The sequence below is a fragment of the Anopheles moucheti genome (assembly GCF_943734755.1).
Source record: "Anopheles moucheti chromosome X unlocalized genomic scaffold, idAnoMoucSN_F20_07 X_unloc_1, whole genome shotgun sequence".
Classification (NCBI taxonomy): Eukaryota; Metazoa; Arthropoda; class Insecta; order Diptera; family Culicidae; genus Anopheles; species Anopheles moucheti.
Genome location: NW_026453515.1, coordinates 1,582,908 through 1,654,996, shown reverse-complemented (window position 1 = coordinate 1,654,996; position 72,089 = coordinate 1,582,908). Strand labels below are relative to the sequence as shown.

General features: G+C 44.9%; 2 protein-coding genes and 2 pseudogenes across 2 annotated transcripts; 3 read left to right on the top strand and 1 right to left on the bottom strand.

Moving 5' to 3' along the window:
* Positions 1–20,230: 20,230 nt before the first annotated feature.
* LOC128307519 (putative nuclease HARBI1) lies at positions 20,231–21,412 on the bottom strand (annotated as a pseudogene).
* Positions 21,413–22,242: 830 nt separating this feature from the next.
* LOC128307518 (uncharacterized) lies at positions 22,243–24,823 on the top strand. Its single transcript, XM_053045398.1, has 2 exons — positions 22,243–23,383; positions 23,418–24,823. The coding sequence occupies exons 1-2, from the start codon at positions 22,243–22,245 to the stop codon at positions 24,821–24,823; spliced, it is 2,547 nt and encodes an 848-aa protein (XP_052901358.1).
* Positions 24,824–29,690: 4,867 nt separating this feature from the next.
* Positions 29,691–31,655, top strand: LOC128307517 (uncharacterized). Its single transcript, XM_053045397.1, has one exon. The coding sequence runs from the start codon at positions 29,691–29,693 to the stop codon at positions 31,653–31,655; it is 1,965 nt and encodes a 654-aa protein (XP_052901357.1).
* An 8,094-nt stretch (positions 31,656–39,749) lies between these two features.
* Positions 39,750–42,354, top strand: LOC128307516 (uncharacterized; annotated as a pseudogene).
* The last annotated feature ends 29,735 nt before the right edge of the window (positions 42,355–72,089 follow it).

The window sequence follows — 72,089 nt, the reverse complement described above, 5'->3', positions numbered from 1 at the left end:
TTCTCGCTGCATTTCTTCTGGAAGTACCATATCCCATCTCCAGACATTACCATCTGACGTCTTTAACGTCCATATTCTTTGCATGAAAATCTTTGCTTTCATTTTCACTGGGTCCAAGAAGCCTAATGGGTCATAGATTCTCGCAATATCCGACAACACAGAACATTTCGTATACGGGTTACGCGAGCCAACTGATCGTACCTTAACCTTTAACTGATCCAATATAGGATCCCAATACAATCCCAATGTACTGATCGGATTTAAACTACTTGCTAGTTCACAATCATTTGTTGTCGCTCGTGCCTCGTTCGGTAGTTCGCTTATCACCGCTAGTTTGTTTGATGCCCATTTTCTGAGGGTAAATCCTCCTTTTTTAAGCATGGATTCCAACTGACTTCTTGTTTCCCTCGCTGCTGCTTCAGTAGCTGCTCCCGAAATTAAATCATCGACGTAGAAGTCATGCTTGCATAACGCTGCCAAAGGGTATTCTTCACTATAGTCTACAAACGTTTGATTCAGCGTTCGAATCGCCAAATATGGTGCGGACGATGTACCATATGTTACCGTATTCAACTCATACGCTTGAAGCGGTTCATCAGGATTGGTTCTCCATAATATTCTTTGCCACTTGCGATCATCTTGGTGTAGGTGAACTTGACGATACATCTTTTCTATATCTCCTACAAGTGCCACTGCATATGTACGGAATCTCATCAATATAGGAATCAAATCATCCTGAATCGTAGGGCCTATTTTAAGAATATCATTCAGCGATGCACCTGACGATGTCTTACAAGATGCATCAAATACGACGCGACATTTTGTGGTCGTGCTTTCCAACGTCATAACAGGATGATGAGGAAGGTAATAAGCAAGTTCCTCATTCACTACATCTGCCTTGGTCATGTGACCTAAATCTTCATATTCTTTCAAGAAGCTCACGTAAGCTTCCTTCATCTGCGCATTCTGATTCATTCTCTTCTCAAGCGCCATGAATCGTCGCTTCGCTGGATCCAGAGAATTCCCAAGCGCATCAGCAGGAAACTTCTTAAAAGGAAACCGAACAACATATTTCCCTTCCGAATCTCGAGTAGTCGTTTCACTGTAGAATTCTTCACATTCTTGTTCTTCCTTACTTAATAGTGATTCTCCAGTTATTTCTTCAATCTTGAAGAAAGATTCCATTAACGACTTGATATTCTCGCTTTCATCTACTTGTACGGTTGTACATACGGTCTTCCCAGGTTCGGAGTAGCAAGCTCCGCTAACAATCCAACCTAATTTCGTGTTTCTCAGGGTTAGACCTGTATGTGACTGTACTGCATACGAGCCTTCTAAGAGCAAATCCAGAAACACCTCTGCTCCTATCAGCAAATCAATCCCTCCGACTTCATTGAACTTGGGATCGGCTAGTTGAACATACGATGGAAGTCTCCACTTAGATACATCCACCGTTGTCGACGGTAGATCTATTGTTACCCTCTTTAGAATAAGGAAATCTAAAGACCATGTTGCATTAGAACTTGTCGACTGTATTGTTGCCTTCATACGATGACGTACTCTTGTGGCAGCTTCTCCAATGCCATGAATCGGTACATTAGCAGCGCTACGTCGTAATCCCAAATATTGCGCTAATCTCTCTGACATAAAATTCGCTTGAGATCCGCTATCTATCAACGCACGTGCAGGTATCAACTCTCCTCTTCGATCTACCACATTGATCATCGCTGTCGACAAAAACACCACCTTTGATTCTTGAATTCCAACTATGTCATTGAAACTACCTTCCTTAGCTGGATACGAGGCTGTTGTTGTTACTTTTGCTTGGCTATCAGCTCTTTTGCGCGATGAGTCACTCTCGTTGCACAACAATGAATGATGCCGTCTCTTACATACTCTACACGCCACTTTCGAGTGACATGTAAATGCTCCGTGTCCAGGAGTTAAACAGTTGAAGCACAACCTATGCTTCATTGCCTGGTCTCTACGTTCTTGCACCGACATATTCTCTAGCACTGGACATGTGCGACACGTGTGATGGGCTCCGCAAATCAAACAAGAAATGGCTGACGTACCTGTGTTGCAAGTGGGCTTGCTTACGACTGTTGCTTGAGTTTTTGTCACCGGATTGATTCCTCTGCGACGTCCTGTTCCGGCCACCTTGGCTTTATCACCGGTCACCTTGACTGGAAACAGGACGGACGATTTTAGGATCTGTATCCGCTCCTCTGCAAACAACATCAGCCGTTCATACGTGTATTTCTCATCTTGCGACGCGAACTTCTCCCATGCAAGACGTGTAGCTTCGTCAACCTTCAATAAAAAGAGATTTATCAACGGCGTATCCCACTTCTCTGTTGGCTCACCCAATCTTCCAAGACCCTTGACAAGCCGAACAAACTCATCGACTAAACGGGATAGCTCCTCTACTCGTCCTGACTGCACCGATGCCAGATGGTGCAGCGCCATGTAGTAATCACGAACCAATTGCTTGGTATAGTCGTACCGCTTCAGCAGGGTGCTCCAGGTGATGGCATAATTATCAGCGGTTACCTCCGTGTGTTCAAATATAGCTGCAGCTTCTCCTTTCAACGAGGACAGCAGATACTGCAATTTCATCACTGCAGGAATTTCCGTAGATCCATGTATCATCGAATTGAATCGATCACGGAATGCCAACCAACGCGTCACGTCACCGTCGAAAGATGGTAGCTCCCCCGCAGGTAAACGCAGATGCACACTGCCACCAAACCCACCACTGCATATGGTCGTAGCCAACGCTGAACTGTTCATCATAGGTGAATCATTGGACATCTGATGAAGCAAGAATCCTTTTAGCTTACAAAAACGCGCATAAAACTTAGTTTGCTCTTGCATGTGCTCCTCATTGTTCGTTTTCGTCTCATCTAGCTCCTCTATTTTTGCCATTATCTCATCAAAATCACTCTTGCACTGATCAAGCAACTGAATTCGTACCGTAATTTCTAATGTGTCAACGGACGCATTGAAAGAATCGCGAAAAGCTTCAACGTTAGCCAACATATTTAATATAGATTGCCTTTTTCGCACGTATGCGGCGATTTTCTTGTCCGTGGTTGCCATTTCGGAACAAATCACTCAGTACAATGGCGATGCCTCGTGGTTTCACTAAACTTTGCAATGGCGGTACTAAGTGGCGTCACTTAACTTCACGATGGAGGTCCCTTGTGGCGTCACTGAAGAGTTAGCAATGGCGATACCGCGTGGTGTCTCTCAATTTTTAGCGATGGCGGTACCTCGTGGTCACTAAAGTTCGCAATATTTCACTAGCGTTATTTCGCAACTCACGCTATACTTTCTGCGATGCCTTTACGCGTCACGCACTGTACACACGATCCTTCACCAAACGGTAATCGTTATCATTCGCTTACGATCAATTTCCTAACACTCGTGCGTACATCAAACGCATGCACGCATACAATCCATACACACTTAAAGCGTCGTTCGCTTTACCAACGATAACTGTTACTCTCAACAACGATACCGATAATCTCAACAACGTTCAGGATAATTATTGAACTTTCAATAATTATTTCTACAAACGAATCCGCTATCCGGTTCGAAGGACCAAATGTACGCTTTCGCACTGAGGGCCGGTTCGGATCCGTTATAATCGCAACTCACTAACTCGACTTAGGTTCTTTTTGTGACCTGTTCAACTTCGAGCTTTATTAACACACTAATTGTAATTCGCTACTATTTCTGTAATTCTACCTCTCCTGGAGCGTGAAGCGTACCCGCACTCACCAATACTCGTGTCGTACCGGTTCTTCCGACACTGCAGCGGGAATTGCCTATCGTAAGGCGCAACAGCAACCCTCTTGGCACTACGAATACATCGGCTCCCGTGTCGATGAGAAACTGCATACAGGTGGTCGAGTCCGTAATTTTCAAGCGAAAGATTGCGGCTGTAGTGGATGATTCGCCATTTTCCCCCACAGCATCAACAGAGTGACTTCATTGTTGGTTGGGCGAAACACGTGCGCTGGCAGTGCAGGGTTTGCGGCACGTTCGAGCGTCATTTCCAAACTTACGTTGGTACCAACATGTTCCGGTAGGAGAACCTCTTCCTCTGCTATTGTTGCGGTTAACCGATGAATTAGAGCGGGAAATCGATCGTCCGCGATATCTACGGTTCGGAAGCACATTATCGAGGCGCCTGGTCAATTCCGCTATCTCTCTGCGAAGTTCTGTGATAGGGTCAGTGACCGCGGTGTCCGGCACGTGGTCGGGCGCCATCGCTACGTTGGTTCGTTCGACCTGACCTGACCTGATGCTTCTGAGGCTCATCGAATCCACAATGGAGTCAGCAATGGTGGTCTTGTCCGCGGCGTCACCACGAGAAGCGATCACTGCAGCTGTGGTGGTAGCCTGGATGCCGATAGATCCAGCAGCACCGGCTCGCTTAGGGAGGTTCCCGCAACGCGTTTCATCTCGTTAAGCAGCTGGCTTGATTTTTTATCTCCTAGCGGCATATCGGACAGTACGCGCTGTAGACGCCGCTGCTGACTATCGGCGAAGTAAGCTATAAGCTTCGTTTTCACATACGCGTACTTGTCGACGGCCGGAGTACCGTCGATTATGGCCCTTAGTTCGGTAAGCTTGTTAGGAGGCACCTGCGCCATCACTATATTGTACTTCTTCGTGTCGTGCAACGCGCCTATGCCAGAAGCGGCAAACCAAAACTCCAGCGACAAAAAATATGTCTCTATGTTAGTATCGGCCATGCTCGGCGGGTTAAGCCGAGGCGTATGGATTGCCTCGATGGCTGTCGGTTGAGCCACGGGGCTTGCACTGGCCTCGTTAAACGGGCTTAGTCCCACTTTCTCGTCTGGCATTGTTCGTTTATCACTTTTTACACACACCAAAAAAAGTTGTCTTTAACGACCACGTCGGGGTCACCACTTTAGCGCGTGTATCTGGTATTGCCGTTGCGAGAAAAGAGTGCGACTGGTCAGACGGTTCGGGAAGCGAGCTAAGACTAACTTAATTTTATTGTAACGATATTAAAGCTAACATTAGTATTAGTAATTATTATTAGTATTAGTACTTAATCCTAGTGTTAGTGCGTAATGCGTAAGTGCGTAATGCATAAGTGCGTAATGCGTAAGTGCGTGGACGACGGCACATATACCATCACGGTATGGTACAGTGCCGTACAAAAAGGTAAGGATGCCACATATATAAGACATATGTATTCATTTTTCGCAAAATTTGTAATTGTTCGGATGTCGTCATTGCTTTGTTTTTAACAACAACATTATTGTACATTAACATTAACATTATTGTTGTGATATTTTATTGTATTGTTATCGCTAACCGTGCATCTACAGTGCACCCATTTACCATGGGACTAGGTACGCTAGCAGGTACGATAGAAGTTTCTCATAAATTGTGGTGATGGTCCAAATGGCAGGGTACCCTGGCTAACGAACCTGGAATGAATGCTAGGTGTAGATGCACGGTAAGGCGAAACTTCCACCATTAACACATTAGTAACACCATTAGTACTGAAACCTGGAGGCGCATTGTTCAGAGAAACATTTCCTACGACAGAATCCAACACACAAAATCACATCATATTTCACATATGTAATGTTAAATATAACGTGAATGTTGCGTGTAGAAGCCTGTAGGCGCGAGTCCTGCACTATGCTGGTAGAGGACCCCAATACTTTCACCGTTTGCCACGCACCACAGCCACGAAAGATTACTATACCGCGTTGCATACTTAACGGGTACATTTAATTGTTCTCCGATCTCATCCCACGTTGCTTTCTTTAGCCAATTGTCCTTGTATTTTGGATTAATGAGGTCCCAAATTAGCCGGCACTCTTGCACCAGGCTAATCAGTCGCTCTTCATTAATTTTAACATACGCCATGGCTGTAAGTGTTGCTAATGGTGTTGCTAAAAAGATATGATTTGTTTTTGTTTACATATTACTGTTTGCATTACAATTTGTCATTTCAAGAAAAATCAAGTTTATACACGCAAGTTCAATTTGACCGATACTGGTTGCATACGACCAAATTCAAAATCAAAACTTTTTGATTTGGTCGTACAACCAAAATGGTCGTAAGACTTTATCTGTCACATCCCACACATTTTCCATACGACTAGTTGTATACGACCGAGCAGTGCCACCACCCTTAATATCGACACTAGTGATGGGAAAAATCACTCCCATGTGGGATTCGATCCGACCGATCCGGATCCGCCTTGGGATCGATCCACCGAATCCGATCCGAATCCTACTAGATTGTTTTATGACCACAAAAAAAACTCTTTGCTTTATAAACAAAGAAAATGCATAGTGGATATGTTAATACGACATTTTTTCTTGAATTAAAAAAGTGGGTTCACAATTGAGCTATTGTAAAACAAAAAAAAGGAAAATTAAATTTATTTATTTTTATTCATTATTTAAAAATACTTATTTTTTAATTCATGATTTTCAGTATCGATTTCAGTATTACTCATTATTTATGAGACTATCATTTTTCAGCATCAGCAGATTATCAGCATATCACAATTTTATCAAAAAAAAAAAAATTATCCAATTATTTATATGTGTTCCTCGTTTAAATTATGCTTTGGAAATAATATTTCATTCCTTTTTTGGGGAGCAGCCTATTTCTTCTGTCCGTGTAAATTTGTCCTGCCTTAGAGAAAATACGTTCACATGGAACAGAATAAAAAGGCAATAAATCACAAAATATCCGTATCCGAAAACAATCCCTACCACAATCCCACATTCCAATCATGACAGATCCGGAACCGAATCCGGACTCTTGTTTTGGATTTCGATCCCGGTTTTCCGTCATAACAGATCCGGATCGAAAAGGATTGTTTTGGATTTCAATCCAGAGGATCCTGGATCTGGGATCGAATCCGGATTGATCCAATGAAGGATCCAATCCCAGAATCCGATCCGATCCGATCCGCCCAACACTAATCGACACTATCAAAACACGCGCCTCAGCGGTAGCGGTTTTTCGGCAATTATTGTCCGATTTTCGTCCGGTTTTCGGCTTTGGGCGGATCACGGGCACAAAAAAAATAAATAACGTTTTCAACCACATCCGGCCCATTTGGACCGGATTTTTGCACAAACTCAAAAACACTCACACTGCTGTTGTTGTTTGTTGTTGTGATGAATCCTTTGCGCTTTTTTGCCACTCCGTATTTTGCACCAAATTTCGTCGGCAAACACTAGCCGGCATCGCGAACGGTTTAACAAATTTTAACCATCATCAAAAATTCATTTTTGTTAAATCGAATTCATTCCATGTTCATTTTTGTTAAAACCCAACAAGCAATTTGGGTGAATTTCGAGTGAATTTTGAGGTCTGGTCCGAGAGCGGCCGGATGGAAGTCGCTATATGACTGAGATCCTGAGGGATCTCATTCATGCACTCAGTGGTCTTTCCTCATCAAATATAATTAAATTTTTTTTTTTTCGTTTTTAAAATCAAATTATTTTTAATTTCAATTTTTTTGTTAATTTACAATTTAACTTATTTTACGGTTAGTTTTACAATAAATGAGGGTTATAACTAATTTTAACAATAAAATTGCGCACAATTAACATTAAATAGACTTAATAACTATGTTAATTCACAAAATCACTTGCTTACATTCTAAAAATAGTCCTGACTAAACAAACATTTAATAACATTAATCGTTGACTACAAGATGTTTATGTTGCCATATATAAAAGTTAAAATAATTCTACATTAATTTAAATACTAATATTAAATAAGTGGGTTGTTTCGTCCGCATTTGGCTGCAATATGCTCAGTCCAGAGTGTGCTTGTAGAGTATAAAATGGTAAACACAAACCAATGCTTTAATCGAATGCAGCGTCCTTTAAAGTGTAGCGACAGGTTGCACATCTGCAATCATTAATTATTTAATTATTATTATTATTCTATATTATCGTATGATATGATATCGGATAGAAAACCATATGCTATCATAATATGAAATGTTACACTTACCGTTGCATATGTACTCTCGGTGCAACTTGCTGATTGTGCGGCCTCGAGAAAAATTCTTCAGCAGGAAAACTGCCGCTACGCCTCGTTATTTGTTATTTAGCTGAATTTTACACGATTATGCGTAAGCAAAAAAAAATACGGCAATCATGATTGGTTTAATACAATTCCTGGTGACGTTTTGTACCTAATCTTCTTCCTCTTCTTTGTTTTACGCTGATATAAATGTGAACGTGATATCTTTCGTAATATATACATTGTTCATGTTGCATTGTACTCCTGTAAGTAGATGTGAGATAAGCATTATATGTTATGTTAACAGATCTTGTTAGATTTATAAATCACCTGTTTTATAAACTGGTTTTTGGTCAGAATTATGACCAAATGGAGAATCCGGCTTCATCGGGAGATTCTTCATCAACATCTTCACCTTCGACATCATCTGCTGCAAATATAACGCGAATGCGCAAGTATGAAGTACGAAATTAGAAACGAAATTGAAATATTATGGATTAAATAACCTATAATTAAAAATATCATCATACCAGCGATTCATATCTGCCAATGTCACTGTCTCTGTTGATCCTCCGACTCCTATGCCAATGGTGGTACATCTACCATTGCAATCTCATGGTAATCTGCTACATCACGTTGTTGAGACACGTTTAAACGACGACGAAGTCAGCGCCAACCATAGGATTGAGTCGAATGCCACTGCTGCAACCGAAACCGACGAGTGAGTGTGGGGTGATCAACACTTTGGCACATCAAGACCATTCAGCGAATACGAGACGGACGAAGGATTGGTCTCGCTACCAGTGTCGGCGGGCGTGCCTCAGGGTTCGGTTCTAGGGCCAACACTGTGGAACGTCATGTACGACGACCTTCTCCGTCTGGAGCTGTTCGGGAAGCGTGCGGACATCATCGGGTTTGCTGACGACGTGACGTTCACCCTCGTTGGACGGGACACGCAGGACATCAGCGCCCTTGCTACGAGGAACCTGGAGACGATCGAGCGTTGGATGGGAGGAGTGGGATTGCAGCTGGCCCATCACAAGACCGGCTACATGATCTTCTGCACCCATCACACCCCGCAGATAGGCCAACTACGAGCGGGGACACACACGATCGAATCCACGGAGACGCTCAAGTACCTCGGGGTTGAGCTCTGCCGCAAACAGCACCACGGTCGACATCTAGAGGAGGTTTGCAACAAGGCGACTCGTATCACGAACGTCTTGACCGCCCTGATGCCGAACAAGTGTGGCCCAAAAAGCAGCAGAAGGAGACCCCTGGTGAACGTCGGGAATAGCATTGTCCGCTACGCTGCGCCAGCGTGGGGACGGAAGCTTCTACAGAGGAACACTCACCGCACCACAGTCCAGAGGTCGCATCGCACCGGAGTGCTTCGAGTGGCCAGCGCATTCCAAACGGTTTCATACGACGCCGCCTGCGTAGTTGCAAGCACCATCCCGTTAGTTCTCCTCCTAGAGGAGGACATCCGTTGCCACGACGAAAAGGCAGCGAGGGGAGGTCCAGCACCAGACATACGGAAGCGGCAGCGAGAAGAGACCATGGAGCGCTGGCAACGCCAGTGGACAGCCGGCGCAGAGCAGCAGAGTTCGCCAGGTTTGAAGACAAGGAGGTTGATCCCAAACATCAGTTCATGGGTTGGCCGCAAGCACGGGGAAATAGATTTCTATCTTATCCAAGTCCTAACGGGACACGGGTTCCTGCGGAGCTACTTCGTCAACAAAGGTATCCTGGAGGGCTCGCCTAACTGCCCGGTGTGTGAGCATGACATGGAAGACGTCGACCACGTGATGTTCCATTGTCCACGGTTCGCCCGAGCACAACACGAGATGCAGCAACAGAGCCACACCCGCTTGACGATGGACAACCTTGCCACGGAAATGTGTGCCAGCCGCAGTACATGGAAAGCAGTCCGGACGGCCGCACGGACAATCTTCAAAAGCCTCCAAGTGTGGTGGAATGAGGAGAGTCCGCCGACGGCCAGAAGACGACGGCAGCAGCGACGAAGGAACGCGGATCAACGGAGGCAGCAATAGCGGCTCCCCGCCACCAACAACACCAGGACAACGGAAAACAGAAGCAGCAGCGGTAGCGACGAGTAACCAGAGCAGCAGCAGGAGCTAGGACCCACCCGAGAGTGGCGGCCACGGACGGGTGGATTCGGAACAACAGCAGCAGCAGCAGACGGAAGACACAAAGCGGCAGCAGCAGCGAGGACAACCAGGAAGGACGACGCAGCAGTGCGCAACAGCAAGGGTGCTACGCACACACGACCCCGCATGGAGTACTACGCACATCAGCGCATCGGCAGGGTTCGGATCAGGTCGAGGAGTGGTTTAGTGCGGTCGCATCGGTTGCTTGACTCGCTTCACGGGTCAAGCTTCATGATGAATCCCACATAACCCATCTCGAGGGGCGGTGTCTAGCCGCGATATGCCCCTCTAGGTGGGTACCTTTTGAAGGTTCCCTCCTCGTTAACAAAAAAAAAAAAAAGACAATTCAGCGAATGTTTCATTTCACTCCAACGAAGCGACCGGTTTCGTCGAAGTTTCCCAGTAGAATCTGCCATACTGTAGTTTGGTGATACCATGCTGGAGCCTAAAAAACGAAACATAGATAAGAACTGGAGTAAACATTTTAATAATTCAAATGTATTGTAACCTTACATCGATGTGTGTCCAAAACATACGATCATCTTCACTGCTGCAGCTGCAGCATGGTAAGTTGTTGATACCACGACAGAACTGCTTCCGTTGTCGGAGCTTTGTTACGCCTAAAAGGAAACAATCACTCGCCGTTAAATATAACACTTAGTTAACTGAACTACAATTTTACCTCAGCAATCAATCGAGGGACATCCGGAAACATACGTTGATTTGGTTGATCGTCAATTGGACGTGGATACTAGTGATGTGCGGGTCGACCCGAACCTACCGGGTCGGAGCGCTCCATAAGCGACCCGAACCCGTTCGGGTCGACCCGTAGGTACAAGTAGGTGCAACGATTCCGGTAGGTGCAAGCAATTATAAGCGATTCCGACCCGAACTCGCTGCACCCACGGGTCGGAGTCGCTTATGGGCGCTTGCACCTACCGGAATCGTTGCACCTACTGAACCTACTTGGCCCGATTCCGACCCGAACTCGCTGCACCCACGGGTCGGAGTCGCTTATGGGCGCTTGCACCTACCGGAATCGTTGCACCTACTGAACCTACTTGGATCCGATTCCGACCCGAACCCGTTGCACCCACGGGTCGGAATCGATTCCGATGAGTTCGCACCCGACTCCGGGTCGGGTCGCAAAATGAATCGTATGACCCACCACTAGTGGATACTGCTCCTTGTGTTAACCATACTGTTCCGGATAGTTTACACTGCTCCATGTATTATCCGGACGGCAAAAGGAGGATTATTTGTAACGTCGGGAACTACATAGTCATACTTACGTAATTTTCTCGGTCGGCAAGCTAAAAATTTACGCAAATCATGGGACAGCAGTGAAGATGATCGTATGTTTAGGACACACATCGATGTAAGGTTACATTACATTTGAATTATTAAAATGTTTACTCCAGTTCTTATCTATGTTTCGTTTTTTAGGCTCCAGCATGGTATCACCAAACTACAGTATGGCAGATTCTACTGGGAAACTTCGACGAAACCGCTAGCATCGTCGGAGAGAAATGAAACATTCGCTAAATGGTCTTGATGTGCCAAAGTGTTGATCACCCCACACTCACTCGTCGGTTTCGGTTGCAGCAGTGGCATTCGACTCAATCCTATGGTTGGCGCTGACTTCGTCGTCGTTTAAACGTGTCTCAACAACGTGATGTAGCAGATTACCATGAGATTGCAATGGTAGATGTACCACCATTGGCATAGGAGTCGGAGGATCAACAGAGACAGTGACATTGGCAGATATGAATCGCTGGTATGATGATATTTTTAATTATAGGTTATTTAATCCATAATATTTCAATTTCGTTTCTAATTTCGTACTTCATACTTGCGCATTCGCGTTATATTTGCAGCAGATGATGTCGAAGGAGAAGATGTTGATGAAGAATCTCCCGATGAAGCCGGATTCTCCATTTGGTCATAATTCTGACCAAAAACCAGTTTATAAAACAGGTGATTTATAAATCTAACAAGATCTGTTAACATAACATATAATGCTTATCTCACATCTACTTACAGGAGTACAATGCAACATGAACAATGTATATATTACGAAAGATATCACGTTCACATTTATATCAGCGTAAAACAAAGAAGAGGAAGAAGATTAGGTACAAAACGTCACCAGGAATTGTATTAAACCAATTTTTTGATTGCCGTATTTTTTTTTGCTTACGCATAATCGTGTAAAATTCAGCTAAATAACAAATAACGAGGCGTAGCGGCAGTTTTCCTGCTGAAGAATTTTTCTCGAGGCCGCACAATCAGCAAGTTGCACCGAGAGTACATATGCAACGGTAAGTGTAACATTTCATATTATGATAGCATATGGTTTTCTATCCGATATCATATCATACGATAATATAGAATAATAATAATAATTAAATAATTAATGATTGCAGATCTGCAACCTGTCACAACATTTTAAAGGACGCTGCATTCGATTAAAGCATTGGTTTGTGTTTACCATTTTATACTCTACAAGCACACTCTGGACTGAGCATGTTGCAGCTAAATGCGGACGAAACAACCCACTTATTTAGTATTAGTATTTAAATTAATGTAGAATTATTTTAACTTTTATAAATACCAACATAAACATCATGTAGTCGACGATGTTATTAAATGTTTGTGTTCTTTCGCGATCGTTTTCGGATAATTTCTTTCCTTTGCGCTTTATAATTACCGATCCGTGGTGGAGTTTTAGTTGTAAGAGAGCGAAAAAACCCTTTCGCCTCATATTTATAACTTTACGGAACTAGTGGTTCGGGCTACATTTTTGCGTTAAGATTACTACGTTCCTCCGACTGTCACTTGTCGGAGGTTTCTAGCGATGTAAACAGTTGGACGTAAACAACGCTCCAACAGTTTGTTTAGTCAGGACTATTTTTAGAATGTAAGCAAGTGATTTTGTGAATTAACATAGTTATTAAGTCTATTTAATGTTAATTGTACACAATTTTATTTTTTAAATTAATAATAACGCTCATTTATTGTAAAACTAAACCGTAAAATAAGTTAAATTGTAAATTAACAAAAAAATTGAAATAAAAAATAATTTAATTTTAATAACAAAAAAAAATAAAATTTTAATTATATTTGATGAGGAAAGACCACTGTGTGCATGAATGAGATCCCTCAGGATCTCAGTCATATAGCGACTTCCATCCGGCCGCTCTCGGACCAGACCTCAAAATTCACTCGAAATTCACCCAAATTGCTTGTTTTGGATAGCCGTCAAATCACATAGGAAACAAATTCGAGCAGTTTGAAAAAACGGTTTTAATTTGTTTCGCGTACACTTTTGACGACTTTATTTTTACGACGTCTCAAAGCCTGTCGTTAAAATTAACAAATGAACATATGTATTGCTTTTCTTTCGAATTATCGGTCTACGACGTTTTCGGTGCATTTTGTTTAAGAATGTGCACTTTTAAAATTTATTGTAATGATTATTTAAAAATGTATATTAAAATTATGCACGTAATTATTTATCGTTTTTCTGTACACTGCGTAGCCTAACTATGAAACTTGATGAAAATTACAATACTTTGCTCACATCTTTACATACGCGAAAGCTGGACAGCAGGATGAGCCAAAGCATAAACGATACATGTGCATATCTCACGCATTTGTGCAATTCCTTTTTTACTTCATGCTTGTAGAATGCGACCACAGCTACATTTTTGCACGTTGTACAGGGTAGGAACGAAAGAGGGACGTTTTGTTTTGTTTTTTGTTTTTGTTTTTTCATTAGAACCCCATATGACATTTCCCGAAGTTTGCGTTCGGTTTTTGCTGTACGGACACGAAATTTAGCGCGTTTGCTCTGGTGTTGGTGTCGAATTTACCGTATCGAGCAATACGAATCCGTTTTTTTACTCAATTTTGTCAATGTGTAGTGGCAATTGCAACCGCGATCGGAAAAGATCGAGAGCGAAAGAAGAACACACTCATGCACACAGTCCGTGAGGCCGTCGGTAAATGTTGTGCTCAGCTGTGGTGAAGCAGCTTGCATGATGGACGTTTGTAAGTCGGCCGTGGAGCAGTAAAATATCAGTGCATCATGTTGCATAAGGTAAGATAAAGTGTAAGATAATGTTTGGGACCTTTTCTAATATCATTTTTTTCTGGTTCCTTGTGTTTCAGACGACGATTCCAGGAGCGACCGACGGCGTCATTGGAAGCGTCATCCGCACAGTCATCCCCCTAGACATTTCGAGTAGTTTTTCACACGTTCCTCAACCCGCGCACCTCTCTTGGTCCACACATTTCTGGTCGCACACAAGATTTCATATTGACCTCTCTTTCTCGAATATGTCTGCCCTACTCTAAAGACGACCAACGACCAGTTTCGATCCACCCGAATGTGTCTGTACACAGTGATTTCACGTGTATGATTGTATTGGTGCATATGAAACGCGAGTTGCTGAAAATTTGACAAGTCCAAGGAAGCCGGTAAGCAAAACAATAACAATCGCGAATCCGAACTTATATTTTATATCTTTTTAGCAAAAGAATTGTTCCGCACGGATAAAATGGAAGTCGGAACCATCCCAGCATCAGCGCCGTCGCCAATGGATAGAGAAACGCCGCAGAATTCAACGCATTGGCGTGTTCCCGTACTGTTTTAGTGCCGGCATCGACGGAGAAGATCTTTGGTAAGTTAAATCGTTTTTGTACGCTTTAAATATTTAATTACCAAGTGGAAGTGTGCTCTAGAATCTTTTTTACCTTGAATAAAGGTTTTGTGGGTGAAAAAGTGAGATTTGCGAGATCCGAGCTGCTAATGCGCAGTTACACATACCCGTAGGTGAACCTCCCTCAGCCCATATAAAAACGTCCTCAATTTTGTCCGGTTCTGTTTCGGTGCCGGCATCGCTGAAAATCGTGTAATATCAAATAGGTAGTGATCTAACAGTGTTGTATCAATATAGTTGTGCCTTAATTTACGGTTATAACCAATAAACCAATTATATGATCAACGCTTAGTTTGGTGTTGTGGGCGCAAAGTGAGGTTAGGTGAACGATTCCTCGATCGAGTGAGATGATTCTAATTCGGGAACCACAGCAAATATTGTCTCCTCCATGACCTTTCGGAATGATAGAGAAGACGATGTTTTTCAATATCCATGTGTGGATTGGATAGTGAGTTTCCGTGACTTGATAGTGAGCTTTTTGTACGTTTGCTTTGTTATGTTCGCTTTCCGAATTGCTATCCGCGACGCTCCGTTTTCAGAATTCGGATTGCGGTTCCGTCGTGTGTGATCCGTGGTCAAACTTACTTTTAGCGTGTGTCAATTATCGTTCAATCCGTTGCCAAATTACCATTGGTTTATTGTAGTCTGTAAAAGCACTGTGGTTAAAGTGTTACTCATTGTACATGACATCAACCGTGTGAAGGGTTGTTTCAACCACATAGTATTAGGTTGCTTGCATATATACCCACTTTTTAAACATTATTATTATTCCTACCAGCACCACATTATCTAAATTCTGCCTTTTCTTTCAACAGAGGATTTCCGGTAGTACGATAGCTGCTCCGGACTCTGGAGCTCCTGTCGGGTTGCGGCAAAACGCGTACAATGAAAGACAGCGTGTTCCACCGACTCCACCATCCCAGGGCATCGGCGACAGTCCGGGGACGACGTGAAACCCAATCGGCACAGGTACTCACGGAATAATCCGTGCCCAGAGAGCACCTGCAACAGCTGGAAAGTCACGTCTCCGTGTTTCCGGGACTGCCAAGCCCTAACGTCCGGAATGGTGCGGTGGGCCCATCTGGTGAAGCGGCTGGCGTCGCTGCACGATGCATCCGTATCCCATCGCTCCTGCCACAGCTGCAACGTCCGCTCCCGTTCCTCGCGGCGCACCTGCTGCTCACTGTTGCTGCTCCGTCGGCTCCTCGAAGGCGCTGGTAGACGCGGTGGTCTTCGTCCACCAGTAAGCAGATCGGCAGCAAGCCCGACAGCATCACCGCCGTCTCGTACCGCGTGGTACGGAACGATCGCGATACCCGCAATGCTGTCTTCCGCTGCACCCGTTGCAGCAGCCGGCAACACTCCTGGATCTCCAGTCCATCGCGCCAGATTGGCGCAGCATAGCGGATCGCGGACTCACAGTCCAAAGGGTTGGACTAGCCCATATACCCAACCTTGGACATACGGTAGCATATGCTTCAGCTGCGTACAACGAGGACAGAAGCATAGCTTAAAAGTAAGTAAATACCATTTTACTTTTACTTAATGTGTAATTATTATATTTTTATAAATTATCTATTTAATTATCTTATCCTCTTAAAATTTCATCCTATTTACAGAAAACGAAATCGATCGTTTGATCTAATACAACGAATAAATTCATCGTTGCAGATCGTAAAAGGTAAATATGATAACTAAATAAATCTTTGCATCACAGTGGTGGAAGTTTGTATGAAGAATGTTTCTTTTTTCCGTCGTCTCAATGGTTGTAGCACTAAATGAAAAAAATTTGCTTCCTACCTGAAACATTTCTTACTAAACCATGCAATACGACTGCGATTACGATATATTGTTGAGCGAATGAGCACAATATTGATAACTTTCGTAGTGCTAATACAAGACGATATTTTCTTTTCAATTCTAGTGAAATCATCATGGAAGGAGAAAAACAACATATCCCATATCGAGGAGAAGCATGGCCTAAAATATGATGAAGGACACGTATTAAGAAAATGGTAATCAACGAGATGTTGCCGAGATGTCGAGAAATGCAACCAATTCCTTTGCATACTATCTACCGTTGTTGGCGACGTCGGAATGCGTTCGGAATGCGGAATGAATTTAATTTTTTTTATTCAAATTTTTTAAAAATGATCCTGCTAATTATAGAGAATACGGTAAAAAGCGGTACGAAAACATTCAATGAATGAAGTAGGGTTATTTTTATATTTTTATTCTTAAAGCTTATATTTAAGGAAAATGTAACAATGTAGTCAATAAAAAATCAACTTTTTTTTATTAAACTAGCAATTAAAATTTTATCAGCTGGGCGAAAGAAAACGAAAATCACCACTACATACACATTCCGAGCGATCTCACACACACATGCATACCCCTGGGCTGCAAACGCTCACTCACACACCCTCAGGAGCACGTAGCTGCATCCCCTAATGTTCCCCTATTTTCATATAACGAATCCCCTAATTTTGCAAGAGGCTGAAGCCATGTGAACCGAAATTAGGGGGTTGCATACAGGTTCGAGCGCTTGTTTGACCAGGGGGATGTGCACAGCGAGGGAAGGCTGCTTTCATACAGCCGTAATAGTGGAAATTTTTGTTCGTTTATTTCTTGGTTTTGGTTGTTCAAAGTGCAGTGAAAATAGTGTGAAAGTAATGTAACAAATATTTTTATAATAAAATTAAAGTTAATTATTTCGTGTTGCAAGTGTATCGTACTGTGTTTCCTTTGTCGCCGAAAGAACGAAAGAAATGGAAGGGAAAACTAACACTAACACATGGAAAGAAATATGTCTCGATACCCGAAGAGGACACGAACGCCGGAGGGACACGAACACGCACACATGTTCAAAACCTTCTCAATAACGACGCCTTTCGCGAAGGTATTGAGAAATTATTGAGAAGGTTTTGTATATGTATGGGTGGGATTTTGCCACGTGGGACGGCCTGATCGTATCGACTTATTTTTACCACGTAGCCGGATAGTCAGTCCTTGCTACGGGGGTTTGGTCCGAATGGGATTTGAACCGGTCCTGTCATGTCAGCAAGCGGCGTCGGTACCAATACACCACCGGACTGCCCTAACGTTTTGTTGTTGTTATTATTTTTTTAAAAAAGAATTCCTAGTAAAACAGCTGAGCGAATTAATTTTTTACGCGTAAAGACGCACTACCAACATACAGCACACAACATCATTTTTAAGGAATTCAACCCATACCAACCCATTCTCTAAATTCATCCTTTAATCAGTACAATGCACTGTAGCAGATCGACGCAGAAAACCCCATAAGAGGAAAAAGACGACACGATCCTTCATGCTGCTTATGCCGATTCGTGTGCAAAAGAAGTACGCGCTACCCACAACATGCACGAATGTTTTTTTCCTAGCTCCAAATTCAATGCGCTTGTCGAAGCAAGTATGGAGTGTAAAGAAAAAAAACAACCACCCCACGTTTATGGTTTGAAAAAAAACGGGAACAATCATCGCGGGCAACGCACTGCACAAAGGAAATGATCATCATGTTCGTTTGCAACCTTCCGCGAATAGTTCACACGCACAAAACGATGGACACTTTGGACACTACACGCAGAAGTGAGATGGAAACCATTTCTTACTCACGCAACGCGGTTGCTCTATGCACACAGAGAAACGCACCGGCTTGGGGTACAAACAAATAACAGGTACCCAAATTCGTGGAAAAAGTGTAGCAAATAATGCACACGTTTTTCGATACCATTCCTATTATCCTTTCGATTATCCTTTCCCGGTTATCATTCCGCGATTCAAGTTCAGTTCAAGTGGTCAGACGTGCTCCTCGGAATACAGTATGAGTGGGAAAAAGGATGAACCTATGTAAGTGTTTATGTTTTAAAAATTTTGTGAAATCTGTGGCCCAAAGAGGGTTTTGATAGAATGTAATTTCTGCCCAGTGCTCTGAATGATAACGAGCATTTGTGTGTAATTGAAATGGGTTAAAATAAATTTTTGTTTAAAAACAATTGCATCGCAGGCGACAATATGGACAACGGGTTTTGAAACTCCAACAGCACAAGCTGTTGGAGATAATGGAGCAAAATCCTGATGTAGCAAGGGGTACTACAAAAAACGCACAGACCAGTTTTTGGGACGAAGTTTCCGTGCAATTAAATGCATTAGGACCACCCTCTAAATCGGGAAAAGAAAGGCAAAGAGTGATTAAAGAGTTATGGTAGAAGTGTTTTCTAACAACCTTCGTTCTCTCTTCATTTCTGTCCTAGGTTTGGTATGAAAAAAAAAATACAACACAAAAAGGAAATTAACGGAAAATAGAAAACAGCAGCAAATGACAGGTGGAGGAGTGGCAAAATTTCAAACCATCGATGATTTCGACGAACGCGTTTTGGCGATTTCAAATTTGGACAAAAGTCTTGCAGCTGTACCTGATTCAAATTGTATTGGAGTGTCTGCTTTAATAGAAGAAACAGAACAGCAACCGGGATCATCCAGCACTCCCGAAAGTCACGAACCACCACCAAAAAAAACTGTACATGCAATTCAGAATCCACCCATCATCACAACAGATAACCAAGAACAGAACAACACACCAGACCAAAAGCTACAAGAAAATCAGAAAACAACCACAGAAAAAGGACCACAACCAATAAATATAAACCAGGACTTCACGCAAACGGTCATCCAGCAAAACGAGCGGATCATACAAAACTTACAAAGATTTAATGAGTTGCACGAAACATACGTGAATGGCACGTTGCAATTTCAACAAGAGATTTTGGCTTTTCTAAAAAAAAACTGATGTTTCTGTCCCACATTAATTTACTAAAAACGTTAATTTGATTTTATTTTATCTTTTTGTCCATACTTAATTTACATGAATATACTTAATAATTAATAATTTACGGGTGATACTACATGGTTTAATGCTAATTTAAACTATTTATCTTTAATGAATTTCTCTAATGAATCTTAATGCATTAATATATGCGTTCATATGAAGTAAAATGAAAAATTTAAAACCTTTAATACAAATTAGTAGTCGTATAAACCTTTATTCGAACATTTTTATTTTTAAATTTACATGAAACAAGCGTACATACAAAACTAGATACATACTAAGCAAAAAATACTAAAAAATACTAAGTATTAAAACATAAAAATACAAAAATACATAAAAAGCAAAAATACTAAGCATAAAAAATACTAACCATAATATTCTAAGCATAATATTCGTCAGTCCGCTCATTCGACAGTGGTGCATTCATCTATATCTACAAAATCTCTTCTGGCATGTTATAAATAATGCAGAGATTGTGCAAGGCACAGCAGACATTTATAATACGCGCACATTTAGATGGCGCATATCTTAACAGCCTTTCACCAAGGATGCATCTGAATTTTCCTTTCAGGACACCAAACGTATTTTCAATCACAGTTCGAGCTTTCGAAAGCCGCTGATTGAAATTTGCCTCTGGTGAATTGGGGGTGGCATTTCTGTGTGGCTTTTTAAGGCTTGGCTTTTGCCAAGGCTTGGCAGGATACGCAGAATCACCTAAGAAGAGATAGATATTAAATATGTTAGTAATAGTTTAATTCATGTGCTATTAACATTGAAACATACCCAATAATTTAAACATTCTATCACCGTTTCTCCACTTCTGTTAAAAAAAAACATATGCTGGGCTCATGCTAAAAATGCAAGAATCATGGTTGGAGCCGCTGAATCTTGCATCGACGAATCTTATAAGTTTTCTGTTGTCGCATATCTGCAAAACAATTTTTTGTTGATCATCTTTTATATATATTTTTTTAAATAAATGCTTAACTTCCCATAGACACGTTTAAACTGTAATATCCTTTCCTGTTGTAGTAAGCCGCAGGATTGTCGTGAGGAGCAAGAATTCTCATATGGGAACCATTGACGCACATTACAACGCCAGTGATACCTGATTTCTGGTAGAAGTAATTTACGGCATCGCTCTTTTCGTTTTCCGTCATTTCCAACGAAATGTACCGTGCCAATTACTTCTCCATTGCTCGCAAAGTCTCATCTAAGACTTCCGAAAAGGTCGACTGTGCCATCGGCACGGTGAAATCATTACCAACACCTTGGTAAGACCCTTGAGCCAAAAACTTAAACGTTGCCGTTAACTTCTCCTTTGCCGAAAGTCCTCTGTTGTGATGTGGTGAGATTTCCGATTAAATCATCTGCAAAACGAGATTGTACAAGGTTTTGTTCAGGCGGAAGTTACGTTTAAATCTGAAAATAGAAAATAGAAAGAAGATTTGATAGCGCACCATACCACACACCACACGGCTTCATACTGAATAACTTACGCTGTATCGGATAAACTCATGGGGTCCAATTTTTTACGCAATTGTCTGCGATATACCGCCAAATCCACATATGTGTCTGTAGCTTCGGCAACAAAGATAAAGTGTAAAATGTTCATTTTTATAACACAACGAAACGACCGTAAAATATGGTCAGAACATGAAATGTATTCACACACACACACACACACACACACACACACACACACACACACACACACACACACACACACACACACACACACACACACACACACACACACACACACACACACACACACACACACACACACACACACACACACACACACACACACACACACACACACACACACACACACACACACACACACACACACACACACACACACACACACACACACACACACACACACACACACACACACACACACACACACGCGCACGCACACACACACACACACACACGCGCACACACACACACGCGCACACACACACACACACACACACACACACACACACACACACACACACACACACACACACACACACACACACACACACACACACGCGCGCGCGCGCGCGCGCGCGCGCTACGAGGCCGTTTCGAGTTGGGCAGCGATAAACTCGACGTAAAGCTGAAGCCGGCGTTTAACGGAACACAGACCGCTTTCGTTAGGGTGCCTGCTAGGCAGTCTGCGATGTTAGTAGCTGAACGAGAGCTGGAGATCGACTGGTCCATCTGCCGCGTCCGGATCCTCCCGCCAAACAGAAGGTGTTTCCGCTGCTGGGAGTTTGACCACATTCAGCGTGACTGCAAAGGCCCGGACCGACGAGAAAACTGCCTGCGTTGCGGAGAAAAGGGCCACCAAGCACGCACGTGCACCAAACCTGCCGTTTGCTTGATATGTCCGCCGGGTAACAACGGACACCAAGTCGGTGGAACATATTGCCTGGCCGCAAGAAAGACATGGAAGTAGTTCAAGTCAACTTGAATCACTGCGAGGCGGCACAGGACCTCCTGTGGCAAGCAACGGTGGAGGAAAACGGTGATGTGCTTTTGATATCGGAGCCATATCGCACACCAATCGGAAGCAACAACTGGGTGTCGGACAAAACGGGAATGGCAGCTATCTGGGCAACGGGAAAATTCCCGATACAAAGAGTTGTATCCTGTGCCTTCGAAGGGTTTACCATCGCCGTGGTGAATGGAGTCTACTTCTGCAGCTGTTACGCACCCCCAAGGTGGGACCTGGAGAAGTTTACCGAAATGTTGGACAACATAGTAACGGAGCTTTGCGGGCGAACTCCGGTTGTCATCGCTGGAGATTTTAACGCCTGGGCAGTTGAATGGGGCAGTAAACGGACTAACAGCAGGGGAGACGCGGTGCTCGAGACCCTTGCCCAATTTAACGTGGTTTTGGGTAACGTTGGCACTACTCCCACGTTTAGAAGGAACGACAGGACGTCGATTATTGATGTGACGTTTTGTAGTCCCGTTCTGGCGCAGAGCTTAAACTGGCGAGTAAGTGAAGCATACACTCTCAGTGACCACCGTGTAGTCCGGTACTACGTCAACAGAAGGCGCAGCCCAGCACCTGTCCCCTCGACGAGTATCCGAGGTTGGAAAACCGAGCTGTTCGACGTGGAACTGTTTGCGGCGGCGTTAAACTTCGGCGATTTCGGGGAGACTCTCGATGCTTCGGGCCTAGTAGCAGCGTTGGCCCAGGCGTGCGACGCCACGATGCCCAGGAGGAAGGCGCCGAAAAACGCAAAATCCCCAGCCTATTGGTGGAACACATCCATCAAAAGGCATCGGGACGAATGCATTGCGGTGCGCAGGAAGCTGCAACGGGAGAGGTGTCCTGTAACGAAGGAGCAACTGAGGGCAAGCTACGTTACGGCCAGGTCGGACCTAAAAAGGGAAATAAAGGCAAGCAAAAGGCGACATTTCCACGAGCTTTGCGCTACCGTCGCTCGCGAGCCCTGGGGGTCCGCCTTCAAGGTGCTAATGGGGAAAGAGAGGAAACACGAACCGGTTGAACGATGCCCCATAAAGCTCAAGGGTATTATTGAGCAGCTGTTCCCGACGCATGACGCTCCGGTGCTGAGCCCTTCTTTCAGCAACGCGGAATCCGAATGCAGTGCTGGAAAATGGTAATGCGGCGTTTCGGCGGAAGAGGTGTGGAGCTCGCTACTGCGCGGCCATCACCATTGACGTCAAAAACGCCTTCAATAGCGCCAGCTGGGAGGCGATTGCGGTCGCGCTGCAGGGCATGAGTGTTCCCCCGTATCTGTGCAGGGTGCTGAGGAGCTACCTCAACGGACGCGTGTTGCAGTACGACACGGAAGAAGGCGTAAGGACGGTAAACATCACGGCAGGCGTCCCACATGGATCAGTTCTTGGTCCCACCCTGTGGAACGTCATGTATGATGGCGTGCTAACCCTTGCACTACCTCCAGGGGCACAGCTAACCGGTTTCGCAGACGACATCGCCCTGACGGTCACCGGCGAGTCCATCGAGGAGGTGGAATTACTAGCCACGGACGCTGTCGGAAGGATCGACGAGTGGATGAAATCAGTGAGGCTGGAGATTGCACACGCAAAACCCGAGTTCATACTCATCAGCAGCCACAAGGAGGTTCAGAAGGCATCGATAATGGTAGGCTCAGAACGCATTGAGTCTGTCAGGAATCTCAAATACCTTGGGGTTAAAATCGATGACCGACTGAGATTCAAGGACCATCTCGAGGAAGCCTGCAGGAAGGCTATGAACACCGCAAACGCATTGGCATCGTTCACGCCAAATATAGGAGGACCGAGCAGCAGCATCAGGTCTCTTCATGCCAACGTTGCCACGTCCATGTTGAGATATGGAGCGCCTGTTTGGGCGCACATCCTGACTGAGAAGCAGCACCAAAATGCTGTGAACAAGGTGTACAGGCGGTTGGCTATGCGGGTTGCTAGTGCGTACCGTACCATATCGTATGAAGCGGTATGCGTGATTGCGAACATGATGCCGTTGTGTATCATCCTCGAGGAGGACCGGAAGAACTTTCGGCAAGCACGTTCGGGGGAACCACTCACCGCAGCAGTGAGAGCGATAAACAGAGCTGCGTCGATGGAGAAATGGCAGAACACTTGGAGCAGCGCAACGAGCGGGAGATGGACCTTCTCGCTGATCCCGGACGTGACATCATGGCTGGGTAGGAAGCACGGTGACGTGAATTTCTACGTTACGCAGTTCCTGTCCGGTCACGGCTGCTTCAGGAGCTACCTACATAGATTCCGGCACGCTTCCTTGCCTCGGTGCTCAGCGTGCGTGGACGTTGATGAGACGGCGGAACATGTCTTGTTCCACTGTCCAAGATTCGCCGAGGAGCGCCAGCAGCTGAGCAACAAATGCGGAACGGAGGTATGCCGATCGAACCTGATGCAGTTGATGTTGCAGAGCGGTGATCTGTGGGAAGCCACAGCCACAACGATGCGTCTGATCCTGGTGGAGCTACAGCGGAAGTGGAGGGAGGACCAGCTGAATGGTCGCGCCTGAGTGTTCAGTGTTCAATGTTGAAATGTGTGTACAGTGAGCGTCTGTGAAATGTGCGTGTTCGTGAGTGTTATTGTTATTGTGCGTTATTGTGTTATTGTGCGTGTATCCTACGAAGACTGAGTGCCACAGCACTGGCCCTCCCACGAAGTAATACCGCGAGGTGATCCCGTGGGAGGGTGCAAAAAGGGTCCAAGGAGAGTTTTTTACTGGGTAAAAATCCCATGTCGCCCCTAGTGGTGTCTTTTGAAGATTTTCAAACTCCTTGTAAAAAAAAAAAAAAAAACACACACACTTATTTTGCTCACTAATGAACTGATTTTGACCCGGTTTTCACTCGATTCCGTCACAACGCACTCTTATCAACGAATTATGAATGAATTCGAGTTTCTCAATGGGATTTTTGCACCAATAATTTCGATCGCACTCAGGAGCAAACAAACCTTGTCCGAATTGCTTCACTGCTCGAATGTCACCTAAACAGGGATAATTGGCTTTTTTTTTGTACAACTATTGTTGTATTGCTTTTTTGAAACTATTGTTACTATTGTTACCGCTTTCTCTCGCAAATCACACCCCATCACCCGCGATGGTTGTTGTTGTAGGAAGTGAGAACGTAATTGCCGCCTAATGCGGCCTCCTAGTACCGTGCACGAATGCACCTTTCTTTTTATTTGTCCTATTTTCAAGTGTTGTATTATTCCGTTTTCCCTTTGTACATGAGAATTCCCATCCTTATTATTCCGGTTTTAATCGGCCGCATTCTACTGCCCCGCTGGACCTCGATATTATAACACGTACAACCCACTAACGCGAGGAGGTGTCCGCCTCCGCCCGTCGTATCGAGCCCGTCGAACAGCCTCGGGGTCCGGACGGTGGACGTTGTCTGGCAGCATACCCTGGGCCGCCAACATAGTCCGGAACTCGTCCCAGTCTCGCTGCAGCGCCTGCGTGATTCGCTTGGCGGCCTCGCACACGTTACTCCAGTTCTCCGGACACTGGAGCATGTGGCCTACCAGCGACTCCGGAACAACACCGCCCAGCAGTTGTCCCCGGATGGCAGCAAAGCGAGGGCACACGAACATGGCATGTTCAGCACTCTCCGCGACGCCAGGGCACCACGTGCAGTCCGGGGACGAGGTGAAAACCATGTCGCAGAGGTACTGTCGGAAGAATCCGTGACGAGATAATACCTGCGACAGGTGAAAGGTTACTTCTCCATGGTTCCGCGACTGCCACGATCCGATGTCCGGGATCGTCCGGTGGGCCCACCTTACGTATTTGCTGGCTCCCTCTGCGGCGGCATAAGCATCCCACGTCGACTGGCGATGAGTTAATTTTTACATGGCTGGTTTGGCCATAAAAAAATATGTTTTTATTAACTAAAACTTAAAACTAAGTCTTAACAGATTGAATGTCTAACTAGAACTGCTTCGTCTGAATGCTCAACTGGAACTATGTTGCCTTTGCTTTGTTTTGCGTGGATGCCGGTTGATCTTGGGAATGGATGTTTATGTTGAATGCGCGTTGTCAGCTCTCTTGGTGTCAACGCGATTGTGCTCTTTGTTCGATGTAACGCTGCACGGGAATTTGTTTACGCTGCGGCGCAATCTGTTTACGAAACGCGATCTGTTTATGTAGTGCGATCATGGCTGTAGGAATATACGTTGCGCTATGTTTTATGCTGAGTATGCATTATGCTGCCTTTGTGTTGAATATGTGTTGTGCTGACTGTTGTGCTAACTGTACTTATAACGTCTTTCATTTATTGTGTTATATTACTATGTACTATATAAAATATAGTCTACAGATTACGATTACTTTAAGTGTAATACGACATGATCCATGTTACAAAAGACATGAGCATCTACTTATGATATGAGTATCTACCTAAAAGGTCGTGCGACCCAAAACTTGGAACTAATCGTGACCGTTTTTGGACGTCGCGTTTCGGTCTTGATTATGTGCCAAGGGAAGCAGGTTTGACCTCAGCTCGGTCGCGTTTTGAGGTGTGTGGCTTGGCTAAAGCGCTTTTTTTAGCTTTTGCAAAATTTAACGAACGGAAATTTAGCGAAAGGCAAAAAAATAAATTAAGGTGGTGGAGGTGCATTTATTTTTTGGCTTGGAATGTGCTGTTCTGTCGTCCTGCTACTGCTACCACATATCAGCTGTGTGTGGGGAAAGTGAGGGGAAGACATTATTGTGATATTTGCCAACCTGCTCAGGTCTGTATTTCTGTAAGGAAACTATTGAAGAGAAAGTGGATTTGAACGGATTCTTACCATGAGTGTTTGCGGCGCTCGTTGAAGATGATGCTAAGGCGATAGCGTGTCAGAGAGTTGATAACGACTGCGTTTTATTCTACGCGCAGCGCGTGAAACTTAAATCTTAATCTGCTGCGTTGATGTCATGGTTTTGGTTCGAGGATGCATCAAAATGTTGTGTAATGGGTGTGCGCAATAATATGTTGCGGTTTTTTTAGTTAGTCAAATGATATTCTTTTGGTGTGATTATTTAGTGTATTCCTTGTGTTTTGAGTTGTTTGTGTTCTTTTGTGAAATTGTCGAAATGGAAAACAAAACTGTTTTTGGCAACGATGTCCCGTGGATTATTGTGGAAGATAAATCGTTTCTAGAACAACCACATTAAAAGAGACGCTGCTCAGCAAAGAAAAGCGATTGAGGAATTTGCAACAGCAACCAGACCAAATGAAGGGCTTCTCCCTCGTTCGGATTTTGAATTAGCACCGCTAGAAACTGAGGAACAGCTAGAGGATTTAGATCAGGGCCTACCGGTAGATCCGGAGTACAAGCCACAAGTAGAGTAGTTTTTGCGCTGGTAAATTTCTCGCGCAGACGTTAATAATCGTCTGCATCAGACGATTGCTGTTCACCAAATCCTTTTTTAGAAAACAACCCATAACTGAACTCTATCATTTATTTAACATACTCCAGCTATGGGAAGTTGAACAAAAAACAATTGCATTTTGTAGTTGTTGTGGTTTAAGATATAACAATCTCAAAGATAGTTTTATTACGTTCTAGATATTACGTTCTAGATGTAGCAACAGATGAATGGTGCGTTCACGAAATTAGTGCTGTGGTCTGCAGCTAATGTAAATGTGTACATATTTATGCGCAAAGTAAAATGACATGTTTGACCAGAAAATATGTAAGATGTTAATGTTATTTCCGTTGACTTTCCAAAAGTCAACTGGCCAAACACAGAAGATCAGCACCGTTCGACAGGTCACGGGTGTATCCTTTGCTCGATATACAATGATTGTGTAGAGGACATAATTTGTTTCCGTATATGGAAAATAATTTGTTCGCCCATAAGGCTTAACAAACCGAATCTTCTAGTCTAATCTTAAACAAACAGATAAACAGAGATTAAGCAAACTAAACATAGAGGATTGTAAGGAGTAATTAATTAGTCGGGCCCGAAAAGCAGATATCGAGATGTTATAATCGAAATGATAAAAAAGCAGTTAAATGATTTCATAGCTCGCAGAAAAGGATCATTTTGGCCGTAAAAGGTAAGGCCCGCCGGAATGAATATAAATAGTAAGGATGGGGCACAAATATTGTTGAGGAGAATCTTAGCGATGAAAATAGCTTGCGTATGTGAGAGGAGTGATTTTAGATCTACAATTCCATCCGAGGCAGACTGCAGCTAGTCGATAGTGCCGTCCGTGGTCAGAAACCATGCGTTCCCCCGTTCGTCTGCAATGTGAACCGTGGACAGGTAAACACTTTGGAGATGAATATTTTCTGCTGGGAGGGATAGGTTATGGTCTGCTCCGGTGACATTGGCATGCAGAAGTATCAAACGCAGAAGCAGTACGCAGAAGTTCAACGTGCACGTGCATCAAATTGTGATGCGTTTCGTTGTTAGATAGCGCCCAGTAACGGGTGCCTTCGTCGATCGACATGGACTGAAATCTACCAATCCAGGTAATTCCACAACCGCTTCGATGGAAACTGAAAAAGCGAAGCCCTTATTTTACACGACAAATTAACACCCAACAGTAGAGCTTGCCATTCCGGCTAGAGCCCGCTGGTGGGTCAGCTTCTTCGGCCGCGTCCACTTTTATGATTTTAGCCACCTGTTTGTAAAAAGCACCGGTACGGCGATCGCGGTTCAAATAACTCATGTTGATAAAATAAAAGTGTTTCAACACTTTCGATGTAATCACTGGAGTTGGTTGCTTGTGTAGTGTCTTATTTTTTCGGATGATGCAAAATACAGATCCTTCAATTTAAAGCAACCGATCCTTTTGTGATATACATGGCGGTACCGTTCGTTGCCATAATGACCTCGTTGTAATAATGGCACCGTTTAGTGTTACAAGCATAATTGTTTGGAATAGTAAAAATTATACATTAAACCTTCTTCTACATATCGTGCCATATAACTTATGACAGGATTTTCATCCGAAACATCAGCGCGCTTGCAAAACCATCCAGCTCCTCATATCAAAAACCGGTGCAAAAATGTACTCTTTCACACGGCAAATTTGACGAAGAAAATGCACATGTGTGTGCGCAATATACAATAATGAGCACGAGCGAGAGCGCATGACGCCGAAGAAGCGAACAGCATGAGAATATCGAGAGTCATCGAGCGAGCTTTCGATTCGGCGAGAGAGCAAGCAGTAGAGCAACAGCGGTTAGAAAGAGCACTCTTTAATTTTGGCCGTTGAAAGTCAGTTGCAATAAATCAGCGAAGGAGTACGGACGTGTCAAATTCTTCTAAACATTCCGAACTTACATGGGGGCTCAACCGGGATATGAAGGATATTGATACAGTGAAGCAAAAAAGTGGAACGTGAAGCGATTTAAGTGGACTACGACGAACTAACGACGAAATGGCTACGATCGAGGAGTTATGTGAAAACTTCACCAAAGTCGGGTTGATCCGCGAGTGCAAAAAGCTTGGCTTGCCAGCCATCGGTGGAAAACGTGATATCGCGGAAGAAATCATTAACCATCGGAATATGACGAGTTCCGGATATAAAAATGATGAGGACGATCGCAGTTCGCAGAAAGACGGCGTGTGTGAGAAAGACGACTCACACACAAAAGACGCGGAACGTGCGGTTGACGGTATGTGTGAGAAAGACGACTCACACCGCGATTACGAGGAAAGCGATGATGATGACGGCTCAAGCACCAACGACGAGTACGACGAAGAGGACAACGACGCGAGTGAAAATGACGAATCTAATGATCTGTACAAGACGGCGAATGGAACAAATACTTCTACACCTTTACCAACTCGACGATGCGCACCACGCCGTATGAAGGTTTACTCTTTTCGTGATATGGAAGAGAGTATCGAATCCTTCGGTGCAGAGGAGGGAGAGGACGTACGATTATGGCTGATGCAACTCAAAAGCGTTTGCAAATCTGCACGATGGGATGACGAGCAACAATTGATAATGTGCCGAAAGAAATTAACTGGAACAGCGAAACGTTTTGTATTTTCGCTTCGAAGCAGTTTCAGCAGTTTTAAGAAGCTAGAACAAGCGCTGATAAAAGAATTTGCCCCACGCGTACGGGCAAGCGATGTACATCGTGCGCTGACGAACCGTAAGAAGAAGAATTCAGAGTCCATCCGTGATTATATTTACGAGATGCAACGGATAGCGCTACCTATCGAACTCGACGAACCTAGCCTCTGTGAATATATAGTAAACGGTATTACGGACGATGAACATCACCAAACGATGTTATACGAAGTACAAAGCATCGAACGGCTGAAGAAGAAATTGTTTAATTTCGAAAAGGTGATGAAGAATTCCAAGAACAAACCCAAACGAGACGATATAGGAAGCAGAAAAGAGAGAACACGTGTCGCTGATAAGGACAACAAAGTGAGCAGGAAACAAAACTGTTACAATTGTGGTGAAGCATCACATGTTTCCGCGGAATGTCCGCAGAAAGCCGAAGGCCCCAAATGTTTTTCGTGCAACACGTTTGGGCACAGAGCACGCGAATGCACGAAAGGTGGCACGAAAGTGAAACAGAATGTGCTGATTTGTCGACCAAGAGTAGAATCTGTTCACAGTGACGTCATTCCTGCAAGTGACGCTAATCGCGAAGACGATTATACATCACGGCTGCTGTCTGGAAAACTAGCAGGATTGCAAAGAACGTTCATACCAGTGAGAGTAGGACCGGTAGTTGTGAACGCCTTGTTTGATACCGGCAGTCCAATGAATTTAATGACGAACTACACCTACGAAAAGATTGGGAAGCCGTGCCTATCCACCACTACAATGATACTTAAAGGTTTTGGCGGCAACGAAATCGCTGCAGAGGGTGTTTTTAAGATTGATGTGTGTATTGGTGACAGCCAATACCGCGACGTGTTTTTCTATCTAGTGCCAAATAAATGCATGTCTTTTGCGGCTGTACTCGGAACGGCGTCACTTGAATATTTCGATGTGAAAGTGACTACGGACGGGGTGGAAGTGTGTAAGAAAGACGAATATGAAATTATGGGGATCATGCCGTATGACAGTGAAATCGACGTACCGGAACGATATTCAAATGACATTAAAGCCCTAATTTCGAACTATGATCCGAGTAAAGAGGTAAAAAGCACAGTAGAAATGAAAATTATTCTCGAAGACGAACACCCGGTGCAAACCAACCCAAGACGGTTTGCCCCTAAAGAAAAGGAGGTACTAGAAAGAACAGTGAACGAGTGGTTGCACGCAAATATTATACGAGAAAGTACCAGTGATTTTGCTGGTCCTGTAGTGCTTGCGAAGAAAAAAGATGGTACGATGAGGGTTTGCGTGGACTATCGTGAGCTTAACCGATAAGGAAGGATTGGTTTCCAATGAGGAATATGGAGGACCAAATCGATAAGTTGCAAGGGGCAAAAGTGTTCACAACGCTGGACTTAAAAAACTCTTTCTTTCACGTGCCGATAGAGAAGTCTAGCCAGAAGTATACAGCGTTTGTGACACATACAGGCCAGTACGAATTTCTACGTGCTCCATTCGGTCTGTGTAATAGTCCAGCATGTTTTAGTCGGTTTGTAGCCAACGCGTTTCGTGAACTGATCAAAAGCGGTGAAATATTAGTCTATGTGGATGATTTGATCATTGCGACTAACAATGTAGAAGAGAACATTACCACGTTGAAAAGGTTGTTCAAAGTTGCCAGTGAAAACGGAATTGAGTTCAATTGGAAAAAATCTCAATTTCTTAAGCCTGAAGTAGAGTATTTGGGATATGTTATTAAGGATGGTACTTATCGCATTTCGCCGAATAAAATAAAAGCAGTGCATTCTTTTCCGGTCCCAAGAAACGTTAAACAGTTACAAAGGTTTTTGGGATTAACTAGTTATTTTCGTAAGTTCATCGAGGGCTACGCGATTATAGCCAAACCGCTGACGGACTTGATGCGTAAAAATGTTGAATACGAGTTCGAACATGTGCAGTTGAATTGTTTTGACAGGTTGAAGAAATGCTTGACGTCCGATCCTGTGTTAAAGATCTACGAAGAAAAGGCGGAGACGGAAGTGCATACAGATGCTTCAAAGGAGGGTTATGGAGCAATCTTATTACAGAGGGGCTCAGACGATCAATTTCATCCAGTTTATTACATGAGCCATCAAACGAATGATGCAGAGAAAAATTACAGTGCGTACCATTTGGAAGTGTTAGCTGTTATGCGAGCGGTGGAGAAATTCCGTGTCTATTTGCTAGGGATACCTTTCAAGATTGTAACAGATTGTTCGGCATTTCAACACACTTTTAAAGCAAAAGAACTCTCTGCGCGCATAGCTAGATGGGCTTTAACGCTGGAAGAATACGATTATAAGGTTGTTCATAGGCCAGGAACGTCGATGCGGCATGTACAGGGTGAGATTAAAAAACTGCAACAAAGTAACAATTCATATTTTTTGTATTTATTTTTTTAATTTAATGAATGTAAGCAAAAAATGTCGAACATAACATAAAATTTCGTAATCAATTTACGTTTGTTCGAATTGGCCACCTTTGGCACGAATTATGGCCTTTAAACGGCCGATGAAGCCGTTGCATGCTGCCCGAAAGTGACTCTGCGGTATTTTGGCCCATTCTCGGCGAAGCGCTTGCTTGAGCTGATCGACACTTTGGTATTTTTTAGTTCCAACCTTATTTTCCAAAATACCCCAGGCACAATAATCCAACGGATTGGCATCTGGTGATTTTGGTGGCCATTGTGCGGTGGAAATGAAGCGTGGAATCTCATTTCGTAACCATTCTTGTGTGGCGCGTGCTGAGTGTGATGGTGCTGAGTCCTGTTGGAATGTCCAGGGTCTGCGACCAAAATGTTTGCGTGCCCAGGGCTTCAGCGTTTGCTCCAAAATATTTTCACGATAGATTTGCGCATTTAATTTGACCCCGCTGTCGATGAATACGAGCGGTGAGCGACCATCGGCGGTTATGGCGGCCCAAACCATCACCATGGCCGGCTTTTGAGTTCTGGTGGCCAACCGAAGATGCAAATTTTCAGCTGACCTCTCTGGCAAGTAAACCCGATCGTTTTGTTTGTTCACAAACTGCTGGATAACAAATGGTTTCTCATCAGAGAGAACCAAATTCGGTAATTCACCAAGTTCGGCCAAGCGAAGCAACTCCTTGGCTCTTGTTAGTCTAACTTTTTTTTGTGCATCGGTAAGATCTTGCACTTTTTGGAACTTCAAAGGCTTTAGTCCAAGCTCGTTTTTCAATATTTGTCGAATCGAATATTGCGATATGTTAAGCTCACGAGCCATTTGTCGGCCACTGCGACGTGGATTTCGTTGAAGCCGCTTCTTCACTTTTCGAACCATATCTGGCGATGTTGCTGTTTTTTTTCGTCCACTTCCTTGACGTCGGGCTACGCTACCAGTATCACGGTAACGAGCGATGGTACGAGACACAAAGGATTTATTAACATTTAAATGCTGGAGGGCTCTAACGATAGCCACTTGGGGTTTTCCAGCCAAATGTAAAGCAATTACGCTGTCACGCTTGAGCTCCATCACGAATACTTAATTTTCTGTTTACTCCAACAATAAAATGCTTTACTACACTTGTAAACAATATAGTGAGCTGTCACTGGAAGAAATTTGACAGCTGTCAGAGGAGCGGTTCAAAAATAACAACAACCTGAATTTGGTTGCAGTTTTTTTATCTCACCCTGTAGATGCCTTAAGTCGGGCTATTATGATGATATCAAATGATCCGGTGATAGAGATGATCATAACTGCACAAAAGAAAGACGAAAGAATTTCGGCCATACGACAACTACTTAAAACTCAAACATATGACGACTACTGTATGAACGGTCAAATTGTGATGAAGTTAGTGAAAGGAAAAGAAGTAATAGTCGTACCGACAGAATTGCAAGGTGAAATTATAAGAAGGGCCCATGAAAACGGACGTTTTGGTGTACATAAGCTAGAGGATGTGATAAGTCGAGATTATTATATTCCAAATCTCACGGAAAAGATAAAAGGGAAGATTGAATGTTGCGTAAAATGTTTGATTGCAGAACGTAAACGAGGTAAAATAGACGGAATGTTGCATCCAATAGAAAAAGGAGAGGTGCCGTTCGACACCTTTCACGTTGATCACGTAGGTCCCATGGAGGCTACTGATAAGATGTATAGATATATCTTTGTTGTGGTGGATGCTTTCACCAAGTACACGTGGATATATCCGACGAAAACGACAGCTTCTAATAAGGTTATTCAGCGATTGCGGAATCAAAGCGATATGTTTGGAAACCCACGAAGAATAGTGAGCGATAAGGGATCTGCATTTACGTCCAACAGTTTCAAACAATATTGCGAAGAAGAGAATATTGAACATATCGAAATAGTTACGGGCGTGCCGCGTGGCAATGGACAGGTCGAAAGAGCAAACCAAGTAATATTAGCCATGCTAACGAAATTATGTGTAAACGATTCGCGAAAGTGGTATAAACATGTTGGAAACGTACAAAAATGGATTAATCTGAATGTACATCAGTCGACTAGGGTCACACCTTTCCAAGCGATGTTTGGGGTGACAATGCGGCATAAAGAAGATTTGCGTTTATCGGAATTGATGGAAGAAATACGTGTAGCACAATTTAATGAGGAACGTAGTGCTTTAAGGGCTGAAGCTATTGAAAGAGCTCAGAGTAAGCAAAAACGAAATTATGATCTACGCGCTAGGGAATCAACAAAGTATGAAATAGGAGATGTGGTCGTGGTACAAAGAAGTCAATATAATCCTGGAAAGAAAACAGCGCCGCAGTTTTTAGGTCCTTACAAGGTTATAGAAAAGATGTCCAACGATCGTTATAAAGTAGAGAAAATTAGTGGCGAGGGCTCACAGCATACAACGACGGCGTCGAGCCAAATGAAGAAGTATAAGGTAGAATTAACTACTGAATGAACATCCGAGGCGGATGATGTGTCAGGAGAGGCCGTGTGGATGTGTAAGGATGTGTTTGAGAAAAAAGGAACACGCAAGGAAAAAAGGAACAGGAAAGGAATCGTGAGAGTGAGCGAAGCGGGAGAGTAGTGTGACGGAAGAGATGAGCAAGTCAGTTGCAATAAATCAGCGAAGGAGTACGGACGTGTCAAATTCTTCTAAACATTCCGAACAATATATATATATATATCTATATATCTATATATATATATATATGTATATATATCACTTCACAGTACTAAACAGTAGAACCAGGAAAGTGATCACTCTGATATATATATATGATATATATATGATATATATATATATATATATATATATATATATATATATATATATATATATAAGATGTATGATAAGATGATAATATATATATATATATATATATATATATATATATATATATATATATATATATATATCATATATATATCATATATATATATCAGAGTGATCACTTTCCTGGTTCTACTGTTTAGTACTGTGAAGTGATATATATACATATATATATATATATAGATATATAGATATATATATATATATATATATTGTTCGGAATGTTTAGAAGAATTTGACACGTCCGTACTCCTTCGCTGATTTATTGCAACTGACTTGCTCATCTCTTCCGTCACACTACTCTCCCGCTTCGCTCACTCTCACGATTCCTTTCCTGTTCCTTTTTTCCTTGCGTGTTCCTTTTTTCTCAAACACATCCTTACACATCCACACGGCCTCTCCTGACACATCATCCGCCTCGGATGTTCATTCAGTAGTTAATTCTACCTTATACTTCTTCATTTGGCTCGACGCCGTCGTTGTATGCTGTGAGCCCTCGCCACTAATTTTCTCTACTTTATAACGATCGTTGGACATCTTTTCTATAACCTTGTAAGGACCTAAAAACTGCGGCGCTGTTTTCTTTCCAGGATTATATTGACTTCTTTGTACCACGACCACATCTCCTATTTCATACTTTGTTGATTCCCTAGCGCGTAGATCATAATTTCGTTTTTGCTTACTCTGAGCTCTTTCAATAGCTTCAGCCCTTAAAGCACTACGTTCCTCATTAAATTGTGCTACACGTATTTCTTCCATCAATTCCGATAAACGCAAATCTTCTTTATGCCGCATTGTCACCCCAAACATCGCTTGGAAAGGTGTGACCCTAGTCGACTGATGTACATTCAGATTAATCCATTTTTGTACGTTTCCAACATGTTTATACCACTTTCGCGAATCGTTTACACATAATTTCGTTAGCATGGCTAATATTACTTGGTTTGCTCTTTCGACCTGTCCATTGCCACGCGGCACGCCCGTAACTATTTCGATATGTTCAATATTCTCTTCTTCGCAATATTGTTTGAAACTGTTGGACGTAAATGCAGATCCCTTATCGCTCACTATTCTTCGTGGGTTTCCAAACATATCGCTTTGATTCCGCAATCGCTGAATAACCTTATTAGAAGCTGTCGTTTTCGTCGGATATATCCACGTGTACTTGGTGAAAGCATCCACCACAACAAAGATATATCTATACATCTTATCAGTAGCCTCCATGGGACCTACGTGATCAACGTGAAAGGTGTCGAACGGCACCTCTCCTTTTTCTATTGGATGCAACATTCCGTCTATTTTACCTCGTTTACGTTCTGCAATCAAACATTTTACGCAACATTCAATCTTCCCTTTTATCTTTTCCGTGAGATTTGGAATATAATAATCTCGACTTATCACATCCTCTAGCTTATGTACACCAAAATGTCCGTTTTCATGGGCCCTTCTTATAATTTCACCTTGCAATTCTGTCGGTACGACTATTACTTCTTTTCCTTTCACTAACTTCATCACAATTTGACCGTTCATACAGTAGTCGTCATATGTTTGAGTTTTAAGTAGTTGTCGTATGGCCGAAATTCTTTCGTCTTTCTTTTGTGCAGTTATGATCATCTCTATCACCGGATCATTTGATATCATCATAATAGCCCGACTTAAGGCATCTACAGGGTGAGATAAAAAAACTGCAACCAAATTCAGGTTGTTGTTATTTTTGAACCGCTCCTCTGACAGCTGTCAAATTTCTTCCAGTGACAGCTCACTATATTGTTTACAAGTGTAGTAAAGCATTTTATTGTTGGAGTAAACAGAAAATTAAGTATTCGTGATGGAGCTCAAGCGTGACAGCGTAATTGCTTTACATTTGGCTGGAAAACCCCAAGTGGCTATCGTTAGAGCCCTCCAGCATTTAAATGTTAATAAATCCTTTGTGTCTCGTACCATCGCTCGTTACCGTGATACTGGTAGCGTAGCCCGACGTCAAGGAAGTGGACGAAAAAAAACAGCAACATCGCCAGATATGGTTCGAAAAGTGAAGAAGCGGCTTCAACGAAATCCACGTCGCAGTGGCCGACAAATGGCTCGTGAGCTTAACATATCGCAATATTCGATTCGACAAATATTGAAAAACGAGCTTGGACTAAAGCCTTTGAAGTTCCAAAAAGTGCAAGATCTTACCGATGCACAAAAAAAAGTTAGACTAACAAGAGCCAAGGAGTTGCTTCGCTTGGCCGAACTTGGTGAATTACCGAATTTGGTTCTCTCTGATGAGAAACCATTTGTTATCCAGCAGTTTGTGAACAAACAAAACGATCGGGTTTACTTGCCAGAGAGGTCAGCTGAAAATTTGCATCTTCGGTTGGCCACCAGAACTCAAAAGCCGGCCATGGTGATGGTTTGGGCCGCCATAACCGCCGATGGTCGCTCACCGCTCGTATTCATCGACAGCGGGGTCAAATTAAATGCGCAAATCTATCGTGAAAATATTTTGGAGCAAACGCTGAAGCCCTGGGCACGCAAACATTTTGGTCGCAGACCCTGGACATTCCAACAGGACTCAGCACCATCACACTCAGCACGCGCCACACAAGAATGGTTACGAAATGAGATTCCACGCTTCATTTCCACCGCACAATGGCCACCAAAATCACCAGATGCCAATCCGTTGGATTATTGTGCCTGGGGTATTTTGGAAAATAAGGTTGGAACTAAAAAATACCAAAGTGTCGATCAGCTCAAGCAAGCGCTTCGCCGAGAATGGGCCAAAATACCGCAGAGTCACTTTCGGGCAGCATGCAACGGCTTCATCGGCCGTTTAAAGGCCATAATTCGTGCCAAAGGTGGCCAATTCGAACAAACGTAAATTGATTACGAAATTTTATGTTATGTTCGACATTTTTTGCTTACATTCATTAAATTAAAAAAATAAATACAAAAAATATGAATTGTTACTTTGTTGCAGTTTTTTAATCTCACCCTGTACATGCCGCATCGACGTTCCTGGCCTATGAACAACCTTATAATCGTATTCTTCCAGCGTTAAAGCCCATCTAGCTATGCGCGCAGAGAGTTCTTTTGCTTTAAAAGTGTGTTGAAATGCCGAACAATCTGTTACAATCTTGAAAGGTATCCCTAGCAAATAGACACGGAATTTCTCCACCGCTCGCATAACAGCTAACACTTCCAAATGGTACGCACTGTAATTTTTCTCTGCATCATTCGTTTGATGGCTCATGTAATAAACTGGATGAAATTGATCGTCTGAGCCCCTCTGTAATAAGATTGCTCCATAACCCTCCTTTGAAGCATCTGTATGCACTTCCGTCTTCGCCTTTTCTTCGTAGATCTTTAACACAGGATCGGACGCCAAGCATTTCTTCAACCAGTCAAAACAATTCAACTGCACATGTTCGAACTCGTATTCAACATTTTTACGCATCAAGTCCGTCAGCGGTTTGGCTATAATCGCGTAGCCCTCGATGAACTTACGAAAATAACTAGTTAATCCCAAAAACCTTTGTAACTGTTTAACGTTTCTTGGGACCGGAAAAGAATGCACTGCTTTTATTTTATTCGGCGAAATGCGATAAGTACCATCCTTAATAACATATCCCAAATACTCTACTTCAGGCTTAAGAAATTGAGATTTTTTCCAATTGAACGCGAAGGAAGGAAGCGAAGGAGTACGGACGTGTCAAATTCTTCTAAACATTCCGAACAATATATATATATATTTGTATATATATCACTTCACAGTACTAAACAGTAGAACCAGGAAAGTGATCACTCTGATATATATATATGATATATATATGATATATATATATATATATATATATATATATATATATATATATATATATATATATATATATATATATATATGATATATATATATATATATCATATATATATCATATATATATATCAGAGTGATCACTTTCCTGGTTCTACTGTTAAGTACTGTGAAGTGATATATTGAAAAATGTATTCAAAAGCGAATCATTGCGTTCAACAAAAACGCACAAAAAGGTAAGAAATTTTACCGTTAAAGTGTTAGTGCATTAACATTTTCTTAATACCATGTTTTCCATGTAAATAATTACTATAACATTTCTTCAGATGCCTTTCAATATCGTGGAAACGACTGATGCAAGAGGCCATAAGGAGCTGTTAGCAGTTCCTGAGCCATGGATACAAGGAACGAGCAAAGGAAAATCATACCTAATGTGGCCAAATGTTCGGCAGAAGGATCGACTTAACGAACTAATCGAAAATGACGCCAGCGTCCCAGCCAATTCGTGTGAAAGGGTTTTGTGCAAAATTAAGCGTTCCGGAATTGATACATTGGCAGAAGCGAATAAGAATATTCAGGAAATGTGTTTGTTGTTTGCGACAGATTCAAGTGAAGTAGAACTCCAAAAATCACGACAAAAAAAAACCTACCCAAAACTCTCGCAGCAAAGTAAACATTGATTTTGAAGGAACCCAACCAGCAATTGGACTCCGCCTATCCATTTTGTATTCGGATCTCTCGTTTTGGCCTACATGCGACGCGAAATAAAAAATCGAACACACACGTGATACACACGCAAAATCACGGTACGCGATCCACGCCCTCCATCGCGCGTATACGGATATCGCAACGCACCAACACATTCAAAGCGACCGACCGACAACGCGTGTGTCGACAGGTACCTGTGTACTGTGCTCGCGTCTGCCGACTTAGAGTTAAATTTTGTCCTTGCAGCTTACGCGCCTATGTACGCATAGGCGAACACATTCAAAGCGACCGACCGATAACGCGTGTGTCGACAGGTACCTGTGTACTGTGCTCGCGTCTGCCGATTTAGAGTCGCGTTTTGTCCATGCAGCTTACGCGCCTTGCAACTCAGCATATGCGGCTCGAAGCCCACATATTCAACCTCTCATTTAAAGCGTCCAACTGACTGGCGTGTGTGGATTTCTGCATTTAATCGTACTTAAATTATTTTTTATTTATAAACCATCGGTTGTAAAGTATTGGCAACACTTTAACTAAACAATTGGAACACTTTTTCCTAGGATATTTGAAGGACAAGCGCACAAATTCAATGATCAAAACTAGGTATAATTTGATACATTCGAAGACATTGCTTTGTGGCGATCGGTAACACACGGGAGTATTTAACAATAGCAAGAAAAGTTTAAGTGTTAGATACATACATTGTTCTACAAAGTAGTTAAGAATAAGAAATGTAGTTTTTCTATACATATCAGTGGTTTTTCCACAATTTTTACATATTTTTAAGAATAACTAGAAAAGTAGCAGAGATAGATAAAAATGATGTTCTACAAAAATGTAAAGAATAAAATAATACATCTTTTTATGGTGTTTGAAAAGTTCTAAAACTTATACCAACAATTTTTTTTCATTATTTTTCAATGCAAAAATTATTTCAAAATGCCTCAAATTTTATGTTTTATTTAAAAACAGCCAATCGCCAAGCCATTTGAATGTTTTTCAAAATTTTCATTGACAAAAATCCTTCCCGTTAGGCTTTGTTTATAAACCGTTAGCAACGCACGTGAGCCAAGCTACTCGCGCGACCCTGAGGATGTACCTATTGCTGCTGCTCGACCGACTTAATCCAATATTCTCTTTCATTACAGCACTATCGCCACGCAAATAGTATGGGGAAAAAGAGTATCATTCTCTGATAACGGCTCTCACGAGAGAGCCAGAGAGTGGTGCTAGTTCCCCCACCCCCCTTTTGTTTTGCATAGAATCATATTTTTGCTACGATCCGACGTAGGTCCACACGCTGCAAAAGCCGCCGGGCGACTGAAGCGGGCGTGGTTACGCGCCGCTTTATATACGCTGCGGTGAGAGTGTGTGCGTGAAGGTCGAAGTTCGTCTTCCTGTCGGTTTTCTGCTCGAAACCGACTTGACTCAAAACTTGACAATGAGAACAAAAGAAACTCGACCAAGAGACTCCGCCTTTGTATGACTGGGAATGCTAGAAACCGAGCTCGAGTGCGCGTTAAATGAAAGTTCAGTGCAATATTTACAAGAAAACGCTGTTGTGGAAGATGACACTGAAACTGGGCAATACATATTACATGATTACCAACATTCCAAAATTAGTGATAGATTAGATAGCTTAGAAAACGCCACTGGAACAATAATACGCAAGATGGATTTTCAAACGAACAAAACAATACCGAATTTCAACCCCGAAATCAATCATCGTTTGGACAGATTAGAACACATAACTTCAACCATCGCCACAAAGTTAGATATTTTACTAGATAAATCCATAACTCCCGTAAACCTACGCCGCAAAACCATTAACATAGGTTTTGAAATTATCAGCAGTGAAGAAGAAATCAAAACTTTTGAAGCAAATCTGAATGAAATAAATTATTTTAATGAAATTTCTTCATGGTTGGAAGACAATATTTTTGAAATTACTCCAGACAATAGAATGATCGAAATTTTGGACTTACTATTCACAAAACAATTTTTAACTGAGTTCTGTTGGACCGGAATTAGCAAAGGAAAACAAAAAATAGCAATGATGACTTTTAAAAACATTTTGGAATTATTTAGATTTCACGGCAGCACGAACGATACCGCAATTACACAGAAAGATGTAGCTCGTTTTTTATGAGGAAATTAATTAAAGCCCGTTTTGCCGCATTTTTTAAAGGATTGCGTAAAAGCACACAACACAAGCATGCATGAAAATATATTTTTTACTTTAAGTTTATATTACATTATTATTATTAGTTAAATGTATATTTATAGATAATATTGTTCGTGAATTCAACGTGTGTATTGAAGGTATAAAAACAAATTCTCCGTTTTTTTTTAGTTCCTACAGCTATTAACTTACATTTAATGTCGTAGAAACTTATTTTCTCCTCTGTGCTTGAGTTTTTGGTAGCATTTCCTACATAAATATTTAGGACAGACGATTTGAAAGGATAGTCAAAAAAATTCCGCTATTCCTGCATTACTCTACCATAAAATTCACGTGCAAGAGGCGCTTTGGAAGAAATTTTAGAAAATCGTACAATTTTTTGTTGGTTAGTCAAAACCCAACAATCACGATTATTATCCTGTAGCTTGAAGTATAAGTTTCCGTTCTTTGATTCTTCTTCGTACTGAAAAAAATGCTCAAGCACAGATAGTCTGTTAATCAGCTGTTGCAAATCCTGGCGCCTGCTCCGTAGTAATTTTTTTAAATGCTGTAGTTTGTTTTCAAATGGGTACGTTGAAAGAGTATTGAGTGCACCAAAAAACTCTACTTCGTCATATATATGTAACAGATTATGAATATTACTTATAAGAAACTGATCCCCATAAATGTTACTGTATTGGACTACAAATTCTTTTAACATTTCTTTTGCAACGTACCAATTTTTTTTATAAACATTTGTTGACAAAAGAGTTATAGAACAAAAAAGCAATAAGAAGTGCCGGTATATGTCCTCGGGTAACATATCCTTAAGCGCCACAATTGCTGCATAATGCAGGAATGAACTAAATTCCGAACCCTTCCAATATTTAAGTATGTTAAGGCTTCGGAATGGTCTAAGGTTCTAGTTCTCTCTTCCGTCATTTCTCCATAAATCCTCACCTTTCTCCCTCCTCAACTCGATACTACACCCTCCTCTCGTTTCAGATTTTAGTTCTCGTTCTTTTCTCCAATTTTCTCCCTTTTTATCAAGCTGCAGTTCTCCCTTTCTCCAAACTTCTCCCCTTCCCCCAATCAATCCGGTACTACACTCTCCTTTCGTTTCAGGTTTTAGTTCTTTTTCTGTTCTTTCTCTCCAAATTTCTCCTTTCTTTTCAGGATTTAGTTCTTCCTTTCGTTCTCTTCTCCAGATTTTTCCCCCTCCTCCCGCATCAACTCGATACTACACTCCCCCTTTCATTCCAGGTTTTAGTTTTTTTCCCACGTTCCTTCTCTCCAATTTTCTCTTCTTAAGGTTCTAGTTCTCGTCTCCGTTATTTTTCCATAAATCCTCACCCTTCTCCCTCCTCAATTCGATACTACACTCTCCTTTCTTTTCAGGCTTTAGTTCTACGTCTTCTTTCTTTTCTCTAAACAGAATATCCTTCAACCTCCTACAATGCCGACTACGACTAGAAGCACAACCAAGTCCCGACTTACACTGACCACGACCCCGGAAAAAACACTGATCCGGAGAACCATTCCGCGCCTTTCAGCTCCCCCGAAGATGACAGCCAGGCAAGAGACCCTGTTCACTCGGCGAATGACACGAGGCTCTTCGTCGACCGCCAACGCCCTTCCAGTAGCGGATTCCACCGCACCTATGGAGAAATCTCCGAAGGTTGGAATGGGCCCAGCTAAGCGGTTGATGATGCAGCCGGTCATCGAAGAGTGCGCGGGCCCGTCGGCTACATCGTCGGTCGAGAGCAACGGAGGAGCCTCTTCGGGCCTGTGCCAGAACGACAATAGACCAGCGGATCCGGTACAAAGGGCAAGCTCGCTGCTAACTGGCCTTGTCCGCACCATACAGGACGGCCAGAAGGCTAAGGGCTTTGCCACCCTGCCGCGAGACTGGGAGACTGTCTTGGGCTCGGCCATTAAGGCGCTCCAAGAGATTCAGCATCGACCGGAAAAACGGAATGCGACAACGCAGACGGAAATTGCCGAGGAAGCACCAACGGGGGCAGAACGCGAACCGGACCTCGCTGCGGCGCTGGTAGTGCGGGGGCGCGAGGGAAACGGTGGGGAGGAGACCGAGTCTACCTACATGGAAGCCCGGTCGCCTTCCGAGCCTCTCACGACGCTCCCACTCCTCAGCGCCACAGTGGAGACGACGGCGAGCGAACTGCAGTTGGCTACCATCCTCATCCAAGCAAATATGGAAATCCTGTCGAAGCTGAAAATCTTCAAACAGGTACAAAAACAACGGAATACGGACGTCGCCAACGACATCATTTTCGCCACAACAACAGCAACATCCAATGCTGGAACGGACGCCCCGACCAGCACACCAGACCACCAACACAACACCACAATAGTCGAAAACGCAATAGTCGAAAACGAACAAACAAACACAAACGAAACCAACAAACGGCGACGGACCAGGAACAAAAATAAGGCAAACGAGAACGGACAACAGGAGGACCATCCAAAAGAACCGGAATCCGGATGGACGAAGGTCCTCAGCAAGCAAACTAAACGGCGGATGAGGAAGAAGCAGCGGAAGCAGCAGGCAGCGGCAGAAGTTGGTCAACAACATCAGCAGCAGCCGGAGCACCATCAGCCACCGACGCAGCCCAAGAAACGCGCGTATCGAGTCCCGGACGCCCTGGAGTTGGAGGCGATTAACGACACCACGCCGGACGAGATATTGCGCGTAGTAAAGGAGAAGCTTGGCGACGACAGGAAGGTTGTGGAGCGAGTGCGGACCAACTTCCAAGGGAATCTTCTCTTGGAATTGTCCTGCAAGACCCACACCGAAACTCTGGACATGTGGAGAAAGGTGTCCGCGGCGCTCGACGGCAAGGCGAAAGCCCGTCCGCGGACCCCCACTGTTCGGCTCACCTGCACAAACATCCCGCCCAGCTGCTCTAAAGAGGACATCGCCACGGACATTAGCACCGCCTTGGGAGTAACCATCTACGCGGATCAGGTCACGACCGTAAAGTCAAACTACGGTACGTTGGTCGCGTTCTTCGGTTGCCCAGAGGTGGCCGCGACGGAGGAGGTGCTGCAGACGCAGCACGTCATCGGGCTAAGTCGGTGCTGCAGACTCCGGAAGGTGGAGACGAAGCGCCAGTGCTACCGATGTTATGAGTTTGGCCACATCGCCACCAACTGCCGCGGCAAGGATCGGTCCAGCAGATGCCATCGATGTGCTGAGCCTAAGCACTCTGGACCGTGCACTAAGGAGCGGAAATGTCTCGTCTGCAAGGGCCCGGACGCAATCGGACACTCGTTCGGCCAGCGCAACTGCCGCCAAGTAGGAGGAGGGGTCACCAGCCGGCCCTGCAATGGTTAAGGTACTCCAGCAGAACCTCAACCACAGCCAGCTGGCCCAGGACATGCTGCTGCAAACGGCCCGATCGGAAGGCTGCGACATAGTGCTGATCTCGGACCCATACCGGATCCCCGAGAACAACGGCAACTGGGTTGCGGATCCGACGGGCAATGTGGCAGCAGTATCGACAGGAAGGTACCCCATCCAACGCATTATCGAGAATCGACGGGATCGCTTCGTCGTGGTCGAGATGCGTGGCATCGTTTTCTGCTCCGTGTACCTACCACCAGTGGGTCCCGATTCGACTGTAGAGGATTTCCGGCGCAAATGGACAGAGATTGCGTCGGTGATACCGCGGAACCGGGACACCGTGATTGGCGGCGACGTCAACGCCTGGTCAAGAGCGTGGGGCATGGAACGCAGAAGCAACGATGGAGAGCGGGTGCACAGGGGCGCGGTGGTGATGGACGCAGCGGCGTCGCTGGGACTGGTCCTGTTGAATCGGGGCAACCATCCAACATGGAGCGGTCACAGTGGTCGCAGCTCCATCGTCGACGTATCCTTCTGCAGCCCGTCGCTCATGGGAGACAACGACTGGCGCGTCTGTGACGAAAATCCGAGCGACCACAACACCATCAAGTTCACGGTCGAGCGGACGACGGCACAACAGAACCTGGGACAGAGGGAGCAGCAAACGGCGGAGTGTAGGTGGGCGAACCGATTCTTCAACAAGGACCTCTTCGTTGAAGTCATGGGCTCGCTGGACATCCACAACCACACCCTCTTGGCGGACGAGCTGACGCAGGCCATGACAACCGCCTGCGACGCGACGATGCCGAGATTGCCTGCGGCCCGAGGAAGACGACGATCGGTGTACTGGTGGAACGAGGAGATTGCCCAGCTACGCCGCAACTACATCGGGATGCGGAGACGGCTCAGGAGAGCACGGACGGACGACCAGCGAGAGGAACGACGACCGGCCTGTACAGCAGCCAGAGCAGCATTGGAGCAAGCGGTCAAGCGAAGCAAGAGGGAGTACGGCGAACAGCTACCTGAACAGCTAGGGCCCCACGGATTCGGGCCGGGTTACAAGATCAGGAAGCAGCAGTGGACTGGAGCGCGCGTACCGATGGAACGGGACCCAGCGAAGCTCCAGCACATCGTCGGCGAACTTTTTCCGGAGCGACCGCCCATGGAGTGGCCCACAGCGGCCAGATTGTCAGAAGAGGACATCGACCGGGATCCCGTCACCAAGGAGGAGCTGTTGAGCATTGCAAAATCGCTCAACCCGCAGCGAGCCCCGGGCGACGACAATATCCCGAACGTGGCCCTGATAGCGGCGATGACGGCCTTTCCCGGTGTCTTCAGGAGAACGTTCCAGCACTACATCCGGACAGGCTACTTCCCGGACGAATGGAAGAGGCAACGGTTAGTGCTGTTCTCCAAGACGGGGAAACCACCCGGGGAACCGTCGTCGTACCGGCCAATCTGCCTACTGAGCGTCCTCGGGAAAGTACTGGAGCGACTCATTCAGCGCAGACTCACGGAGCATCTTGATGCGACGGGTGGTCTGTCTGACGCCCAGTACGGATTTCGAAAGGGACGCTCTACGATGGACGCCATCAACAGGGTGCTCGCCAACGGAAAGATCGCGCTCGACAAGAAGGGCAAGGGCGACCGACTGTGTGCGATGGTGACAATCGACGTGAAGAACGCCTTCAACACGGCCAACTGGACAGCGATCGGAGAGGCTCTGCAGCGAAGGAACACGCCATCGTACCTCCTGGCGATGCTGCGGAACTACTTCGAGAATCGCACGCTCCACTACGAGACGGACGAAGGATTGGTCTCACTACCAGTGTCGGCGGGCGTGCCTCAGGGTTCGGTTCTAGGGCCAACACTGTGGAACGTCATGTACGACGACCTTCTCCGTCTGGAGCTGTTCGGGAAGCGTGCGGACATCATCGGGTTTGCTGACGACGTGACGTTCACCCTCGTTGGACGGGACACGCAGGACATCAGCGCCCTTGCTACGAGGAACCTGGAGACGATCGAGCGTTGGATGGGAGGAGTGGGATTGCAGCTGGCCCATCACAAGACCGGCTACATGATCTTCTGCACCCATCACACCCCGCAGATAGGCCAACTACGAGCGGGGACACACACGATCGAATCCACGGAGACGCTCAAGTACCTCGGGGTTGAGCTCTGCCGCAAACAGCACCACGGTCGACATCTAGAGGAGGTTTGCAACAAGGCGACTCGTATCACGAACGTCTTGACCGCCCTGATGCCGAACAAGTGTGGCCCAAAAAGCAGCAGAAGGAGACCCCTGGTGAACGTCGGGAATAGCATTGTCCGCTACGCTGCGCCAGCGTGGGGACGGAAGCTTCTACAGAGGAACTCTCACCGCACCACAGTCCAGAGGTCGCATCGCACCGGAGTGCTTCGAGTGGCCAGCGCATTCCAAACGGTTTCATACGACGCCGCCTGCGTGGTTGCAAGCACCATCCCGTTAGTTCTCCTCCTAGAGGAGGACATCCGCTGCCACGACGAAAAGGCAGCGAGGGGAGGTCCAGCACCAGACATACGGAAGCGGCAGCGAGAAGAGACCATGGAGCGCTGGCAACGCCAGTGGACAGCCGGCGCAGAACAGCAGAGTCCGCCAGGTTTGAAGACAAGGAGGCTGATCCCGAACATCAGTTCATGGGTTGGCCGCAAGCACGGGGAAATAGATTTCTATCTTACCCAAGTCCTAACGGGACACGGGTTCCTGCGGAGCTACTTCGTCAACAAAGGTATCCTGGAGGGCTCGCCTAACTGCCCGGTGTGTGAGCATGACGTGGAAGACGTCGACCACGTGATGTTCCATTGTTCACGGTTCGCCAGAGCACAACACGAGATGCAGCAACAGAGCCACACCCGCTTGACGATGGACAACCTTGCCACGGAAATGTGTGCCAGCCGCAGTACATGGGAAGCAGTCCGGACGGCCGCACGGACAATCTTCAAAAGCCTCCAAGTGAGGTGGAATGAGGAGAGTCCGCCGACGGCCAGAAGACGACGGCAGCAGCGACGAAGGAACGCGGATCAACGGAGGCAGCAATAGCGGCTCCCCGCCACCAACAACACCAGGACAACGGAAAACAGAAGCAGCAGCGGTAGCGACGAGTAACCAGAGCAGCAGCAGGAGCTAGGACCCACCCGAGAGTGGCGGCCACGGACGGGTGGATTCTGAACAACAGCAGCAGCAGCAGACGGAAGACACGAAGCGGCAGCAGCAGCGAGGACAACCAGGAAGGACGACGCAGCAGTGCGCAACAGCAAGGGTGCTACGCACACACGACCCCGCATGGAGTACTACGCACATCAGCGCATCGGCAGGGTTCGGATCAGGTCGAGGAGTGGTTTAGTGCGGTCGCATCGGTTGCTTGACTCGCTTCACGGGTCAAGCTTCATGATGAATCCCACATAACCCATCTCGAGGGGCGGTGTCTAGCCGCGATATGCCCCTCTAGGTGGGTACCTTTTGAAGGTTCCCTCCCCGTTAACAAAAAAAAAAAAAAAAAAAGAACCCCCCCCCCCCCCCCCCCTATCAGTGTTACGTAATAATTGAATGAGGCCTAACGTTTTTAAGAAAACAGATTTTATTACAGTGTAAAGTGTACAATTACAATGTTGCACAGAAAATGTGTAAACGATGTATAAAAACTCGTAACGTAAAAATCTCGTTTAGCGAAAGATAGTTGCAATACGATACATGCAAGTAGCATGTACACAACGAGTGTACATACGAGTGCGGTTATTCCGAAATGAATAGTAGACAACGAATTACAATAAATGAAATAGTGGAAGGCGAGACCACGGATCATATTTATTGACCGGCGGGATCCAAAGAGACAGGAGTCTCCAACGTGGAAGAAAACGATCAGGAGTCCCGTGAATGGTGTTTGCAGGAATCCCAACGAAAATGCTTACGAAGAGTAGCCGTTCGAAGATACTAATGGACAGGAGTCCATACGAAGACGTCAGATGACTCCAAAATGAAAACACCACATGCAAGAAAAATCTTCAAATATCCCTTCGCAGCTAAGTAATACGCTAATAAATTCAGTTAATATAAATGAGAAAAATGATGGATTACTAGCTATTCCATCAATAAATCAAACAAATATTAATTCGAGCAATCTAACGGCAAGAAGAGGCAAAAAGAAGTATTAGTAAATCATTCAAAGAATAGAAGAATAGCACAATACATTATTTAATTATTGTCTAAAATGGCCCAATTTGATATAGAAATAGCTTGTTCATTGGTATCCGTGTATGACGTATCATCAGAAGACTTTGTTGTTTTCGAAGACTCTGCAACATTGTTATATGAAATTGTAGCATATCTGCTATACAGTCTTTAAAACATTCACCCCATATCTTATGTTGAAATTCACCCCATGCTCCTCTATCGAGAACCAGAACTGCAATAAACAATTAACGCAAATAGCATAAACCTCAGGCGCAATTAAATCAAACATTTATCGCTCACAAGTTACAGGTACTCATTCAATGCACACAAGTTGCAGGTACAAACCCAATAGGCAAAACATAACATAAACCATAACAAAACATACACCATAGAAGCGTCGATCGCGCAAAGAGCTTACGCAAAGCCAATCCATACCCGATCAATACGCAGCGTCAAAAAAAAAACCCATCGCGACCTCATTGCAAGACAGTACAGGTGCGCTTCACGCCAGAGTTGCAACCTTTGCAATATAGCAATAGACACTATTGCTTGACTTGGTTCAAGTTAGCAACAGGAAATAACCCGTCCATACATAGTTTATATGAAACAGACCTACGCCACCCAATTAATAAGAACTAGAACTCAAGAAAACAATTAAACCAACCAATCAAAATTGAGACAAACAAAAGCATCAAATTTCAACTAGCTCGATATCTAGGTTAATGGAAATTTCCATCAAATTTGTTCTCACGATGTTTACCCGTAATTATGTTATAAAATAAAGATTGACAGTTGACTAGGCAGTCACTCGGAGTCACTCGCTGCTACGTGCACACGCTGTTACTGTCGTAGTTGATCGTTATGCTCAACTAAAGAAGTCTAGTGTTTTATTGGGGACTCTGTCCCAATCCGTATTGAAAGAAATGTAGACCTATACATGGTGTGTTGTCCCGTGGTGATCCCGTATGACCGTGTTGTATCATGGGACAAGCAGTTATATTACAAAATCAACTCTCCAGACAATGAACAAATGCTAATCAAATTCTTAAGAACAAGATTAATTGGCAAGGCTAGAATCGGACTATCTAACAACCTAACGTCTTTTAAACAATTAATTAGTAACATTAAAGATAGATGTCAAGAAAGGATCAACCCTCAAATAATTTTAGCTAAACTAAAATCTGTATTATTTAGGATCTATATTAAGAATCTATCTAATCTTTATTAAGGATACAATTACATTATGCCAGGAAATTGAAATACTAACAGCAAAACTAAAGGCGGTTTACTTAGAACAACAAATTCCAGAATGTATCGCAAATGATATGGTTGTCAAACTTGGAATAGACACGCTAATAGAAAAAGTTAGCAATTGGGAAACAAAAACGATACTTAAAGCAGGTACTTTTGCTACATTAGCTTCAGCAATTCTAAAGGTAATGGAAAATGAAACCTATGACGAGACACATGATCGATCTAGTAGACAAAATCACCACGACACAAAATACCAACATTCAGGAATCAATTTAACTTTCACGAATGCCATGACTATTCTGGTTTTAACAAAGGGTATTTTGACAGAAATAAATATTTTAATCAACTTAATAATAGACGTAAATATGCAGCCATCAAATACAGCCTTAATTCTGTATCATTTGCAAATAATTCTGAACGTGATAAATATCAAATTCAGAAACAAAGTAATCATAATAATAGGAATATTAATAATCATAATAAAGTAAGTTTATTTGAGCAAAGAAATTATGGAAAATATACATCGAATAATCACATAAGTCATAAAAACAAAACGAAATTCGCTAATAATACAGAAGTAAATAAAATACTTTTTATTAGAAAACATAAATCAGCCACCATAGATAATAACATAGAAGAAAGAAGCCATGAAAACCATAAGATGTACATGGTAGAACCAGACAAATATTTTTATAACGACATGAGAGTGAACGAATTAAACTATGATTACAGCGAAGAATATGAAATTGAAAGTACTGATCACAGTGATAAAGAAAATTTCCATACATCAATAATGCATAACGAATTAAATCAACAATATGGTTACAATTATTGGGTATACAACTTAATAACCGGAATTTGACGCCAGATGTCCGTGGTAACAAATATGGTGAAAGCACGAACTTTATATATGTAAAGATTAGAGAAAACAACGCTAACCTTTTTTGAGACCAATTTTATTACGTTTCGAAGTACAAAACCAATCTGTCCCTTCCCAAGCGCACGCCGCTTATATAGCCCCTCATTTGTTCTCATCCACTCGTTCTCATACATACTCACTCATGCCTATCTCAATCACTCACGCCTCTCAAGTCACTCACGCCTCTCAAGTCACTCAGACGATTATTGATGAGCATCCTAACATCCCGACTTCACACGGCCTTTCCTCGACACGTCCTTCCGCCCCGGAGGACCTCTTCTGCATTACATCCGATACGGTTTCATGTGCGACGCCGCCGTCGAGGTTGTATGTGGCCCTTCACCGTTGATTTTCACCACATTGTACCGATCGTGTGGTCGAACATCCGTCACCTTGTACGGTCCAAGATATTCAGCAGCATACTTCCTGCCTGGTCCGAACTGCGTCCGCTTGATAGCCACCAAATCTCCCTCTCGGTAGACGGTTGCCGGTCGTGCTCGCAGATTGTAGGATCTGCGTTGCTCTTCTTGCGCCTTGTCGATGCAAGTCCTAGCTCCTGCACGGATCTTCTCTCGTTCGTCGTTATACCGGGCCACACGAATCTCCTCCATTAGCTCGCCCAAGCGAAGATGTCCTTCGTTGCGCATCGGTAAGCCAAACATGGCTTCAAACGGAGACACACCGATGCTATGATGCGGACTGGAGTTTATCCATCTTTGGATATTCGTGGTGTGCTTATACCACTTCTTAGGATCGTTCACACTAGACTTCTTCAGCATAGTAACAATCACTTGGTTCACTCTTTCCACTTGTCCGTTACCTCGTGGAATTCCCGTCGTAATTTCCACTCTTTCGATGCCTTGATTTTCACAGTATTGTTTGAAATCGTTCGATGTAAAAGCCGTTCCCTTGTCGTGCACAATACGCCTCGGATTACCGAATGTTTCGCTCTGCATCTTAAGTCGTTGAACAACTTCAAACGAATTCGTCGTCTTAGTCGGGTAAATCCATGTGTATTTGCTAAAGGCATCCACAACCACAAACAGATACTTATATCTTTTCTCCGTACAATCCATGGGACCCAGATGATCCACGTGGTACGTGTCAAACGGAGTGTTACCCTTTGGAATCGCGTTTAATAATCCTTCCGTTTTTCCTCAATCACTGGATCGTGTGCGACTATCATCACTGGTGCTTTACTCAAAGCGTCGGCATGCTTCATCGATGATCCCGATCGATGGACTACTTCGTATTCATACTCTTCTAGCATTAACGCCCATCTCGCGATTCTAGCCGATAGTTCTTTTGACTTTAAAGTATGCTTGAAGGCCGCACAATCAGTTACTATTTTAAACTTTAGGCCTAAAAGATAAACGCGAAACTTTTCAACCGCACGAACTACTGCCAAAACCTCCAAATGATATGCACTATAATTTTTCTCGGCACTAGATGTCTGTTGACTCATATCTGCAACCGGATGAAACTTATCGTCATCACCCTTTTGCATTAGTATAGCTCCGTAACCGTATTTGGACGCGTCTGTATGTAGTTCAGTCTCACTGTTTTCATCATAAATCCTCAACACAGGATCGGTGGTCAAAAAACGTTTCAGCTCATCGAAACTGTTTCGTTGCGCTTCACCAAACTCAAACGCAACTTCTTTCTGGAGAAGGTTCGTCAAAGGTTTGGAAATCGTCGCATACCCGGCAATGAATTTTCGGAAATATCCAGTTAGTCCCAAAAATCGCTGCAATTCCTTTACGTTCTTTGGTACCGGGAAACTCTGCACTGATCGTAATTTGGATAGCGATATGCGATAACACCCACCGCTTATCACATACCCGAGATACTCGACTTCTTTTTTCAAAAACTGAGATTTTTTCCAGTTAAACTGTACACCGTTTTCACTCGCAACTCTCAACAACTCCCGAAGAGTTTTTAGGTTTGATTCTTCGTCTAAAGAAGGAATTATCAGATCGTCCACGTACACTAGAATACGTCCGTCTTTTATCAAATCGCGGAACACATCAGCCACGAATCGGCTAAAACTCGCTGGACTGTTCGCTAACCCGAAAGGTGTCCGCAGAAACTCGTATTGCTCCGTGTGGGTAACGAAACCAGTAAATCGTTGACTCGAGGTTTCTACCGGGACATGAAAAAATGAATTCTTTAAGTCAAGCGTTGTAAATAATCTTGCCGATTTCAACCGATCAATCTGATCTTCGATGTTTCTCATCGGGAAACAATCCTTCACCATCTTGCGGTTTAATTCTCGATAATCTATACACACACGTAGTGTGCCGTCCTTCTTTCGCGCCAGCGTAACAGGACTCGCGAAATCGCTTATGCTCTCCTTAATAATATTCGCCGCTAACCACTCATCGATCGTTTTCTCCAAAACGACCCTTTCACCCGGTGCGAACCGCCTTGGTGAGGAACGCACAGGAGTATCATCATGCAATATGATTTTTGTCTCCACGCGACACTTCACTTCTTCACTCGGTTTATAACCCGAAATTATTTTTTTCACTTCTTTGGCGAATCGTGGGTTAACGTCGAGATCGTCTTCCGTTTCGCACATTAGTGTAAGGACTTCATTCGTTGTATCACATAGTTTTATTTCCACGCCGGTTGTCGATATTGTAACCCCAAAATGGTTCAACGAATCCCTGCCCAAAACTACTTCATAGGACATGCTTTCAGTTGGCACCACAAAGAACCTCATTCCACGGAACACATTGCTGTTTATTGTGATGTCCGTTTCGAAGAAACCGATGGCTTTTGTCTTCATGCCTCCAAAACCTTGAAAACACATCGTGGTATTGTTAAGCACGTTACCTCCGATCTTGTTGTGACATGATTTTGTCATAAGGTTCTGGCTACTACCGCTATCGAACAAAGCCTTTATTGTTGTCTCGTTACAGACAGCATCGATCGTTCCTTCGGTTTCTTCTACTACATTGACTTTCGCAGGAACCACACTTTTGTTGCGCGTACACTCGTTGGACATGTGTCCGTATGCCTGACACGAAAAACATTTCGGACCGCTTCGCGCTAATGTGCAATCTCGGGCCTGGTGTCCTTTCTTCCCGCAATTATAACACCTTTGTTCTGTTCTCTTATTGTCCGGTTTGCTTGAACAATTTTCTCGCTTACCTTCCTTACCATCTTCTTTACTGCCCGACACTTTTTTCCTTTTAGCGTTCAGAACCTTCTCATGAGTTCTGAGCTTCTCTTTCATTTCTCGCACCGTTCGTGCCTCATACAGAAGAAATTTGTAAGAATCTTCATCCGTCACTCCGTTTGCGATGTACTCACACAAACTAGGCTCATCGAGATCGATTTGTTTCGAGATTCGCTGCATCTCATAAACGTATTCACGCATCGTCTCGGCCTCTCCTCTCTTTCGACTAGAAAGGATGCGATGTACATCGCTCGATCGCACGAGGGGGGCGAATTCATCTATTAATTCTCTCTTCAACTTCGCATAGCTTGACACATCACGCAACGAAAACACGAATTTTCGCGCCACTCCAGTCAGCTTTTTGCGACACATGATCAGCCGTTGCTCATCATCCCAGCGCGCTGATTTTGCCGCGGATTCGAGGTGAGATAGCCAAATTTTAACGTCTTGACCGTCTTCCGCTCCAAACGATTCGATGCTATCTTCCATGTCACGGAACGTATAGACTCTACGTGACCGTCTTGGAGATGATGTTCGCAGAGCTGTTTGGAAGAACTCATCATCGGAAGCGTTGCCGTCACCAGGATCATCGTTGTTATCGGAATCATCAACCTCGTCGTCGTTGTCCTTGAAAGGGCGATCCACTTCATCTTCCTTTTCATCACTATCAACCGCTTGGACATCACCTTCTTTTTGCGAACGGTTGTGATCTTTTGAACTCGCACTATGTCCACTCTTGGACGTATCGGCGCTGCCTGCGGAAGCCATCACTTTCTGATATTCTAATATTCGCTCAGCCATTTCCACTTTCCCACCGGTGGAATCCAGCGCAAGCTTCTCGCATTCGCGCGTAAGCCCCACTTTTGTGAAAATTTCACAAAGTTCCTGTACGGTAGCCATTATGCAATTACCCGCAGCTTCTTCGCAAAGTATTGGCTTTACAGAGCCACGCAGTTTTTCCACTCGGGAACGTCACAGATTGCTTCAAAGAGCCTCGCAGTTTTTCCACTCAGGAACGTCACAGATTGCTTCAAAGAGCCTCGCAGTTTTCCACTCAGGAACGTCACAAAAATGCTCAAGAAAGCCTGCACAATTCTCCTCACAGTGTTTTTATGAACCTCACGATACACTATTTGCTCATAAGCGTCACAATTTTCACACAAAAACGTTTTAATGGTCAATGGGATAGTTTATCCACATCCCGGTTGAGCCCCCATGTAAAGATTAGAGAAAACAACGCTAACCTTTTTTGAGACCAATTTTATTACGTTTCGAAGTACAAAACCAATCTGTCCCTTCCCAAGCGCACGCCGCTTATATAGCCCCTCATTTGTTCTCATCCACTCGTTCTCATACACTCGTTCTCATACATACTCGCTCATGCCTATCTCAATCACTCACGCCTCTCAAGTCACTCACGCCTCTCAAGTCACTCAGACGATTATTGATGAGCATCCTAACATCCCGACTTCACATATATATGTCATTTTGAAGGAACATTTGAAGCTATCAAAATCAGTAAACAAAACAATTTTATCATGTTTGTATTATTATTATTTTTCACGATGAATAACTTCAAAAATTGGAGAAAAAGACAGCATTTGCGGGAGGTTCTGTTGGGTCATTTTTTTGCAAAGAAAACTGCAACGGAAAGTTATCGTTTGCTTGTAGAAGTTTATGGCGACGATGCTTTAGCGAAAATACAGTGTTTTGAATGGTTTCAACGCTTCAAAAGTGGCGATTTTGACATCAAAGACAAAGCACGCGCAGGACAACCAAAAAAGTTTGAAGACGAAGAATTAGAGACGCTTCTCAATGAGGATTCGTGTAAACACAAGACGAACTTGGAAAAATCGTTGGGAGTGACTCAGCAAGCCATTTCGTAACGTTTGAAAGCCGCCGGATACATTCAGAAGCAAGGTAATTGGGTCCCCTATGAGTTAAAGCCGAGAGACGTTGAACGGCGCTTCTGTATGTCTGAAATGCTGCTTGAGCGACATAAGAAGAAATCATTTTTGCATCGGATCGTGACTAGGGATGAAAAATGGATCCATTATGACAATCCCAAGCACAAAATGTCATACGTGAAGCCCGGCCAACCAGCCAAATCAACGGCGAAGCCAAATATCCATGGCGCCAAGGTTATGTTATGTATTTGGTGGGATCAGAAGGGGCCGTTACATTATGAGTTGTTGAAATCGGGTCAGACGATTACAGGTGACCTGTACCGAACACAATTAATACGTTTGAAGCGTGCCATCTTCTAAAAACGCCCGGAATATGCGACCAGACACGAGGCTATAATTTTTCATCACGACAACGCTCGGCCGCATGTTGCAAGACCCGTGAAAAACTATTTGGAAAATAGTGGATGGGAAGTTTTGACCCACCCGCCTTATAGTCCGGACCTTCTTCTTCTTCTTGGCCCGCTCACAGTTGAGCACGTCGTGCTGACATGGCCAGGTCACCAATCCGTTTCCAGGAAACTCGGTCCAAGGCTGCATTCCTCCACCCCCGGCTGCACCCGATCTCCGACAGGTCTCGCTCCACTTGATCCAGCCAGCGAACTCGCTGCGCTCTTCTGCGCCTCGTGCCGAACGGGTCACTGGCGAGCACTTTCCTGGTGGGGCATGAGTCTCGCATCCTCATCACGTGCCCCAGCCATCGTAACCTTCCGGCCTTAGCCATCGTTAGGATGTCTGCTCCGCCAAACAGCTCAGCTAGCTCGTGGTTCATTCTCCTTATCCACACTCCCTGCTCAAAGATACCGCAAAAGATAGTCCGTAGCACCCGCCGCTCGAAAATGGCGAGAGCGTTGGCGTCCTCCGCCCGTATTGTCCATGACTCATGGCCATAGAGGACTACTGGACGTATCAGTGTGCGGTATATCGTGCATTTCGTGTGTTGCTGGAGCCTTCTAGATCGCAGGAGTTTGTGGAGCCCGTAATATGCACGATTTCCCTGAACAATGCGCCTTCGGATTTCGCTGCTTACGTTGTTGTCCGAAGTTACGATCGTGCCAAGGTAGCAGAACTCCTCTACCACCTCGAGATCGTCACAAACCCAGCCTGATAGTTTCCGACGAAATCTGTAGCAAGGGGCGCAGGTCTGCAGAAGAGTATGCGGGACAGGATCTTATAGGCGGCATTAAGGACTGTGCTGGCTCGGAAGTTAGCACAGTCTAATCTGTCGCCCTTTTTGTAGACTGGGTGTATGACACCCAGTTTCCATTCGTCCGGTAGTTCTTCCTGGTCCAAAATCCTTAGGATCAGCCTATGCATGATGACGGCAAGCCTCTCCGGCCCCATCTTGAACAGTTCTGCCACCAGTCCATCACTGCCAGCTAACTTATTACATTTCAACTGTTTGACGGCGCTGATGACCTCGTCCAAGGATGGCGGGGGCACTTCGTCTTCGTCATGTTGGCTGCCATTCTGCTGCTCAATTCTGCTTCCTGTGCCTCGTCCTGTGTTTGCTGTATCTGCTCCGTTCAGGTGTCTGTCGAAGTAGCACTTCCACCTGTCGATCACCTCTCGCTCGTCCGACAGGTTATCTCCCTCCACTTTGCGGCACATTGCGATCATGGGAGTAAAACCGCTTCGTGCTGCATTCAACATCCTGTAAAACTGGCGAGTTTCCCCCGACTGAGATAGCTGCTGCATCAGTTGCTCGTCCGACTCTTCAAAGCTGCGCTTCTTCTCCTGAAAAAGTCGGGTCTGCTGTCTTCTCAGTCGTTTGTAGTTTTCCACGTTCTGCCGGGTCTCGCGCTGGAGCATTCGGGTACGCGCCGCGTTCTTCTCGGATAGTGCTCGCCTGCACTCATCATCAAACCATTCCTTCCTCTGGTTACGTGTTACGCGGCCAATTGTTCGCTCGGCCGTGCTGCTGATGGCTTGCTCCACCATACGCCAGTGGTCGTTGAGGGATTTCGCCTCGGAGGTGGTGTCCTCCGGCAGCGCTTCCTCGAGCGCGATCGCGAAATATCTCGCCACATCAGCTTGCCTCAGCCGATCTGTATTGAGCCTTGGGGTTGGCTGATAGCGCGGCTTATTGGCTACGCTCAGTTTCTGGCGTAACTTAACCATAACCAGGAAATGGTCTGAGTCGACGTTTGCTTCTCTATATGTCCGTACGTCGATAATATCCGAGAAGTGCCTTCCATCAATGAGAACGTGGTCAATCTGGGAATATGTCTGCTGTGGTGATCTCCAGGTGTAGCTGAAGCGAGGTGCGTGTTGGAAAAAGGTGCTGCGAATGGTCATGTGCTTGGAGGAGCGAAGTTTACAAGGCGAAGCCCGTTGTCGTTCGTCAGCTGGTGGGCGCTGAAACTTCCAATTGCGGGTTTAAATACCTCCTCCCGTCCGACCTGAGCGTTAAAATCTCCGATGACAATCTTGACGTCGTGTTGTGGACAGCGGTCGTACTCCTTCTCCAGCTGCGTATAAAAGTTATCCTTATCGTCATCGGTGCTTGCAAGGTGCGGACTATGCACATTAATAATGCTCAAATTGAAGAACCTCCCCCGGATCCTCAACCTGCACATCCTTTCATTGATCGGCCACCATCCGATCACTCGCTTTCGTCGCATCTCACCTATGACCAGGAACGCCGTACCGAGCTCATGCTTTTCCCCACCACTTTGGTAGATCATGCAATCACTGCGATAGGGGCGCCCCGTAACTCCTTTCCATCGCACCTCCTGAAGTGCTAAAACTCCGAAGCCGCGGGCCTTCACCTAGTCCGCAAGAATGCGGGTACTTCCGGGTGTCGTAAGGGATCTGCAGTTCCATGTTCCAAGTTTCCAATCGTTAGTCCTATTTCGTAGCGTGGGTCGATTACCGTTATTCCGATTCGAATCATTTTGATGTCCTTCCGTTGCGATGGTATTGGTAGTGGCTTGCAAGGCCTCTCCCCCAACCCCCTGTCTCGTCGGAGGGCCTACGCTTCGCAGTTGTTTAAAGTCGCGTACGAAGCCAGGACAGAAGAGAGAGCCAGCCGCCCCTAACATGGAGAACAGATGCTAGCACCTCTCATGTTACATGTACCATGTTACCGTTCTGTACGCCGGGGACGTATTGGGTGAGAGTAAGGAATGGAGAGCCTATGTTATCTTTTAAGAAGCTTCGGATCCATTCCCGTATCAGTGGAGTATTGCTACTACACTGCCAACAGAACAACAGTCCGGACCTTGCTCCGTCTGACTATCATTTATTTCGCTCGATGCAAAACGCCCTCACTGGAAAACGCTTCACTTCAGAGCAAGGCATCCGAAATTGGATAGATTCGTTTTTGGCCGACAAGCCGGCGCAATTTTTTTGGGAAGGAATAAATAAATTGCCTGAAAGATGGGAAAATGTTATAGCTTCTGACGGGCAATACTTTGAAAAAAATATATTGTAAGATTTTTCCACAATAAAGCATACAATTTCGCTTAAAAATTCCGGTTTTTAAGTTGTACACCCAATATAATACACAATTGATACATGACAAAATATGTGAAGGAAATAACGTTGTAAACAAGATAAAAGAGGATAATGAAGTATATAAAATGTATGAAATGAATAAGCCATATAATGTACAATTTGAAAAAGGCACAAAAGTCTTAGATGATAAAGAAAATATTAATATGCACAGCAAAGCAATCAAAGAAAAGAAGGATGCAATGAGTATTCACAAACGCGCTACGAAAATAAAAGTGTCATACGAAAAAAGAATGAAAAATAATCGAAATGAAATACGTTGCCCTACAAGAAAGGCTGAATACGTTGAAAATGATAAATTGAATAGAAAATATTCCACTATAAGTGAGGAATTGCGCAAAGCATCAAGTATCAAAGTCAAAGTATCAAGTCAAGTATATTACACGGGGATTTCGATCCGTAAACATTCAACTCTTTGGCGACCGATTCATCGATTAGGGAGAACGACGATCCTTCATCTACGAAGGCGTAAATGGTTTTAGCTTTGTCGTTATTATACAGGGTAACAGGCAATATTCTAAAGATAGGACTTACAGAGTATGCATCGTTGATGTGTGTAGCACAGACGTTTACTGCCGTTTGGGGTGTCGACGGAGAATGGAGCAGTTTATGATGCCTTAATCGATATTCATCCACGCTGCAGCCCTGCCATGATTTGCACGGTCACTTGCCGTGATTGTTTATACACGTTTTGCATAGCGATTTCTCCTTTACAACTCGCCACCGTTGATCTATGCTTGCTGCTTTAAACTGGTCACATTCGTATACGCGATGTCCGTTGCGCAAGCATACTGCACACACTTTCTCACGTTGCGCATTCGGTGAGCGGGAAGATGATGCTGGCCTCTCGGGACATGTATCATACGTTGGGACGTGTGCATTTAACGCTGCCGTACTTTTTTCCCTTTTTCCCCGATCCGGCTTATTTCAGTCGGATCATTTGTTACTTCACACGCGCGCCTCGCCAGTTGAGAAACGTATATGCTGAACCCTTCTAAGCCATCAACTGCTCTCTCGTCCTTAAAGGCAGCCCAGTTCAGCTTCAACTCTCCGGGCAATTTTTCCTCGAGCTCTTCCAACAGCGTTGGATTATTTAAACGGGTGTGTAGTTTCGCGGCTTTCATGTGATCAGTTAGCGCCTTCACCGATATCCCAAACTCTATTACGGTTCTCATTCTCCAGCAAACTGGGTTTTCCATACACCATCCTTAGAGTTTCTAGCACTTCGGGCACGTTTTCTTTCAACGTAAATTGGCCTTAACAAATGATACGCATGCGTAACCGATACCGAATAATGTTTCAAAATACTGGTGATAGAGAGTATAAAATCCAAGCGGCAACATTGGCGAGGGTGATCTCCTGTAGGGTTGCCGACATTCGGAATGCTAATTTTGGTCGTGTAGTTGAACGATTGGATATTAGATCTCCGCCTTTTTGGAAAGTGGCCAAGGTTCTAAAGCAGAGGCTTAAACCCATATCTCCTTTAACTGTCAGGTGCAATATTTTGGTCACCCCTGAAGAAAAGTGCAATGCCCTTGCTGCACAATTTGCCAGTGCCCATCTACTAGGCGATGATATTGTTAGTCCTCTTGAGGGTAATGTCACATCTACCTTGTCACGAGTCAGAGAGGCTAGCTTCTCGATGCCTGCACATGACCGTGTGACCATTGATAACGTCCTGTCGTGTGACCATTGATAACGTCGTGTGACCGTGATAAAGCTCCTGGCTTAGATGGTGTTGCGAACGCGAACAAAACTCATGAATGAGCATGCTATCATCCAAAAGAGGTTAATCATAACAATTGAGAAAACCGCGAAATCAGTCGAAATGTTAAGAACGCGAACAGAACTCATGAATGAGCATGCTAGCACCCAAGGTGAGGGCGTAAATCATAACAGTTGGCAGAAACGCGAGCTCATAAGTAAACAACGTCCGAAGACCCGTTCGTAAGACGCATAAACAACTAGAGACCTCCCCGTTTGATATAGTATCGCAAATAAGCTGACACCATGCGACCGCCAACCGCAGGTATACCCTTTTTTTTTTTTTTTTTTTTTTTTTTTTTTTTTTTTTTTTTTTTTTTTGTTAACGAGGAGGGAACCTTCAAAAGGTACCCACCTAGAGGGGCATATCGCGGCTAGACACCGCCCCTCGAGATGGGTTATGTGTGATTCATCATGAAGCTTGACCCGTGAAGCGAGTCAAGCAACCGATGCGACCGCACTAAACCACTCCTCGACCTGATCCGAACCCTGCCGATGCGCTGATGTGCGTAGTACTCCATGTGGGGTCGTGTGTGCGTAGCACCCTTGCTGTTGCGCACTGCTGCGTCGTCCTTCCTGGTTGTCCTCGCTGCTGCTGCCGCTTCGTGTCTTCCGTCTGCTGCTGCTGCTGTTGTTCCGAATCCACCCGTCCGTGGCCGCCACTCTCGGGTGGGTCCTAGCTCCTGCTGCTGCTCTGGTTACTCGTCGCTACCGCTGCTGCTTCTGTTTTCCGTTGTCCTGGTGTTGTTGGTGGCGGGGAGCCGCTATTGCTGCCTCCGTTGATCCGCGTTCCTTCGTCGCTGCTGCCGTCGTCTTCTGGCCGTCGGCGGACTCTCCTCATTCCACCACACTTGGAGGCTTTTGAAGATTGTCCGTGCGGCCGTCCGGACTGCTTCCCATGTACTGCGGCTGGCACACATTTCCGTGGCAAGGTTGTCCATCGTCAAGCGGGTGTGGTTCTGTTGCTGCATCTCGTGTTGTGCTCGGGCGAACCGTGGACAATGGAACATCACGTGGTCGACATCTTCCACGTCATGCTCACACACCGGGCAGTTAGGCGAGCCCTCCAGGATACCTTTGTTGACGAAGTAGCTCCGCAGGAACCCGTGTCCCGTTAGGACTTGGGTAAGATATAAATCTATTTCCCCGTGCTTGCGGCCAACCCATGAACTGATGTTTGGGATCAACCTCCTTGTCTTCAAACCTGGCGAACTCTGCTGCTCTGCGCCGGCTGTCCACTGGCGTTGCCAGCGCTCCATGGTCTCTTCTCGCTGCCGCTTCCGTATGTCTGGTGCTGGACCTCCCCTCGCTGCCTTTTCGTCGTGGCAACGGATGTCCTCCTCTAGGAGGAGAACTAACGGGATGGTGCTTGCAACTACGCAGGCGGCGTCGTATGAAACCGTTTGGAATGCGCTGGCCACTCGAAGCACTCCGGTGCGATGCGACCTCTGGACTGTGGTGCGGTGAGTGTTCCTCTGTAGAAGCTTCCGTCCCCACGCTGGCGCAGCGTAGCGGACAATGCTATTCCCGACGTTCACCAGGGGTCTCCTTCTGCTGCTTTTTGGGCCACACTTGTTCGGCATCAGGGCGGTCAAGACGTTCGTGATACGAGTCGCCTTGTTGCAAACCTCCTCTAGATGTCGACCGTGGTGCTGTTTGCGGCAGAGCTCAACCCCGAGGTACTTGAGCGTCTCCGTGGATTCGATCGTGTGTGTCCCCGCTCGTAGTTGGCCTATCTGCGGGGTGTGATGGGTGCAGAAGATCATGTAGCCGGTCTTGTGATGGGCCAGCTGCAATCCCACTCCTCCCATCCAACGCTCGATCGTCTCCAGGTTCCTCGTAGCAAGGGCGCTGATGTCCTGCGTGTCCCGTCCAACGAGGGTGAACGTCACGTCGTCAGCAAACCCGATGATGTCCGCACGCTTCCCGAACAGCTCCAGACGGAGAAGGTCGTCGTACATGACGTTCCACAGTGTTGGCCCTAGAACCGAACCCTGAGGCACGCCCGCCGACACTGGTAGCGAGACCAATCCTTCGTCCGTCTCGTAGTGGAGCGTGCGATTCTCGAAGTAGTTCCGCAGCATCGCCAGGAGGTAGGGTGGCGTGTTCCTTCGCTGCAGAGCCTCTCCGATCGCTGTCCAGTTGGCCGTGTTGAAGGCGTTCTTCACGTCGATTGTCACCATCGCACACAGTCGGTCGCCCTTGCCCTTCTTGTCGAGCGCGATCTTTCCGTTGGCGAGCACCCTGTTGATGGCGTCCATCGTAGAGCGTCCCTTTCGAAATCCGTACTGGGCGTCAGACAGACCACCCGTCGCATCAAGATGCTCCGTGAGTCTGCGCTGAATGAGTCGCTCCAGTACTTTCCCGAGGACGCTCAGTAGGCAGATTGGCCGGTACGACGACGGTTCCCCGGGTGGTTTCCCCGTCTTGGAGAACAGCACTAACCGTTGCCTCTTCCATTCGTCCGGGAAGTAGCCTGTCCGGATGTAGTGCTGGAACGTTCTCCTGAAGACGCCGGGAAAGGCCGTCATCGCCGCTATCAGGGCCACGTTCGGGATATTGTCGTCGCCCGGGGCTCGCTGCGGGTTGAGCGATTTTGCAATGCTCAACAGCTCCTCCTTGGTGACGGGATCCCGGTCGATGTCCTCTTCTGACAATCTGGCCGCTGTGGGCCAATCCATGGGCGGTCGCTCCGGAAAAAGTTCGCCGACGATGTGCTGGAGCTTCGCTTTGTCCCGTTCCATCGGTACGCGCGCTCCAGTCCACTGCTGCTTCCTGATCTTGTAACCCGGCCCGAATCCGTGGGGCCCTAGCTGTTCAGGTAGCTGTTCGCCGTACTCCCTCTTACTTCGCTTGACCGCTTGCTCCAATGACCGCAGGTATACCCTTACAATGCAAGATATGCTAAAGTAAGAACAATGATTCGATCTTTCAACATAAGATTGCTAACGTAAGGAGAATGATTCTATCGTTCATCTCGTTTTCGCCTTCAAATCTCAAGACACATTGTTAGTATATAAGCAGGAGACATTGCCAATAAACTTCACTTGTACTTCAAACCTAACCACGGTATCTTCAAGTCATTTGGGTAGGCAATCGAATTGAACGGAGGTCCACACTAGATACTTACTCTGATTATTCAGAACAACAGGCTAGTGCCCGACCCGAACAACTCCGAGCGCCTTCACTTCTACGGCCCATCCAGTGAAAGCAGAGGTCCACCGTTAGAAACTCACCCTGGGAAACCCAGTTACGAAGCCTAACGTCTGATCCGAGCTGATCTGAAAGGTGAACGAGACTTGCGCGAGAGTTTCAGGGTAGGCCAACCTTCGCGTGGTCTACCTACGGCGGCGGACCCAGCAGTCCGAACTTTGTTCCCGCAGCAACAGATGGGTTATTCAACATTCTCCTTAAGAAATTACAGGTGAAGGCACGGACCTTGTTGACTAACATCTTCGATAAATGCTTGAAACTGGGTTACTTTCCTGGTGCTTGGAAGAGTGCTAAAGTGGTGCTCATCCTGAAACCTGGGAAAGATCCTACGCGTCCGGAGAGCTACCGCCCAATCAGTTTGGTAAGTGCCTTAGGTAAACTTTTTGAGAGGATAGTCCTAGATCGTCTCCATGATTGGGTGGCTGAACTTGAGCTCATCCCTTCTGCACAGTTTGGTTTTCGTCCGGGCCATTCCACTACACATCAGTTGCTCAGGCTTTAGGGGGCCATAGAAAGCAACAAGAGAGCATCAAAGTCCACTGCTGTTGCCTATCTAGACATCGAAAAGGCTTTCGATAATGTTTGGCATGGTGGATTAATGCATAAGCTAGCTGAATTTGGCCTTCCTATGTACTTAGTGAAGACCATAAACAGTTACTTGGATGACAGAACGTTTAGAGTAGCTTTGAGCTCTACGATATCTGATCCCATACCCATTCCTGCAGGTGTACCACAAGGCAGTCTGCTTGGTCCGTTATTGAACGTTCTGTACACAGCAGATGTGCCGTTTCTGCCCTGTGATGGACAGTTGTTTCTGTTCGCAGATGACACTGCCATCGCAGTTAAGGGTAGAAACATGGTTGAGTTGAGGAGCAGGGCTCAGCGCTGCCTTGATAAATACCTCAAATTTGCATCAAATTGGAAGATTAAAACCAATTTAACCAAAACACAAGCTATGGTGCTTCCACATCGATATAAGGCCAAACTTCTAAATCCTCTTCCGAGGAGCAGAGTGTGTAGAGTTTGTTTCAGTTTTCGGTTTGTCAAAAAGATTAGTTCTTTATTTTCTGGTTTTTCAGTTCATATAAAGCAGCACTTATCCCGTCTTATCCCTTTGAGGTCTAGATTGGAACTGAACTCGCTGCGCTCTTTCGCGCTGTCCTGAGAGAGTCGCGTCACCGATCCTTCTCCGTTTGCTCGCTCTCCCTCTCTTTCGCTCTCAATCTGATCTGCTTGATCCTTAACAGAGTGAATGTGGGGGGTGAATCTATCGAATGGTCCAAGGTCATAAAATACTTGGGCCTGCTGATTGATCGCAAGATGCTCTTTCGTGAGCATGTACAGAGCATCTTGAACAAAGGTCACATCCTTATCAAGAGCCTGTATCCTTTGATCAATCGTAAGTCCAAGCTTGCGCTCCAGAATAGGCTGGCACTTTTTAAACAATTTTAAACCATGTACCAATGGTGATGTATGCGGTGTCCGTTTGGGGGTCTTGTGCACAAACTCACAGAAGGAGTGTCCAGATCATGCTCAACAAAGTGCTACGCATGATTTTGAACGTAAGCAGATACACAAGTTGTGTCCTTATGTATGATAAAGCTGGCGTCGTGCCTTTGAATGCATTAATAAGAAATATTAATAGTATATTAAAAAAACAAATGTTTGCATTCTCCCTACGAACACATTCGTAGCATAGGAGAATTCATTAGAGATTAGCTTAGTTTTTAAATAGGATATTTTTCTTAAATTATTCTGTTTTCTGCTTGACTAAACCCGCATGTTTTCGTCGACTCTTCGAACAAGTTAATAAATATGGGCCAATCTTCTGGGTTGCCGCTGAAATGTGGCACATCCTTGCCAAGGCGAGCGGCAACCTGTCGTCGCGATGGTGCGTTATGCATTTCCTCTTCTTGTCTCGCACCAGCCATCTCTTTCTCTCTTTTTGTAGCGCTTGATGTCGCGATGGGTTTAATGCTTGACACTGTAGAGCCGGAGCTGTAAGGAATGTCCTTATTTGGCATCGATTTTGCTCCAGTCATTCCTTTGCTCGTGTTTAACCAGCACATGATCTTCTCACTATAGCTACATTCTGCGCCCACGCGGCTAGTGCGCGAGGCTTGCAGCATCAGTTCGCGCTTTTTCTCTAGCGCCTCACGGCGCACGCTTTGCTCCAGCACTCTCATTTCTTCTTCGGTTTTCAACTCTCTCTCCCGAAGGATACTTTCCTCTTCGGCTAATTTTCTCTTCTCATCTAGCCGTCTTGCTAGTTCCGCGTTCTCGCGACGCTTCATTTCTCTTTTCTCCTTGATCTCACGCACTCGTAAGCGCCTCTCGTCTTCCACTAGTTTAAGCTGCTCTTCCACGTTCACCGAGAGGCACGTCGACGCTACGCTCACTGGAGCGATATTTTCTCCTCTCTTCGCTGTCGATGTCGTTGATCCCTTCCTTGATCTCAGCGAAGGTTTCAATCCGATCGCTGCTTCCCGTTCATCACGGAATTTTGCGGAATTGGCTTCTTGCTTGTTCTTGCATTTAGTACATACATACCGAAATGCAGGATCGTTGAAATCTTTCGACGTCAGTCCTGCACATTCTGCATGTTCCATTTTTGTGTAAAGACAGCATTGTACCATCGTGGCTTCAGCATTCCCTGGTCGGTTGCACAGCTGACACTTCTTCGTAGCGTTCATCTCTTTCCACTGTAGAAGGTTCTTCCAGAAGAAATTTCAGAGGAAATTTCAGAATTTGTTGCGGAGGTTTTTCGATAACCGTCACTTTATTCGCCAGATTCTACTCTCGTACGCTTGTAGACGGACGGATTTGCGGACGGTTCTGAAACTATATTACTAAATTAAGCCTTTCTTCTGGTCCTCGAACCGTCCACTTACTTTCGTCTCCTTTCTGTGACTTTCTTCTCTTCCTTTTTCCTGTTTGTTTTGTTACTGGTCACTTTCTACACGTTTGTTAATCTTCACTGCTAGGTTCGTTCTGACCCTACTCGTTTCCTCGCTGTTTACTCGCGTGCCAATTGCTCGCCGTTTATCGTCGGGTCCTGCCGAAGCGCGCCGTTACCGTACCGATAAGGGTGTCGAACGCTTTCATCGCAACAGATTGGAAATTAGCCTTCTACAGTTTCTTCATAGGGGTATATTTCTCCCGCAGAGTACCAACACTATATATTGCCGTTTTGTGCCATGGTCCGTTCCTGTCACCAACGCGCACAAAGTAAAGTGGCCACTTGCGGCTGAAATGTTGGACGAATTCGAGTCGAGTCTTTATCTGTGTTGTTAACGCAACGATCCATCGTTCTAATCTTAACAAACTACGATATGACGCCAGTCTAGGCAAACGTTATTCATAATGCAATCCAAAAGTTGGGACCGCTAGGCAAAAATGGTCTCGTCACGCATGCAATAAAACAGCATTCTTCATACGGACAACAAAAAACATAAGCGGAACAAAAATAACATAAGCGTGCTATGCCCACACGCCGTAGCGTACAGGTAAATGCATCCTTAAGAAACCGTATGGTCTGAGGTAAAAAGGTAAAAATAGGGACCAGCAAAAAATAATATGGACCGACAGGAAAGCAACATCGAGAGACATCGAGCAACAGTGTATGCGTACAACAATATCATATTTGCATGTCAGTTAAAGGACGGATTTACCCATCTCTGACCAGAATGTGAGATGAATAGTGATGTCAGATTATCGCCCAGATTGTGATATATTACACAAGATAATACAAGTACAAGACCTTTTTTTTTTGTTCGTGTAGCCGTATGTGGTCACTTGTTTGTATAACATGATAACAGAAAAGATGCTGGTGGAACATCCTAATGCTGGTGGAATATCACTAAAAGCTGTTGGAGCAGGTGGTGATGGTGGTGGTGGAGTAGGAGCTGAGGGAGTAGAAGAAATCTTATTAGAATTGGCGAACGGGTCAACGGGTGAATAGGTGTTTCGCGTTAGCAAGCATCAAATTTCTTGCCTCGTTCGATGCTCGGCTCTCAAAAAAGGGATAAGGATACTCTTCCCTCTAGCAGAAAAAGGGTATTACACAAATGTGTCCGATCATACATCGGCATCACCAGAACTGTTCAGCGGCAACTCGGTCAGCGATATGTCCTGCAGGACCGTAACACGGTTGCCCCTGGACGTTGGTTTTTATGATGCGCAATTCTTCGCTACGATAGAGAGTCCAGGTACTGTGGAGGAGAACCGCAGTTATGTAGTACATTGTGTCCTTAATCGACGCACTTTACTTTGCTTACTTACCGACATAGTTTGATTATGGCTATATTGTACGCCTAAGCATACACGCCCTCGCCACCACGTCACACACACACGGTACTTTATCACCGACCGGTGTCTCGATCGACGCGCTGCGCGTACAACATAATCTAGCTGTTTGCACACTTTCCCCTCGTGGATCGAACAGCGGACACCGTAAACTCCCTGGTAAGCTAGTATAAAACTCTTCGGTTCGAAACCGTCGTTCTTCTCTCTACTTTACTTACAGAAAAAGGAAATACACACCCGGCCTTGCGCAGTTTCACACCAGCACCACCCCCCTTCCTTGCGAAACACTCAAGCGATCCCACACTTCGACAGCGACAGAAAATCCAACTAGAAACGGACGAGACGAACAGACGCGGTTACTCCGCCCCACAGACAGGACTACAACAGTACACCGAACGAGGCAAGAAATTTGATGCTTGCTAACGCGAAACACCTATTCACCCGTTGACCCGTTCACCAATCTAATAAGATTTCTTCTACTCTCTCAGCTCCTACTCCACCACCACTTCCAGCTCCATCAGCTTTATTCCACCAGCATTAGGATGTGTCACCATCAGCTGTTCTGTTGTCTTGTAATACAAACATAAAACCATATACGGCTACACGAACAACAAAAACAAATGTCTTATTCTTGATTATCTTGTGTAACATATCACAATCTGGGCGATAATCTGATATCATTACTTATCTCACATTCTGGTCAGTAATGGGTGAATCGCATACGCTGTCGCTCGATACATATTTGAGCGGTAAACGCAGGTGTCTATCGTAACACTAAAGGACGATTGGACGATAGATAGGCAGCACGCTGATGTGCGTTGTTAAATCCGCCGCTGTGTTGCTATTGCAGATAAAGACTCTACTCGAATTCATCCAACATTTCAACCGCAAGTGGCCACTTTGCTTTGTGCGCGTTGGTGACAGGAATGCCATGGCACAAAACGGCAACATAAAGAGTACTCTGCGGGAAAAATATACCCCTATGAAGGAGCTGTAGAAGGCTAATTCCGAATCCTTCTACACTTCACTGAACTAGGCAGTCTGTCTCAGACCCGATGAAACCTGGTCGCACTGGGGCTTTGTTCACCTTGTCTTGATGCCCAGTTTGCCGTCGCGCCATCCACACCAGCATGGGATTGGTGCTACGGTGCCCAGATCCTGGCTGTACAGCCGATTACCGACAGGAACACCTTCCACAATATCGAACTTATCGTGGTCTATCAGCAGCGTATCATTCCTGCGGTGTCCTGGTGGATCACTGTTTCGGTGGTCTCGCTTAGTAAAGAAACGGGAAAGTAACTGAACAACGTCTTTTTCAATCCGTTGTGCCAGTAGTGCTCATCGTCAAGCGCAGTAGTAGTAGTAGTTGCCAATGTTTGGTTGGCAGCAAAGCGTTTTCAGTCGGGCAACTGTAAAATCATGTTGATGGATCGGCCAGTAGCGGATGCCATCGCCAATCGACATATTGCAAAAAGACCGGTCAGTGTCCTCTTCGATGCCACTGTTGTCTGTAAAACTATCGTAATCGTCCAGATATGACTATATGATAATCGATTAACATCTTCCAGTTCTTCCGGCAGCGGTTGTACCAATTTAAGTACCGCCTCCGATTTAAGGAACTGTATTGCAAACCGACAAACACAGCACTCGAATTCAACAATTCGTCTAGGGCCAACTTGCTGATCATCTTCTACGGCCACGTACACCTGGTGGAACTTAGTCTATCGGTGATAAAAAAGGATAAAAGTCAAGTTAAAAGTAGCGAATAAAATAAAACATGTCCGTGTGTATTATCAATAGCATTTGACAATTTCAGCGCATCATTGTAACATCGCGTTATGGACAGAATAATTGTAAAATGGAAATATACATAAATTGTATATCGAATCTCGTATCGGATTTGGTTGAACGTCGAGCGCTTTCGTCGTCGCCAAACGCTCAGCTGATCGATGCGGTGGTGCGACGGAGGAAGAACGGGAGAGAACGTACGAGAGGGTTTGGTTGAACGCCGAGCGCATTCGACGTCGCCAAACGTTCAGCTGATCGGTGCGATGGTGAGACGGAGGAAGAAGGTACAAGGAGGGAAGTCACACGCTACAAA

Coding starts and splice junctions, on each gene's coding strand:
- LOC128307518 (XM_053045398.1), top strand. CDS start 22,243: ATGGAAGTAGTTCAAGTCAACTTGAATCACTGCGAGGCGGCACAGGAC. Junction 23,384..23,417: donor GCATGACGCTCCGGTGCTGA/GCCCTTCTTTCA, acceptor ATCCGAATGCAG/TGCTGGAAAATGGTAATGCG.
- LOC128307517 (XM_053045397.1), top strand. CDS start 29,691: ATGGCTACGATCGAGGAGTTATGTGAAAACTTCACCAAAGTCGGGTTG.